The 69035-nt window shown below is 36.5% G+C and overlaps 1 protein-coding gene across 3 annotated transcripts; it reads left to right on the plus strand.

Moving 5' to 3' along the window:
- Positions 1–28799: 28799 nt before the first annotated feature.
- On the plus strand, positions 28800–47358 carry LOC121372002. 3 transcript variants are annotated; one of them, XM_041498238.1, is made up of 2 exons: positions 28800–28909; positions 45627–47358. In XM_041498238.1, exons 1-2 carry the CDS (start codon positions 28839–28841, stop codon positions 46750–46752), a joined length of 1197 nt encoding a protein of 398 aa, XP_041354172.1. In that variant the 5' UTR covers positions 28800–28838; the 3' UTR covers positions 46753–47358. The 3 variants fall into 3 exon arrangements, with proteins under 3 accessions (XP_041354172.1, XP_041354175.1, XP_041354174.1); XM_041498241.1 differs by lacking the exon at positions 28800–28909 and adding an exon at positions 31437–31573; XM_041498240.1 differs by lacking the exon at positions 28800–28909 and adding an exon at positions 40963–41022.
- The last annotated feature ends 21677 nt before the right edge of the window (positions 47359–69035 follow it).

Consider the following 69035-nt stretch of genomic DNA (forward strand, 5'->3'; position numbering starts at 1 on the left):
GTCCGGAACAGTGATATTGGCGTCTGACTAAACGCTTTTTAGCCCTTTCTGTGACACCAACTGGATCTATTATTTTTTGTAGTAAACGTACAGTTTTTTGAGAAACAAATATTCCTTCCCGAACACATTTAAGATGCATCCATCTATAGCCATGGCCTTGTCCAGAACCATCACATTCTCTAGTAATGAACATCTCAGCATTTAACATATCTTTCTCGGATTTACGTCGATATAAGCCATATTTTCTAGTGATTCTTTTTACCGTACGAATACTAATGTCAATTCTATGGTCTGTCCACAAACACTGAACTATTTCTTTGTTGTTCAAACCTAAATGGAAATAAGCGAAACACAGTTCGTCTCTGTCTCCGTCCATTATTGAAGCAGAAATGACGTCAGCGAATGTGGAGATGCAGCTAGTATCTCGAAATATCTGCGATCCTATGCGCAGTCGCAGAAATAACTTGAAATTTCGAGTTAGTATTTCGAGTTAATTTTTTTGTTGCTTGGCCCTAATGCTCTTCCGTATGTGTCAGTATTGTAATTAGAAGTAATTTAAATTTACCAACGTGCAATTCACATTTATTCGATTATTGATCGATCATCGATCGATTGGTTCCAGCCGATGATCGATCACAAACATGAACATATTAACGTAGAGGTTCTATTTTAAAAAAGCACCTGCGTAGTTGAACGAAACTGTTTCCGTGTCTAACCCAACTTCCGATGTGCAGTGTCAAGTATTTTGAGGAAAGTGGGGCTTCTTTTCTTCTTCTTCATCTGCAAACAGAAGAGCCGTTTGTACTCTGGGAAGGAAATAGCTGCAGTTCGTTCCCCTTAAAACCTGTCAACACAGGCGTTTGATGTTTGCGAGTGCGAGTGCGAATACTTTTTACATGCTCATATACCACTAGAGTTTCGAGCATGTCCGTCCCGGAGCCTGTCTCTGTATAGCCAGGGGCTGTCCGGGGACAGAAAAAATATTAAGCGGACACTTTTGAAATTTACATCCAAAAATTAAATAGTGGGCCTTTAAAATTTTGATGCGCATCTCTAATATAATTAATAAAAAAAATTCTACTCATTAAATTTAGTCGCTAGATTACACCGGGTGGTCAAAAAGAAATTAGATAAGATGGAGGGGGGGGGGGGGGGGGGGGGGGTAGAGTTGAAAATGGGCAGAATTTTGAAAATAGCAATTAGTAAAAAAGTTAATAGAATTTTAAAAAAAAAGAAAAAAAAGAAAAAAGTTACAAGCCAAAAATACAAAGAATTGACTGCTCAGTCGAATATTTATATAATTTGGAGCATTTTAGAAGGACAGTCCAAAAATAAATAAGAGAAAGAAGAGAGGATAGGACTATTTAATAATATTAAAAAAAGAAAGTAATTTCGACATAAACTTTTGAACGAAGGTATAAAAGTTTAAAGTCCGATCTATATGTCCACGTGAGTGGCCTCGTTAAGGCCGTTAGGGTGCACAGCTTGTAGGGACGAGATGGGTTGCATCCCGTCAAGAAAACCCCTAGATTGACAGTCAGTAGACGTTGAAGGTGTAGTGCTGTGCTGAAATACAGATCTTGAGAAGCCAGCTCCGTCTGAACGAGAGAGAGAATCAGACTAGGGTATAGTCCAGTCGTCATGGGTTGGTATAGTGGTGCAGACGGGCCCGACTCCGGAGGATACGAGATGGTATCACAATAAAACAAAGTAAAGTCTAGAAAAGAGTAGTAGGGGCCGACCCCGCTTCCTATTTCTTCTTAGGGTGGGGCGGTCAATCTTCCAGTGCTGCTAGGACAGGCTCGGACATGTAGAGACTAAACGCAAACAACCGTGGCGTTCTGCAGAATGGCCGTCATACGAGTCACGAAAAAAGAAAGTCAACATAGTCAGACGGAGAAATGACGTGGAGGCAAGGAATCTCGCTAAAAAAGAATCCAACCTGGTGGTGAAGACTGTCGAAACGAGAAGCGTTCCAATGGCCGCATACATCCCAATAGAAAACTTCACTTCGCTGATAAAAACAACAAAAGTGAAGGATCCCAAAGTTGAGCCGCGAAAGCACGTGCAGTGTGCACGAACAGGGAAATACTTAATCGTAGCCACCAGGATGTAACATCTCGCGAAATGCGATTTTAAGCTACGCCCTTTTTCGTAAGCCACGCCCCATGTCATAAACTAGTCTGATATGTTTCCGCGGGAAATAAACATAAATATGAACGAATAGGCCTAATTCCCTAGTAAATTATGTCAAATATAGAGCTGTGTTATTGTAACGAGCATTTAATAAAATATTAAGTAATACAAATGCGTTTTTCAATGTGTTTTTTTCTTCTAATCTGTACTTCCGATGTTTTGACGTGCTTACGTAGTCCGATACACCTGCCGTCAACTCGGCAACTGAGTAACAGTGAGTTTATGACAGATGTATCGGACTACAAACAACACTGTAAAGTTAATCGTTTGTAAACGTGACACAATATTAATAATACGTGAATAATATAATATATCGCATAGTTTGGGTGGGTGTATTATTATTATTATTATTATTATTTTTTTTTATTTTCGGGGGGGGGGGGGGGTAACATCTGTATCAGATATGTAAACATGAATATAGTATATGTAAAAATGAATATATAATCGTGCGTTAATTCATAATCTACCACCTACAGGTACGGTCAGGTTAAATTGACCGAACAACTGACCTAACAATGTGGTACATGATATTTGGCTACTGTCAGGGCTTTAGATTGCACCAGAACCGGCCTCGATGGCGTCGTGGCAGGCCATCAGTCTACAGGCTGGTAGGTACTGGGTTCGGATCCCAGTCGAGGCATGGGATTTTTAATCCAGATACCGACTCCAAACCCTGAGTGAGTGCTCCATAAGGCTCAATGGGTAGGTGTAAACCACTTGCACCGACCAGTGATCCATAACTGGTTCAATAAAGGCCATGGTTTGTGCTATCCTGCCTGTGGGAAGCGCAAATAAAAGATCCCTTGCTGCCAATCGGAAGAGTAGCCCATGTAGTGGCGACAGCGGGTTTCCTCTCAAAATCTGTGTGGTCTGACGCCATATAACCGTAAATAAAATGTGTTGAGTGCGTCATTAAATAAAACATTTCTTTCTTTCTTTAGATTGCACCAAAGCTGCACATGTACTATATATACTGGGGTAGATTTTGCAATTTTATCAGGGTAGATTTTCCATTTTATATGTAATGTTAATTTCAGCTAAATAAATGCCTTCTTATGCAGACACTGAACATTAAATATGAATATGATGGATTAATCCATTATCTAATTGATCAGGGTATATTTACAATTTGTTATTTGTAATTTTCATTTTCTATTTTTGTAAAAGCGGGGCGGGATATAGCCCAGTAGATTAAGCATTCGCTTGATGTGAGGTAAGTCTGGGATCAATCCCTGTCAGACCCATTGGGCTATTTCTCGTTCTAGCCAGTGCTCCACAACTGGTGTAACAAAGGCCGTGGTATGTACTATCCTGTCTGTGGGATGGTGCATATAAAAGATCCCTTCCTGTCTGACGCCATATAGCCAGAAATAAAAATGTGTTGAGTGCATCGTTAAATAAAACATTTCCTTCCTTCATTTATTTTTGTTAAAATATACTGGGTATGTGAATAACCTTACTGTATGTTTCCTATCCATGCTAGGAATAGTTGTAGGAAAATGAGACACTTAAGAATTTAATAGGCTGTATTTTAGAGTACCTTAACCACCAACAGTACAAGATCATCCACTGAGGGTACTTTTTCCTTAGACCGGCCTCGGTGGCGTCGTGGTAGGCCATCGGTCTACAGGCTGGTAGGTACTGGGTTCGGATCCCAGTCGAGGCATGGGATTTTTAATCCAGATACCGACTCCAAACCCTGAGTGAGTGCTCCGCAAGGCTCAATGGGTAGGTGTAAACCACTTGCACCGACCAGTGATCCATAACTGGTTCAACAAAGGCCATGGTTTGTCCTATCCTGCCTGTGGGAAGTGCAAATAAAAGATCCTCTCAAAATCTGTGTGGTCCTTAACCATATGTCTGATGCCATATAACCGTAAATAAAATGTGTTGAGTGCGTCGTTAAATAAAAAAATTCTTTCTTTCTTTCTTTTTCCTTAATATGGTATATTAATTTATGTATTTGTTAGTTATTGTATATTTCAGATAAGTAAACACTTTATGTAGACACTAATAATTAAATATGTATATCCATTATCTAAACCGGCCTCGGTGGCGTCGTGGTAGGCCATCGGTCTACAGGCTGGTAGGTACTGGGTTCGGATCCCAGTCGAGGCATGGGATTTTTAATCCAGATACCGACTCCAAACCCTGAGTGAGTGCTCCGCAAGGCTCAATGGGTAGGTGTAAACCATTTGCACCGACCAGTGATCCATAACTGGTTCAACAAAGGCCATGGTTTGTGCTATCCTGCCTGTGGGAAGCGCAAATAAAAGATCCCTTGCTGCTAATCGGAAGAGTAGCCCATGTAGTGGCGACAGTGGGTTTCCTCTCAAAATCTGTGTGGTCCTTAACCATTGTGGTCCTTAATGGATTAATCCATATGTCTAACGCCATATAACCGTAAATACTGTAACTATCAGTGCTAGGTTAGTTTTAGGAAATTGAGACACTTAAGATTTCGTCGGTACATAAATCATCAAAGGTTGTGGTAGGCCTACTTTTTCCTTAATATGGTATATTAATTTATGTATTTGTTAGCTATTGATTTCTCGTTCCAGTACGACTGGCATAGCCCTTATGGTATGTACTACCCTGTCTGTGGGATGGTGCATATAATTAAAAGATCCCTAGCTGCTAATTAGCCTTGAGTAGCCCATGAAGTGGCGACAGTGGGTTTCCTCTCTCTCTATATCTGTGTGGTCCTTAACCATATGTCTGATGCCATATAACCATAAATAAAGGTGTTGAGTGCATCGTTAAATAAAATATTTCCTTTCTTCGTTAGTTATTGTATATTTTATCTAAGTAAACACCTTCTTATGTAGACACTAATAATTAAATATGTATATGGTGGATTAATCCAATATCCAAATGATACAGCTAGATTTCCAAATTATAAGAATTAAATTACTTCTTTTTTTTTCTTTTTTTCTTTAATTTAAAATATATATATATATGTGTGAATAATCTCACTGTATGTTTACTATCAGTGCTAGGGATAGGTCTAGGAAAATGAGACACTTAAGATTTCAATAGGGTGGATTTTATAGTACCTAACTACCGGGGTTACAAGATCATCCACCGAGGATACTTTTCCCAAAATATGGTATATATTAATTTACTTGTTTGTTAGCTAATATATATTTCAGCTAAGTAAACACCTTCTTATATAGACACTAACAACTAAATAAGTATATGATGGATTAATCCATTATCTAAATGATCAGGGTAGATTTCCATATTATAACAAAAAAAATAAAAATAAAAATGTGAATAGCCAAATGCCAATTTGGGTTCAAAGTCTGCACAATTTGGTGCACATCAATAATCTACTGGGTGCCACCTGGGCACCCTTGAAGAAAAATCCAAGATGGTGGACAAAATGGTGGACAAATCAGGGAAATGGCTATAGCTTGCTTATAAATTGACAGATAAACAAAAATTATTGCATTTACCCTATGGTTGTAGGAGCCAAGGAGGGCAATGGTGCTATCAAAATTCAGATTTAACTAAATGGGCCATGTAATATGGTGGTCCAAATTGAGAAAATTACAATAACTTCCTTATTATTCGGTACTAAAATGTAATTCTTGCATCTAACCCATGGTTTTAGGGGTCATGGAATACGATGAAAGTAGTTCAATTCTTCTATACAAGTTAATTTTAATTATTTCAAGATGCCAACCAATAGCCTATTGCATAAATAGTCTCACCCAATATTTTTAGAATTTGTATGTTCCCGAATAACGCTATAAAAGGCGAAGTGTAATTGGTCGATATTTAAATTGTTATTTATAGATGAAATGTCACCTGGACATAAGAGTCCACGCAATGCTGTTAGATCTACTGTCAGACCCAGTAGAGCTGTTAATCAGATTGGCAAAATAGCATGTGGACGGCGACCATCTTTGATTTCAAGATGGCAGCCATAATTTGCAAACACTTCTGTCACCACTGGATTCCTAGTCCCCTAACATGTGGGTATAGGCATTTTAACTCTCTCGATATGTATATTAGTTAAGGAAATATTAAACAAAACAGGTCCACAATGGTGGCCATCTTGGATTTCAAGATGGCAGCCATACAGGGTGCAATTTCCAGTGGGCCCTGGACTAAATATCCTTGTATTGGGTTAATCTAACCATTTGCCAATGTTCATGCTTTCACAGAAAAGTGCACAATTGATCAGCTAAGTTGCTCCACTACTAGCATAGATAGTAAACATACTGTAAGGTTGGTTATTCACATATATTTGATTACAAAATAAAAACATTACATACAATTTAGACCATCTACACTGATCATTTTGATAATGGATTAATCTATCACATATAGTGTCTACATAAGGTGTTTACTTAGCTGAAATATACATTAGTTAACAAATATGTAAATTAATATAACATCTTTTGGGAAAAGTACCCTTGGTGGACGATAATGTACCCTCAGTAGTTGGGTACTGTAAAATCCACCCTACTCAAATCTTAAGTGTCTCATTTTCCTAGAACTATCCCTAGCACTGACAGTAAACATACATGTACCATAAGGTTATTCACATATATTTTTAAATAATAATAATAATAATAATAATTTCTTTTAATTTGGAAATGTACTCTGATCATTTAGATAATGGATTAATCCATGATATACATATTTAATTGTCATTTCTACATTAGAAGGTGTTTACTTGGCTGAAATATACATTAGCCAACATATATGTAATGTAATATACCATGTTAAAGGAAAAGTATCCTCAGTGGATGATATCCATGTACCTTCGGTAGTTAGGTACAGTAAAATCTACCCTTTTGAAATGTTAAGAATCTCCTTTTCTGAAAACTACTCCTGACATAGTAAATATGCAGTAAGGTTATTGACATCTTGTTACAAAAAAAAAAAAAATAAATAATAATAATAATAAAAATAATAAAAATCAAAACTTTCACACATGAAAAGAAAATCTACCCTGATCAGTTAAATAATAGATTAAGCCATCACATTCATATTGAATTGTCATGTCTACATTAAACGGTGTTTACGTAGCTGAAATATACATTAGCCAACATATGTGTAATGTAATATAACATATTAAAGGAAAACTACCCTCGGTGGATGATGTCCATATACCTTCGGTAGTTAAGTATGGTAAAATCCACGCTTTTGAAATTTTAAGAGTCATCTTTTCTGAAAACCACTCCTGACATGGATAGTAAATATGCAGTAAGATTATTGACATCTTGTTACAAAAAAAAAAAAAATAATAATAATAATAATAATAATAAAAAAAATAAAAATAAAAACTTTCACACATGAAAAGAAAATCTACCCTGATCAGTTAAATAATAGATTAAGCCATCACATTCATATTGAATTGTCATGAAATATACATTAGCCAACATATGTGTAATGTAATATAACATATTAAAGGAAAACTACCCTCGGTGGATGATTATCCATGTACCCTCAGTAGATACATGTAATTATCATAAAATCCACCCTTCTGAAATCTGTTTTTCTGAAAACTACCACCGACATCGGTAGTAAACATACAGTAAGATTATTCACATCCACTTAAAAAATAATAATATAATTTTAATGGAAATGTAAATGCACATATGTAATAAAATGGAAATCTACCCTGATCAGTTAGATAGTTGATGAATAATTCATATTCATATTTAATTTTCAGTGTCTACATAAATTGGAGGGGCCGGACGTAGCCCACTGGTAAAGCATGGTCGGTCTAGGATCGATCCATTTTTATTGGACCATTGTGCTATTTCTTATTACAGCCAGTGCACCACCACTGGTACATGTATATCAAAAGCCGTGGTATGGTGCATATAAAAGATTACCTGCTACTAATGAACAAATATAGTGGGTTTCCTCTCTAAGACTATGTCAGAATTACCAAATGTTTGACATCCAATGAATCAATGTGCTCTAGTGGTGTCATTAAAAAAAGAAGAAGAAGTGTTTACTTATACATATGTATTTCACACACGCACACATTTATTTCAGCTTATTTCCGTGCTTATATCCAATTAAGGTTCAAGCACTGTCTTGGGCACACACCTCAGTTATCTGGGCTGTCTGTCCAGGACAGTGGGGTAGTTGTTAGTTGGTTAGTGGTTAGGGAGAGAGAAGAGGGTGTAGTAGCCTTACACCTATGCATTGAGTCCTTAAGAACTTGCTATGGGCTAGAGCCGGTACGGGGTTGCGAACCCTGTACCTACCAGCCTGTAGTCCGATGGCTTAACCACTGCGCCACCGAGGCCGGTTACACACACACTCACACGTACGTATGTGTGTGTGTATGTATGTATGTATGTATGTATGTATGTATGTATGTATACATGTATGTATATGTATATTAAAGGTTAATGTGGTACTTTATTCAAATCTATTTAATAAAAATCATATTTAAAAAAATAAAGAAACAGAAATCTACTCTGATCACTTAGATAATTGATTAATTTTGTGTCTACAAAAGTAGACTTTTACTTTGAGGAAATAGACATTAGCCAAGAAGTGTGTAATTTGTTAACTACATCAGTGGATGACTTCATGTGTACTTGGTAGTGAGATAATGTATTTATAATCCAACCTACTGAAATCTTAAATTTATAATTTTCCAAAAACCTACCGTAACTACTGTTGTGTTGTTGTTATTATTTTTATTTAGGACAATTGTTATTACAAATAATTAAATAATTATAATTAACAGTAGTGGACAACATTTTTTGTAATCGGTTTGACCTGTACTCATTTATACAGTAATTATTTTAAATTATACATTCTGTAGTTGTTGAATGATTTTTGTTGTTGTTGTTGTTTGTTTATTTGTTTATGAAATTAAGTTGTACAGACGTGCATTACAATTTTGACGTTTAGATAACCGTAACCACTGGTGTAAAATTCATCAAAATATCGGCGGGATTATCCCACAGAAGAAGAGCAGGAAAACAACAAACAACGACATTGATATACGCTACGTAACATTCAATTACACAATTTATTAAGCACACTGTATATTATTAAATACTTGTTACATTAATATCTACAGTTGGAATAATTTATATATGTATACACCAGAACATTACTCGATGTCGTAAAATCTCGATGTCGATCAACCGTTTGATCATGAATATTCAGTAGACGCTCACTGGCTGACGACTCTCAGTGTCTACGATTTAGTCTCTCCCGCACGAACACGTCTTACCGCGACGAGCTCCAGACTGGGAATCTTGATGTTTGCGTGAGTTTTCTGAGAACACGACGCTAAGTCCGGCCACGCCCTGCTGAGAGAGGTCGCCGGCGAAATGACCAGGGGCCATGTTCCCGAAGCTGTCGGTCGTTATGCCCTAGCGACGTCGCAAAAGTACAATAACGACACCACAACGATACGTTGAGCGACAGTTAGTCGAACGTGCAGTTACAGTATCGTTATACTGTCGTTGGAAGCATGTCGTAACATGGGAAATCCCTGTGTCGTTTGGTACAGAGGTGCGAAAAAGATCTCAGAAATTAAATTTTATAAGACCTATTATATTATATTAAGTTTTTATCGTACTTCTAGGCCGCTTTTAGTGGCTAGGTTAAACATGATAAGAGTCATATTGCGTGCTTATATATATCAAGAAAGAAAGAAAGAAATGTTTTACTTAACGACGCACTCAACACATTTTATTTACGGTTATATGGCGTCAGACATAGGGTTAAGGACAACACATGTATTGAGAGAGGAAACCCGCTGTCGCCACTTTATGGGCTACTCTTTTCGATTAGCATCAGTGGATCTTTTATATGCACCATCCCACAGACAGTGTAGTGCATACCATATATACCAGTCGTGGTGCACCGACTGGAACGAGAAATAGCCCAATGGGCCCACCGACGGAGATCGATCCCAGACCGACTACGCATCGAGCGAGCGCTTTACCACTTGGCCACGTCCCGCCCCTATTTCATATGATTTATCAGAAATGCATTTTTATATTACAGTGAACCGATTGATCATAAATCTCTTGCGTCATCACCTAGGAAAACAGCCCCTTTGCCCGATGACGCTGCTGTCGAAGTCGTCACCATCAAAAAAGAAATGCTGAAGACTGACCAACAAAGACTTGCGGTGGAAAAGGAACGTCTAGAAGTTGAAAAATGTCACTTAGCTGTAGAAAAACAAAAACTGGCCGCAATAGAAAGATTTATCTCTGTAAACAAGGATGAGATGGGAGTGATTCTGAAACAGCTTTATCATGCCTATTGTAATCTTGATTCGTTATCACAATGTCCATGCTACTTGTATTTATGATAACTAATGAAATGTTCAGACAAAGCCACATTTGTTGCTGAAGTGCGCCAATAACAGTTGACTCCGGGTAGCTATTCCATCTCTTCGCAATTGATCGTCTCTAGCATCGTTGACTTCGTGATCTACCACCTCACCTTGTACGTCACTTGTGTCATCAATGAAGTCATTTGGGGGATCTGGGATCAACATATCTTTGCAAATGATCTCAAGAACAGCAGTTGCAACGATGACAAGGACACATCGCTCTGGAATAAACATCATGCATCTTCACGACTTATTTAGGCAGCGCCATCTTGATTTCCACACACCAAATGCCCTCTCGCATGAGCTTCTAGTGGTTTTATGGGCTCTGTAGTATGCTCTTTCTTGTTGTGATGCCGACTGCAAGAACGGAGTCATTAACCATAGTCTAATAGGGTATCCTGAATCCCCTAATAACATACCGCCATCAACTTGAACAATTCCGCAATTCCACTATTTCTCCATATCAATGCATCATGTGTTGCACCAGGCCATTTTGTCACGACGTCCAAGAAAACACCATTAGCTGACACTGTGCACTGAACATTGATAGCATGGTATCCTTTGTGGCTGACATACAAGTGTTCGTCACGTGAAGGACCTTGCACTGGGATGAGAGTTCCATCTAAGGCCCCGAAAACGTTGGGAAAATTTGCCAATTTAAAGAAATTTTCTTTTGTGTTTCTCATTTCAGCATCTTTGTAAGGGAATTTTACATGCACGTTCTGCAATTTGGTGACAATAGACTTTGAAACTGCGTGTATGCACCTAGAAACTGAGTACCGGCTAATACCATGTACCTCACACGTTACTGCCTGAAAATGTCCTGTAGCATAATAACGTAGGGCTGCTACAATTTGTATCGACACCGGTAACGCACCACTTCTGCGCGACTGTCTCTCGAGATCCATTTGCAATGTATTGCATAGATATAATATTCCTCTCCTATCCATTCTGTATCTGTCTTGTAATTCAATTTCATCCATGTAATCAAGACGATTATTTCTATCCCTGAAGACTCTTGGCACCGTCTGTCTTCTTCTATAAGGGCCATTCCAAAGCATTACAACCATCGCAGTTGTCATTGTGCAGGATGTCGAATGTTGACACCGAATCGTACGATTAAAACAATATTCTGTGTTTTTCATGCTCAACTACAACAAACATTTTACTTTATGACACTCTAACAACAGGGTAGGAGCTGTTGTTAAAATAACGATATCGCTAGTAACTGACACCCGGAACGACACTTTCTGGCACATCAACTGTTCCTCCACGACGCCTTAACGATGTCGTTATGTACAACGATAGCTTCGGGAACATGGCCCCAGATTTGTCGTCTGCGATTTTTCTCCGTAGCTTATGGAGGAAGATCAGGTCTACTACGTTCAGTCAGCCGTTTTTTGCTAAGCGTTTGCAAACTTTTCGACTGGTTCCCGAAGTGGTCATTCGGTTTAATTTTTAGCATAAAAACCAGTCTCGCAGGGGTTAGCGACAAACAGCTGGCCAAACTTGCCTCCAGGGGACATTATATTAAAATATTAAGAAATCGGTAGTGTGTTGCGTGATTTTTACCTGAGCGACCGATATTTCGATTACGTGTGTTAGAAGTCTATTCACGTGATATTTACCTAGGTAATCTATTGTTCGGTTACATGAACTATATTTGTGTATAGCCCTGTGTCCAGCATAAAGGGGCGGGGGGGGGGGGGGGGGGGGGGGGGGGGGGGGGGGGGGGGGGGGGGGGGGGAGACTGGCTTTTACCCAAATAAAACAAACATGCCCAAAACCTGGATAACAACATTTGTTCATATTAGCATTACTGCCAAACATCTATATAGGGTTGCAAACGAATCACATGGATTACAACTAATTTTGAAGGTAGAATGATGGAAATACATGGTAAAAAGGTCTCATGTTAGCACATTTTTCCCGAATATCTGTATCATTTTTGTTCGAATTTGAGGTTTTCCTCCAGCACTAGGGGGTAGTTGCCCCCACCCACTGCCCCCTGTCTCGCACGATTATGATAATAAGACTAATATTTCGCCTCCTGCAGGACGCGTTTGTTTGTTTGTTTTATGTGTGTGTGTGTGTGTGTGTGTGTGTGTGGGTGTGGGTGTGGGTGTGTGTGTGGGTATATGTTTGTGGATTGTATTTGTGCGTATGAGCACTTGTCTGTGTGTACGTGTATTGTAACAGTCATGGAAAAAAAGAAATGTTTTATTTAACGACGCACAACACATTTTATTTATAGTTATATGGAATGAATGAATGAATGAATGAATGAATGTTTAACGACACCCCAGCACGAAAAATACATCGGCTATTGGGTGTCAAACTATGGTAATGCAAATAAATAAGGTGATGATCAACATCAATACAAAAATTCAAGATCCAAATAAAAATAGTGTAAAGAACTGTGCGAAAATACAAAAATCACAGATAGATACTGACTTTTACTAAAAATTTCAATTTGTGCTGTATTGGCTATTCTCAAAGAGAATGTTACACCCCTGCGGTGTGCACTTTGCGGTCGCCCGATCGCCCATGGCGAGTCAAAATAGCGTCGGCCAAGTCAAAACCGTATCTCCTGTCGCATATTGTATTATGTATCAAAATGCAAATAGCTAATGTTTGTAAGAGATCGGAAAGATTTTTTTTTAATTTTTTGTTTTCAACTGGTCTCACTACACAGATGTCATCTGCCATTGAAACCTACGTTAAATTGCCCAACTTAAAATAGAACGGGTTGTCGTTGGCACTAACAACATACACCATTGCGAACATACATTATATAAGCATTTATTTTCACTCCAAAATTGAGAACATTTCCGTCTCAGTTTTTTGTTATGATGACCGCATCTGGCTGTAGTATCGGTCCGAACAGGTGGTTCATTAACCGATTCACTCCGGCTGTTTCTTGCGCTATACACCCATGTCCCAAAAGGTCAATGCACAATATTACAAAATAACATGGACAAAATACAGCTAGAAGGCTTACCATTAAATATGTAATTCTTCACCATTTCCTGGAAGTGAATATGTGAACCTTAACATGTGTCACAATTAGGAACTATAGTGGACCGTGATCAATCAACTCTCAACCGGAAGTCAACTGTGTAGTGAGACCGAAGGGTCCACCAGAATAACCTGTGTCCGTGACGTCACAGTTGAATTTTACAATATATACATGTGTATGTGTATATGAGGGGTCCACCAGAATAACTTGTGTCAGTGATGCCACCTTTTAAATAAGGTGATATGTTTGAATGAACTCTGCAATCTACAAATAACACTGAAGCGAAAACACACACACACACACACACACACACACACACACACACACACACACACACACACATAAATTCACACACGTACACCCCACACCCCACAAATTCACACACACGCACGCGCGCACGCGCGCACGCGCGCACACACACCCACCATACACATGCACACACTATATATCATACATACACATCATACACACGCAAACACACTATATTTCACAGACATACAAATATCTGTTTCTCCTAAGTCGGCTGTACGTTCATTTTTGACAATACACTCAACTGACTGTCCCTCATTTCGTTAATAGATACACCATTAAAAATTTATGAGAGAACACACTCAACAGACAGAGAGAGAGCGGGATATATATATATATATATATATATATATATATATATATATATATATATATATATCTAGAGAGAGAGAGAGAGAGAGAGAGAGAGAGAGAGAGAGAGAGAGAGAGAGAGAGAGAGAGAGAGAGAGAGGGTATCACAGACTGAAGTGTTGTCTGTTTGGGTGTTTTGCTTAGTCACCTGTAGACAAGTATTTCATATTTATACTGGTCACACGTAGAGTACCTTATTTTAATCAGATTGATATTTACTTCACGTACAATCATAAATCTCATCTTTAAAACGTCTCCCCCCCCCCCCCCCCATTCCACTCAACCCACCCCACAATCCCATGACCGAATAATAAAGCGTATCCTCCCAACCGTGTTATCACACTATTACTACATTGCCAACTCTGAACAAACATCGCGCCAGGCCAGGCCGCATTCAAATCAATATATCTATTCTCGAGGAACTGGGAACGTCCAACATTGAAAACGAAACGTGTTTGTAAGATTGACTTGACTAAAACCAAATCCTCCCCCCCCCCCCATCTCTCTCTCTCTCTCTCTCTCTCTCTCTCTCTCTCTCTCTCTCTCTCTCTCTCTCTCTCTCTCTCTCTCTCTCTCTCTCTCACACACACACACACATATATATATTCCTCTCGCTCCCTATTAATGAAATTAGTTAGAAAGTATTGTGTGTGTTCTGGGGAAAAGATATTTAGTTCACAATGTTATTGTCGTCTATTTGTTGTAATGCAATATAAAATAATCTTAAATATAAGAGCTGTCATGGTGATTTTAGTTTATTTCTATGTTGGTATATAATTCCGGTCAAAGAACGCTTTTCTGGTTACGAAGGGTTCTATTCAATATACACGCTTGCAGTTTTGTTTTAGAGAACAACCCGTTGTAGGGTCATTTTAATATGAATTTTCCCACTAACAGGTTAGAACACAACAGACAGACAATTTATGTTTAACACGTCAGGCCTGATCGACTGTCTATTACGTAATTTCTGTATTTATAATCACACGTCAGGCCGCTGTTGTGCATGTGTTCTCAGTTCAGCCCATGCTACGTGACTTCAAATACCCAGTGAAAATGCTCGACAGCTTAACCACTTGACAACAGATACCGTTTCTTGTTTGTTTTTCTGCTTAGTCACCTGTATACAAGTATATATATTCAGCATCACTATTGAAGGGTCACTCATATTGTTAGTATTACACATGTTAACGATGCCCGTCCAACACACTAATTATGAAAGAAGGAATGTATGGCCTTCATGGATTAGGCCCAGAGTGAGGTTTCATAAGTAGCATTTGGAGTTCGATATGAGTAATGGTACTTCCGGTTAGAGGCCACAACAAAATGGTAAAAGTTACACATGTACCTACTATCAACCCAACACATATCTGAAATTCTGTATGTTATGCCCGTGCAATGCGTTCTCACCATGGGTATAAAAGTGTGCATGATTGCCATTCACATATTCACGCACACTTCAGTTGAAAATGCGTCGTGTTTTGCCTAATGTTGAGAAGGGCAATGGAGTAGGTCGGATACAGGTTGAACACAGTCAACGAGAAGTCACGAGGCACTGGTTCACCTAAAAAAACAAATAGGTCATTATATCTGAGTGAGTCCGCGTTTTGCTGGTGTTAAACCAATGTCTGTGATACACACATTCTTAAGCCGCGCCTGGACGATTCTTCGTGTGTATACCGACACGTACGATGTACGCGGTAAAAGTTCTGATTAGAAATCAGGTTTCCAGTCCGGTCTACTCTTTAGCCATGAGGAATTCTAGCCGAATTCGATGTCGGTAAGTAATGGAATATGTCTTTTTATTCATTATTTAAATGTTTTTATTACTTTTAGAATGATTAAAGGTGCGAATAATTCATAGTATAACAATTCTCCATGCATAATATATAAAGATGTAGTTTGGAAACGTGTTGCATGTTCTACCACGTGTTTCTTTTGGCAACAAACGTTTATATAACAACAATAATATTTCGATATTTATTTTTTTTTAACTTATTTTGATAACTATTTATTTTCGTTTTCATAACGTAAATGAAATATTATTACGTATGTATTAGTCCCACGCATAACCCCACCAAAACCGCCCAAAATAATAAACATAGGCCCACCAAAAATATTATAAAATTAATAATAATAATAAATGAATAAATAAATAATGAATATTATAAATAAATAACAAAAGCAACAACATCAAAAATAAAGGAACAAATTAAAAAGAAAGAAAGAAAAACCCTGTATTCTGTTTGTATCGCGCAAGCATCTTATTTTACTGGAACTATCTTATACATTATTTATGTCCACAACTAGAAGTCAACTTATTAAATAAAATTAATATTAAAAATTTATATTATACAGATAGGTTTATTTAAGGTTGAATAGTACGTTTTTAAAAGTGCTTTATCACAGTTGCATGAACCATATTTTACTATTTTAACATTTATTTGCGATAGATAATTAAAAATTAATTAGACAAATACAATTGCATAATTAGTTGAACATATTAAAATTCCAATATACCGTAACCCGATATAAACAATGGCTTCTCAAAGAATAGAACGTATACAGAAAAACTGCAAACGCGACACTGGAAAAACATAAAAGATTTCATCCGTAATAAAATTACGGCACAAAAATCGAAATTAGTATAACTAAAATACAATAAGGCAAAACAAAAGAATATTTGTAGTTCCGATTATCTGACCATCCCTGAAAAAACTACCACTCTAATGTTTTTTAATAAAAATCACACAAAAATAATAAATAAATAGAAATTGCTGAACTATCAAGAAAAACTTTACTCAATGTTTTACTGAAATATTGATCAATCACCTAAGTATTTGGCAGAAACCTATTATACTGAAGGACTGTCTGGATTCCGCACAGGCGTGGGCACTACAGATAATATATATATAGCCTATATACATTCTCTGATTATGCATTTTGTAGATATCCGTAAATTATGTTGCGCCTTTGTTGATTTTTCAAAAGATTTTCATTATGTAGTGTGACAATTTTGGTATAAACTTAAAAATTGAAATTAAATGAAGAATGTTAAATAGTATATGTAGAATGTATAATTGTACAAAATCGTTTGTTAAAATGCATGGCACATGATCTGAACATTGTGTGTATGTGTACAGATGTAGTAAGATAAGGAGAACGTATTTCCCCTTTCTAGTCTACAGTGTATATTAACAATTTAAAGGTTAAAGGTTTTAAGGGGATCGATATTGAATGATCAAATTAAATTTACTATTGTATGGAAATGAGACATAGACTTATTGGCAGATAATAAGGATGACTTACAATTATGTTTAGATACTATTCGTGATTATAGTATACGTTGTAAATTATATGTGAATACTGAAAAGAGAAAGATCATGATATTCGAAAGGGGTATAGTTGTCAAACAATATGGAGTTTAAGTATAGCGATAGCAATGTAGAAACTGTAAGTAGATTTTCATGTTTAGGTAAAGTCTTTACATCAAATGATTCGTATATGGAAATGCAAAACAAACAATGACTTTAAATCTGCATTGTTTGACTATCTTCATATGACATAACATAGATTATCGGATGAAACAGGGCAATAGACCAAGCTTAAACCTATTTTATTAGATGTTAGAATGTGTTATATATGTAAAGACGTAGAAGATGAATATAATTTTCAACTTATTTGCCGACTGTGTGATAACATACGAAAAAACCATATTCTACAATATTTTAGAAAATACGCTAGTATGTTCAAATCCATTGTTTTATGTAATGATAATAATGCTCGGATATTACTAAATTTAACTTTATACTGTTTCAAAACATTTCAACTACAGCATATTATACATCTAAAGATTGTCCGTAAAACGACAAATATTTACCCAAGTGTTTAATTAATTACTTGACAAAGATCTTTTTGGTGCTTATATCTAGTCACCAAAGTGTATATATTTTATGACTGGTAATTTTTGTATGGCTGTATGTTCATATACCCCCATAGTTTATTTTACTTTAATGTGTTTGTCAATGTTCGGAGGTACATAAACATCGAGGAATTAAACCGATATTGCTTTGATATGTTACATGCACATTGGGGACTTTCATATTGCTTTGCAGTGCAATATTTGTAGCTTTCTTTCGCCCATATCTTTTGCTTTTAATTTTTTTTTTTTTTTAAAGATCTGATTGTTATGGAATTTTTAATATTCATTGATAAATTGTTTCATAAATTAATGCTAGATGCTCAGAAAGATTCAGAATATAATTTTGAACGACATCGATATGATTGAAAGTGTTCGATATTCCGCAGGGGATATCTATTTATTAGACCGACAGTTCGAGGTAGTTGGATAGACAAATATCTAGGAGAGAGAGAGAGTTACATAGTCTATACATCATACATATTTGTGTCTCCTCCTCTCAGCTAGTGGTATAAGACCCGTTTCTTTGTACAGCAATTGGTGAGATGTCCCACGAACAGCCCCACAGATGGTGCATAAAGCATCAAGCTGGATGTTTTCTAACTGCTCTGATAGATAAAGGGTACAGCTGTCCCAACTTATGTCAGCATAATCAAAGACTGGAAGAATAAATTAATAATATATATTTTTTTCTAGCGACTTTCTAGAGAGCCGGTATTTTAGCGAGTGGAGAAAATTTGTCATTTTGCATGTTTTTTTTCTATACTGTTCTGGATATGAAGATACCATTTGCCACTGTTCTGAAATGTTAATCCTAAATCTTTGTGATGGTCAGTTTCTTTCACAGTAACATTATCTAGGTACAATTTAGGTTTTATAAATGGCATATTTTGTTCTAGTAAATGTTATAGTTTCGGTTTTTAGAGGACTGAATTTGACGAGCCAGCGTTTTGCCCAGTCACTTATATGTTCTAAGTCTGAGTTCATAATCTTACTACATTCTTCAGGATTTTCTACAGTAATGTACAGTGAAATATCATCGGCAAATAATCGTATATTAGCATTTATCCCTTTGACAATATCATTCATATATATTAAAAATAAAATAGGTCCTAAGACAGAGCTTTGGGGTACGTCCGCGGGGGACATGTTTATACAGTGAGGAGTAACCTTGTAAAACTACACGTTGCCTGCGGTCTGTTAAGTAGTGTTTAAACCAGTCCGATAAATTATGTTTGATACCTACGGACCTTAATTTGTAAACTAGACCTTTAATCCAAACCCTGTCGAATGCCTTACTTATATCACAGAATATTGCTCTTATTTCTTTACCTCGATAAATGTTTGTATTTTTAATAATCATGATGACAATAACGATGATAATACTGTGCAATAGAACAATTTTCCATTTTAATAAAAGAGAAAATGTTACATAACTGTCTTCTATTTTGTTCTTTCTATTTTTAATAAAATTATAGGGCAACTGATTTTTTTTTAGGGTTAACAGATTTTATAAACTGGTAGCTTGGTGGGCTACCAGTAGTTTGACACCCAATAGTCTATGTATTTTTCGTGCAGGGGTGTCGTTAAACATTCATTCGGTGGGCTACCCCTGAAAAATCGAAGGTCTAGGCCTGTCACAGTTGTGCATACAAATCGGGGACTTGCACACATATTGCTTTGATATGGTACATATAAACCGGGGACTTACACACATATTACTTTGATATGGTACATACAAACTGGGGACTTACACACATAATGCTTTGATATGGTACATACAAATCGGGGACTTACACACATCTTACTTTGATATGGTACATACAAACCGGGGACTTACATAATGCTTTGATATGGTACATACAAACTGGGGACTTACACACATAATGTGGAAGTGTGTAGTGCTTAGACATCTGGAATGTGGTAAAATGTGTATGTTGTTAGCTAGTTGCTGAATAAATGCCGGTTATGTGAATAGTTTAATCAGAAGTGATTGCAGAGTTCATTTAGTTCTGCAGAAGAAACACGCAGTTGAGAAAATATTAACTGAACAGAGACATAGAGAAACTAGTTAAACAGGAAAGTTGTTTTCCCTTATTTTAGTCTGAATAGTTACTATGTGTATTAGAGAAAAAATAATATAATTAAATTAATTTGCCGGGGGCAGGACGTAGCCCAGTAGTAAAGTGCTGGCCTGGTGTACGGTCAGTCTAGGATCGATCCCTGTTAGTGGAATCATTAGACTATTTCTCGTTCCAGCGAGTGCTTCACAACTGGTGTTACAGACCATGATATGTACTATCCTGTCTGTGGGATGATGCACATATTAAAGATCCCTTGGTGCTAATAAAAAAATAGTTGCCCATAGTTTCCTCTCTAAAATATATTTGTGGTCATTAACCACATGTCTGACACCACATACCTGTAGTTGTGTTGAGTGTGTCATTAAATATAAAATTTCTTTCTTTCTTTCTTTTTTTCTTTCTTTCTTTCTTTTGTTTTAAACATGGCTCCCATATGCAACAACCTTAGTTAAAAATTATGGTCTAGCTATGTCTGTATTTTTTAGACAATTTGAATATTATATAAAAAATAAATTTAAGTTGCAATTTAAAATGAAAATACCTGGGAATTGTTTATTGTAAAAGGATGCCAGCCCAAAGATGATAAATGTTTTATGACCATACGCAATAAAATATTTTAAGTTACTTAGCATAGAGGGAAATAAGTTTATATTATTTCAAAGGCATCACCACAGGATTGTAACTTTTCTAGTCATTGTATATTTTATAGACATTATATAATATTTGACATATAGTTGAACATGAATTTGTAGATAAAGGTCAAGTATTTTTCTTTAAATCGGAGTCCGTTCATGGTAGTTCATATTATAACTAATTGGTTAGAAAAAGCGACCCCTTTATATAAATGGCATAAAATAAATATGCATACTAATAATAAATATTGTTCATTGTAGTAGTTGAAATGTATGCACATTCATATTTTCTGGACTAAACTATCTAGATATTGCTACATTCACTGGAATAATTGTAACATTTCAGATATTCCAATGATGGGGGATCTCTGGTCATTATAACAAAGTGGTTACTGCTATAGTGTGTTTAAATAAAATATGTGTGTGTACATGTATATCATTCTACGAACGCATTAGACAAACATTATACTTAATGACGCATCAGATTAATGCTGATGACGAATGCATTAAACTGTATTTAGATATTTTTACACCTGGTCTTATTGTACTTAATGGCATTCACTGTTATTATTATTATAACATCAGTTTATTAAATATTTTAATCAACAATCTTTATTCAATTTTTTCAGAACATTGACAATCAAAACATGAAACTATACCTGAAAATGTCTTATTTTTAATCTACAGTTACCGCAATGTATTTGTAATTTATATATGATAAGACTAGTGGAGTAGTTCATTCCTGTACACGCATGCAGCATTTTACAGACCAAGTGTCTAAATACCTTACAGAGACGACATATGATAACTATGGTTTAAACAACTTCCAGATCAAGATGCCGGGGTCTGGATTGAAAATTAACGTTGCGGAGACACTGGCTTAAGATGTGATAATAATCCAGCTCAGATTTCAAGATATCATTTGCCGGATTCGTTTCGAGTTGTGCTGTGTCATAGCCAGCTTTGTTTTGTAGATCCACATAGTCACGATCACGATTCAATAAAAATATCATGTGCTGGCGTGCCATTAAATATTTCTTTCCCATCCATGCCAATATCCAACTAGTCAATAAACCATATATATATATATATATATTAGGGTAGCCAGGATTGTTTATTTGGGGTGGAGTGGAGATAGAGGGCACTGCTTTTACACATGTTATGGGGTGACATGCATTATAAAAAGTTGGTATTGTGAAATGAAAAAGAGGTATATTCGAGAAGGCAAGGTCCTCATGTGCCAAATTCCTGGCTACCCGGATACGCCAGTGCATGTATGTGCAATTTAAAGTATATTAATCAATAGATTTCGGTTTCAACACAGGTACCTTTAGTATTACTGGCATATTTAAAATGTACTCAACAAAATGAATTAAGGGACAGTAAAATTGTGGTAATTATTTGCTAATGTCATATTATTTTAGTAAGTTTTTATCACATATAACTTCTAAACATTGTTTCAGTAATATCTGACCCATGTTACATGCAAACATCTTACACTCGATGAGATTTTTGTGCATTTTTGTAAAACCTACGAAAATGCGCATTCTGCTAGGAATCATTACACGTTGATTGTAAATATATTTGTTATTTTATTCTCTCTAAATTGCTGTTTAAATCATGAAGTTGAAGAACATTTGTTTTAGAACATGTCAAAACGTAGACAAAACGTAAACGTAGGAAAAATGCCGAATATAGTTACTGGCCCTGTATTCATTTTGTTTTGTTAAATCACTGTGTATTAAAAATCATTAAACGTATTAACTTATCTTAACGGTTGATTATTAATTCAGTCAGTAGCTCAACACTACAAATGGAGCAGTTTACTCTGATAGCTTACATTTCGTGTTTAATTAGTGTAATAAATATATCTGTTATAACTGGTATGATAGCTTACATTTCATGTAATATTTAGTATAACAAATATATCTGTTATAACTGGTTTTAAGGCTTTGCTTTGTTTGACAAATTGTTTTTCTAAAGTTGTTAAGAGCTTCTAGCAACTTGTTACAATACCAGGGAGCCCAGTTCACCATCTCAGTGTAGGATAAGGTTACTGTGCACACAGCTGGAAACAACAATGACCCTTTCCAGTGTCTGCCATCCAAAGATGATTTGTTATTGTTTACAATTACTTCCTGCCGCCAGTACATTTTCGAAGTATTAACAACACAGACCCAAGTAGGTGTCTCGGAGCTGCTGCGAAATTAAACGTTTACTTTATGCCACATGGACTCACTGCAAGATAACATTATTCTTGACTTGAGATTTCACACAATTTGTCACATGCTGGGCTGTAAGAAAAACTGTTTATAAAATAGCTTGCTCTGGCATGCTGGTTGGAGCTGTTTGTGTTCAAGTTCCAGGAGCCAGAATAAATTAAATAGTTCTTCATCTAATTACATCATGATTTATTATTATTAGCAGACAAAACTTATAAGGTTTATACTAAAACAAATAACTGCTAGCATCTAAAAGCAAAATATTTAGCAAAAGTTAAGTTTCCGATTTTTAAGTGCATTCCAAAGTTTTCAGTGCAGTTTTCTCAGATTGAAGTGGAAAGGAGATAAGTGGAAATAATACATACATATGACCAGTAGGAGTTCAACTGTCCATTATCCTCAGCTCTGTGCTGCATCTAAAATTATCACGTATACAAGAAGTCTAAATGTATCGGACTTTTTTTCATCTAAAGAAGAGGGGCCCAACTTGTAAACAGCCACAACTCATGGAGCCCCCGTACAAAATACCTGGATCAGCACATGACATGTACTAACAAATGAATTACTGAAGACGTATCAACTATATTAGTTCTAAAATGTCCCCGGTCTGATGGTATTTTTCACAAGGTGTGTATGCATATGTGTGTCCCCAGTTTGTTAGTAAAAATCCTCAAACACTATTTTATTACAAATTTCATAAAATGAGGCTTCCAAATAATTCCCAACACCAGTCACTTCCCAAAAATGCAAATGGATTAAGAAAAAACATTCAATTAAAAATGTCCCCAATTTCTATTAAAAAATACCATGTCCCCGGTACGCCCCATTTACATGTATGTGTGTTTGTGTGTGTGTGTCTTTGTGTATGTCTTTGTGTGTGTGTGTGTGTGTGTGTGTGTGTGTGTGTGTGTGTGTGTTTGTTTGTTTATGTGTATGTATGTCAGTGTGTTTGTGTGTTTCTGTCAGTGTTTGTGTGTGTCTGTCAGTGTGTTTGTGCGTATCTGTCAGTGTGTTGTGTGTATATGACAGTGTGTTTGTGTGTGTCTGTCAGTGTGTTTGTGCGTATCTGTCAGTGTGTTTGTTTGTGTCTGTCAGTGTGTTTGTGTGTTTCTGTCAAAGTGTTTGTGTGTGTCTGGCTGTGTGTTTGTGTGTCTGTCAGAGTGTTTGTGTGTGTGTGTGTGTGTCAGAGTGTTTGTGTGTGTCTGTCAGAGTGTTTGTGTGTATCTGACAGTGTGTTTGTGTGTGTCTGCCAGTGTGTTTGTGCGTGTCTGCCAGTGTGTTTGTGTCTCAGTGTGTTTGTGTGTATCTGTCAGTGTTTGTGTGTGTCTGTCAGTGTGTTTGTGTCGTATGTGTGGGTGTTTGCGTTTGTAAGCGAGTGTGTTTGTGTCGTATGTATGAGTGTTGCTTGTGTATCTGCGTGTTTGCGTGTCTGTGAGTGTTTTTGTCGTATGTGTCAGTGTTTGCATGTGTATCTTAGTGTGTTTGTGTGTCTGTGAATGTGTTTGTGTCGTATGTGTGTGTTTGCATGTGTATCGGAGTGTGTTTGTGAATGTGTTTGTGTCGTATGTGTGTGTTTGCACGTATATCCGAGTGTTTGCGTGTCTGTGAGTGTGTTTATGTCGTATGTGTTAGTGTTTGCATGTGTATGTTCATGTGTTTGTGTTTTTGTGAGTATGTATGTGTACGTATGTGTATGTGTGTATCAAGTATGTATATGTATGAATGTGTGACTGTTTGCGTCTGTGAGTGTGTTTGCGTGTGTGTAGGCCTATGTATGTCCATGTGTTTGTGTTTTTATGAGCATGCATTTGTAAGTTTGTGTATGTGTATGTGCGTGTTTGTGTGTTTTTGTGTATCTGACAACAGACGCGCGTGCGTGCGTGTTTATAGAGTCCAAACATCCGCCCCGAATCCTCACCTGTATCACAAACACATGTAACATTATGATTGTTTTAAGCATTATTGGTTTAGAGTCACTTCATACAAATGTTTAGTAGTTTAATAATCATTGTCACTATTAAGCAAACGATATAATTTTAATGCATAAAGCAAAATAAAATGGTATACCTATCTATCCTCACTCCACCTTTCCCGTACGAAATCCTATTTACAGAAACACGTCAGCGAACAGTTGTGTAGAAGTCAATTTTGTTGAGCAGTTTGCACTAAAAATAGAGGCATGAGTTCGACCCGTTCCCCCTTTTCAATGGTTAAGGTAGTTTTAGGAATAGGGTTAAGGTTAGTCTTTAGAGCCTTTGATATAGAGGGGTACGGGTCGAACTCTTTCCTTTTTACAGGTACCCCATACATGTTCCAAGCACAAAGCTACTTCACACAGTGGTACTAGATGAAATAAAATTGCATACATTTTTTGCCCAGATGAAACTCACATTTATCATCAATCACGGACTTGTGGTGTTCAATTCTCTATCAAAAGTTTGGTGCACCTCGAACTTTGACCCAGCCGGAAGTTATTTGGTTTAGTACTACCTAAAGCACCATGTTCACAGTGCAGGGGGCAATGTCAGTATGTTTGTGATGGGATGTTCCACAATGAAGTTGGAAAGTATAAAGGTATGTAATATAAATTATGATAAGTAGTCTGTATTTACCATCCACAATTATAGGCTTTACATAACTTAAAAGCACTGTAGTAGACAGCAATCTGGATTGATGGGTATGTGGGACGGGCACCCATTTCCCCCCAGTGTTTTATATGTGCAGAGGGTGGCACTGGTGTGGGATCCGATGGGAGTGTGGGTGGGCAACCAACATTTTAGAAAACAAACTAATAAAGGCAAACAAATTCCTGATTGGGGATTGAGCACCCCCACCCCCCTACCCACACACACACACACTTACTAACCCCCTGCGGCAAATGATAATCTTCTCAAGATAATTTTTAAGGCCTAAAAGTTGAGTTCACAGTATCACTGATATTGTTTAAAATTATATATTATAACATTAAATAATTACTCATTATCTAAAAGCAATATCAGTATATTGCATGAATAAAATAAAAAGCCTGCTGAATGTTGTCAATTGTGATTCAATTTGTTAACATCTTTCAGTTACATGAAGAGAGTGAGGCACATAAGACTCTGCTGTCCTAAAGAAAATTGGAGAAGAAGCTACCACAGGGACAACATAATAATTATAATTTAATAAAATTAAATCAAGTTCTGTTTCGTTCTTTTGTGTTGTTATTATTGTTTGTATGATATGGTAACATGTTTTTAAAGTGCAATATAAGTAAGTTCTTTGTTTTAACGAAATTCGGTCGCGGGCCATTCAAAAGTTGTACGGGCGAGTCAAAGTGTTGCTGTGAGTGACCCGATTGGCCAGTCAAAACATATCCCAAGTACATAGTGAGGTTACAGCACGCGCTGGGGTGGTTATATGTCGTCAGACATATGGTAAAGGACCACACAGATATTGAGAGAGGAAACCCCCTGTCGCCACTTCATGGGCTACTCTTTTCGATTAGCAGCAAGGGATCTTTTATATGCACCATCCCACAGACATGGTAGTACATACCACGGCCTTTGATATACCAGTTGTGGTGCACTGGCTGGAACGAGAAATATCCCAATGGGCCCACCGACGGGAAACGATCCCAGACCGACCGCGCACCGAGCAAAACGCTTTACCACTGGGCTACGTCCCGCCCCTGTAACAGTCATGGATTTTTATTTCCAGTTAAACACATCATTTTGAAAACCCGTTTTTAGTCTTAAGTCAGTGTATATACACGCAATTCGCTTATTCATGATTTCTGTGAAACAGAAAGTAGGTATAAAACCGAAACTAGAAAATAAGGTAGGCCTCAGATTACAGTTATCTTCCCATTTGGTTGTCCAAAATCCGGAAGTTTGACCGCGCAAGTAGTCTGCTGTTTGACTGTGATTATTTCATGGCAGACAGCTATGAAGTGGCAACTGTTTGACTGAAGTGACAGGGGATAGCATGTAGTTTGTAAACATGTGTAACTTGTTGACATTGAAGACTTGTTTGTGGTAATTCCGGCCCATGCAAAAGTAGTGCTTTTTGTGTAAAATGGGTGTACTCCGGCCTGGTTTAGAGGGTGTGTCTGTTTAAACCAATATGCTGGGAGAAAGAGCTGGACAACAGGGGTTGTCCTTTTCAGGGTATGTGTCCCCCATGCAGGCAAATGTACATACAAAACTTCATGGGCCTGCTGATATTAATAAAAATGTTATAGCCACTAAGGCTATATAGAAACATATAGCGAAATTAATTGTGGTCTGAGGCCAGGTGCGTTTTCTCCTTAATGTAATCTAGTTCATCTTGCATTGTATCGTAAACGTTACTTGATCTATATTTCCTTTCTTCACAAAGTATGTATAAGTGCATACAGTTTATGTATTCGACGATATATATTGAAGTATTCACTGGCCTGTCAACTAATACGGACCTAATATATATACATATACATACATATATATAAATATATATAATAGTATGTGTTTGTGTGTGTGTGTGTGTGTTGTGTCTGTGTGTATGGTATAGTGTATGTTGTGTGTGTGTGTTGTGTATGCGTATGTGTGCGTGTTCTGTGTGTTTTGTGTGTGTGTGTGTGTGTGTTATGTGTGTGCGTGTGTGGTTGTGTGTGTGTGTGTGTCTCTGTGTGTGTGTGTCTTTGTGTGTGTGTGTGTAGGTCTGTGTGTGTGTGTGTGTGTGTGTGTGTGTGTGTGTGTGTGTGTGTGTGTGACAAACATTAAGTCCTAGTGCAGGTTACAGATAATTAAAAACAACAACGTAATGATGTTGCACATTACCGCTCTCAATTCTTTAAGAGGATTTTGAGTCGAACCTGAATATAACGGTCACTAACGGGACCTATTAAAGGTGGCCGTTAAGGACAGGTGGCTGTTACATACAGATAAATAAAAACATATATGAGATAATTTGCCGGCACTATGATAACTACTACTTAATTGGAATGGATAAATGTGCGAACTATCGTTACAAAAATGTAACATAAGAGGGGGAAAAAGTTATTCAAAGCATTGAACACGATTTGTTGAAAGTCAATCTGTTATTCACTTTTTGAAAAAGTAATTATTTTACTGCTTTCCATTGCATTCTGTTACCCATGACGCAAATGTTTGCAGATAAGAAATCATTATATATTTGAAAAACCCTCAGTTCTTGGGCAAGTTTGCCAATGTGTAATGTCTGAACGAATAATCTGGCATATATACAGTTGTATATATATATATATATATATATATATATACGTTTATCCAGCAATCACTTTATACATTGGAAAGTTATGACGACTAGATCAATCTCTATAGTTTCGGTCAATGTCCAAAAATATAGGTCACGTGACATAAGCCCGACTCGACTCCAGTATTTCAGAGTAGATCAGAGGCGGATCTAGAGGGAGGGGCAGGGGAATTTTTTTTTAATGTTCATCAGCAGAACCCCTGTTTACATTGGGTATCTGTCAAACCACAGGGATGAAGTGACATGTATGGAAAACTTTCTATCACTATTTCAGTCACAAGAAAACCTCTAAGCACCTATCATATCGCTCATTGGTCAAATCTTAAATATTGTCGTCGGTATTCAGAGTTTGAACCAATGAAGTTATCTACAGGGCTCCTAAGGAAATAAAAGAGAAGAAAACAATAGTTCCTGTTATATACACCATTACGAAAACATTGCTAAAAGAAGGAGGTAAACGCGAACAGTTAGCTGGGTGGCAACGGTGAGATTTGAATACCAGTAGTTAACAGTAACATATGACAACTGGCAGACATACACACCATCTTCGTTTGAAGAATCAAAAGTCTACTGAAAAAAACCTATGTAGGTAGGTAACTAGTTTCACGTGATCATATACCAGTAGAATTTCTAACACGAAAAAAAGCCATGTGGTCACACGTCATGGTTTGTTAATTCGAAGTAAGTGGTAATTTGACAAGACGTAAAATCAAAATGTATACTTGTACATACACGATGTAGACAAACTCAGTTTATGTTAGAAGACGTCCTAGCAACAGTGGATATCAGTGAGTGTGTGTGCGCGCGCGCTTGGGCATGTGACATGTGTTATATATTGATTATAATGTATAGATGTGATTCTTGCCGCCAAACACTGACCCCTGCTATGTTTGTGATCCGAGACAATAATAATCATTAACAAATAATAAATGATCAATAAGCCCAATTACTGTAATTACTGGCTTCGCCCGATAGGAACCAACCCGGTATTGAATGTGTTTGTTATAAAGTGATACGGTCCACCGTAACGTCAAGACCGATCGATACCTTTATCTGATGTTATGAACAATGTGTGAGTTATTGGAAAAACCGCTAATGTTAGCCGCGAATATTTTTAAGTTCTTTCTTTGAACTTCGTTATACTCTCAGGATGAAATTGAAAGTAAAAAATACCAAGAACTCTATCAAATATGCACTGCGAATTATTACAAAGTCGCCATCGGTCTACAGGCTGGTAGGTACTGGGTTCGGATCCCAGTCGAGGCATGGGATTTTTTTTATTTTTTTTTTATTTATTTATTTATTTATTATTACTAATTTTTTGTTAGTACTATAAGGGCAATATTATGCTATTCAGATATCTATGGAAAACGTACACAAAAGGGACCGCTATATTCATATATAAAGCCACTACACCGACTTTTCTCTCACTAATCGGTAACAACTAACCACTAACCCTCTGTCCTGGACAGGCAGCCCAGATAACCGAGCTGTGTGCCCAGGATTGCGTCCTTGAACTTACTTGGATATAAACACGAAAATAAGTATACATGAATGAATATATTCCTGGTTAAACATGCACGTGTATCTAGAAGACTTTCTTATAAAACATAAAATCAAATAAAACTGTAGAAATTGTCTACCAACACTGTGACATCTGCTAAGAGTAATATAAAAAGGCTACAGGTTAAAGCGATGGCTAAGCATGTGGTCTAATCCGTCTGACTCCAAACCCTTAGTGAGTGCTCCGCAAGGCTCAATGGGTAGGTGTAAACCACTTGCACCGACCAGTGATCCATAACTGGTTCAACAAAGGCCATGGTTTGTGCTATCCTGCCTGTGGGAAGCGCAAATAAAAGATCCCTTGCTGCCTGTCGTAAAAAAGAGTAGCCTATGTGGCGACAGCGGGTTTCCTCTGAAAAAACAGTGTCAGAATGATCATATGTTTGACGTCCAATATCCGATGATAAGATAAAAAATCAATGTGCTCTAGTGGCGTCGTTAAATAAAACAAACTTTACTTTATTACAAAGTCGGATCAAAACGTATAAAAATAAATGTTTCTCTTAGTGTTTAGAAACATTTCAAAGAAGTTTTTAATTGAGTATTTGATAAAAAGTGACGAGACCAACCATGCCGCACACGTATGTATTTATATATTGACTGATTTAAAAAAAACTAAATTTGTGTTTCAATTTGTATGCATAACAGTTAACAATTTAATTAATCATGTACTATATACACTGTTTATATACAGTAGAATCTCGTTTTTTTTTGTTAACCACTACCACACTTGGTCAAAATTTCTCCCAGTTTCTGTTAACCTATGGCCATGATTTTTGCACCAAACGATGCATCATGGAACACTCTTTAAACGCACATTCCCCCGGTTTGTTTTCATTAAGTTATGTTCAAGCAAAGTTAGCGGAAGTTTCTTATTTTGTTCAGTATATATATATATATATATATATATATATATATATATATATATATATATATATGAAAGATGTATTTTTGTGTGTGTTCGCGCCCCCGCCCCCCACACCACCCACCCACACTTTTTGGCACCTTCCTACGTCTTTGAAGTCTGTGTTCGATCTGAGAAAAAAACCCACCTCTCCGTTGGTTTGTTGTTTTGTTTAAGGACTTCACCAGAGCACATAGATTTATTGATCATTGGCTATTGGATGTCAAATATTTGGTAACTGATATACATGTATAGTTTTAGAGGAAACCCGCTACATTTTTCCCTTAGAAGCAAAAGATCTATTAAATGCACTTTTCAACAGACAGGACAGCACATATCACGGTCTTTGATCATTATGGCTACGGCATTAGTATTATCTGGCTTCGCCCGATAACAGCCAACCCTTCCTTCTAAAAATCCTAGACCCGCCATTGAACGTTTTGTTATAAAGTGACACGGTCACCGTAATGTCACGATCGATATCTATATAATGCCATCAACAACGTGGGACAACCGCTAATGTTAGCCGCGAATATTTTTGTTCAGTTCTTTCTTTGAATTTCGCTTCACTCTCAGGATGAAACTGAAAGTAAAAAATACCAAGAACTCTGTCAAATATGCACTGCGCATTATTACAAAGTCGGATTAAAACGTATAAAAATAAATGTTTCTCTCAATGTTTAGAAACATTTCAAAGAAGTCGTCTTAAAATTTGGAAAGAAATTAGATAGTGTGATTTTAACTGAGTATTTAATAAAAAGTGACGAGACCAACCATGCCACACACGTATGTATTTATATATTGATTGATTTTTACTATATTTGTTTTCAATTTGTATTCATAACAGTTAACAATTTAATTAATCATGTACTAATTGAAATTAGCTCATATAATATATACTGTAGTATATTTAGTATATCTATTTAGTACATGATTTATTTCGTACATGATTTATATATATATATATACACGAACAAAACATATCATGTATATAAAAACAAAATGTATTTAATCGAATAATTTTTTTATATTATTTAAGCCGCTGAAAATTATTATGCTATAGAAATAAATTAATCAATCTATTGTACCGCTGGGTACGTTCTGAACAAAGTCAGTCATCTTAAAATTTCTATAAATTGTGAAATTAAAATAATCGTGGATGTTAGAACAATCTAAATTTTATTTTTAACAAATACAATGTATATATATATATATATATATATATGTTACAGTCAATGTGTAAAACCAGGCAATCTGTAGAATGCCTGAAAATTTCAGGCAATCTGTAAAGTAACCGATTCAGTCAGGCAATCTGTATATTGCCTAAATATTTCAGGCAACATACACATTGCCTGACTTTTCAAGGTAATTTCTAGACACATTGCCTGAAATGATAGATCCACCATTCATTGACAGCAATTGTTATAAAGGTAAACACAGCTAAAAACAAAATGAAATATTAGTTAAAATTATGTAATTTATTTCAAATAAAAATCTCCACAAAGACATTCTCCAAAAACAAAACACTGACGAAAAGCTTGACATCAAAGTAATTAAGATTCAAAATATTACTTTTAATCTCACACTGTCTTAATCTGTTAATTCTATACTTCGAAAGAATAATCTTTTGATATTAGCATGTCTTAATATGGTATATGAATGCTTTTTGCATTTATGCAGTTAATGCATTTATCTGAAATCCGTAGCAAAAATATTCAAATTGTTTTGATGATGTGCATCTATGTATGTTTTAATGTATTTATCTCAAACCCGTAGCAAAAATATTCAAATTGTTTTAATGATGTATGTGATGTATGTTTTAATGTATTTATCTCAAATCTGTAGCAAAAATATTCAAACTGTTTTAATGATGTGCATCTTGTGATTAATTATCAATTATGTGTTTGGTTTAGATTTTTACTTGTTTTAATGTCTTTATCTCAAATCCGAAGCGTATTAAATAAGATTGCATTTTGTCACTAGTTGTGTTTACCTTTATAACAATTGCTGTCAATGAATGGTGGATCTTTCATTTCAGGCAATGAGTCTAGAAATTACCTTGAAAAGTCAGGCAATGTGTATATTGCCTGAAATTTCCAGGCATTCTACAGATTGCCTGGTTTTACACATTAACTGTAACATATATATATGTTAATGAAATATAATATATATATATAATATATATAATGAAAAAACTAAACAGCTCCATTTGTCTTAAAGATATACATATTTTTACAGTTGAATAGGCCTTTCGTCCATAAAAATGGGTGAAAGGACTATTTAATTGTAAAAATATGTATATCTTTAAGACAAGTAGATTTCTTTAATTTTGTCATATTTTAATTCGATAAAGTTAGTCTGAATAATTTTTAAGTCTGTGTTTGATCTGAGAAACAACCCGCCTCTTTGTTGTGTGTTTTGTTGTTTTGTTTAAGGATTTCACTAGAGCACATAGATGTATTGATCATCAGCTATTGGATGTCAAACATTTGATAACTGACATATAGTTTCAAAGGAAACCCGCTAAAAGTTTTCTTTAGCAGCAAGGAGTCTTTTATAGGGAAATACTTAATCATAGCCACCAGGATGTAACATCTCGCGAAAAGCGATTTTAAGCTACGCCCTTTTTCGTAAGCCACGCCCCATGTCACAAACGAGTCTGATATGTTTCCGCGGGAAATAAACATAAATATGAACGAGTAGGCCTAATTCCCTAGTAAATTATGTCAAATATAGATCTGTGTTATTGTAACGAGCATTTAATAAAATATTAAGTAATACAAATCAGTTTTATAACTGAGCGTTTTCAATGTTTTTTTTCTTCTAATCTGTACTTCCGATGTTTTGACGTACCTACGTAGTCCGATACACCTGCCGTCAACTCGGCAACTGAGTTTATGACAGATGTATCGGACTACAAAAAACGCTGTATAGTTAATCGATTGTAAACATGACACAATATTAATAATAGGTGAATAATATAATATATCGCTTTTTTTTTTGGGGGGGGGGGGGGTTAACGTCTGTATCAGATATGTAAATATGTAAACATGAATATATATACAGTATATGTAAAAATAAATATATAATCGTGGGTTAATTCATAATTTACCACCTACAGGTACGGCGAGGGTTAAATGACCTAACAACTGACCTAACAATGTGGTACATGATATTTTGGCTAATGTCAGGGCTTTAGATTGCACCAAAGCTGTACATGTACTATAATAATATGCTGGGGTAGATTTTGCAAAAATGATAAACTTCAGATTTCAATTTTATCAGGGTAGATTTTCCATTTTATATGTAATGTTAATTTCAGCTAAATAAATGCCTTCTTATGTAGACACTGAAAATTAAATATGAATATGATGGATTAATCCATTATCTAAATGATCAGGGTATATTTACAATTTGTTATTTTCATTTTCTATTTTTGTAAAAGTGGGGTGGGATATAGCCCAGTGGATTAAGCATTCGCTTGATGTGAGGTAAGTCTGGGATCAGTCCCTGTCGGTGGACCCATTGGGCTATTTCTCGTTCCAGCTAGTGCTCCACAACTGGTGTAACAAAGGCCGTGGTATGTACTATCCTGTTTGTGGGATGATGCATATAAAAGATCCCTTCCTGTCTGACGCCATATAGCCAGAAATAAAAATGTGTTGAGTGCATCGTTAAATAAAACATTTCCTTCCTTCCTTTATTTTTGTAAAAATATACCGGGTATGTGAATAACCTTACTGTATGTTTCCTATCCATGCTAGGAATAGTTGTAGGTAAATGAGACACTTAAGAATTTAATAGGCTGTATTTTAAAGTACCTTAACCACCAAAGGTATAAGATCATCCACTGAGGGTACTTTTTCCTTAGACCGGCCTCGGTGGCGTCGTGGTAGGCCATCGGTCTACAGGCTGGTAGGTACTGGTTTCGGATCCCAGTCAAGGCATGGGAGTTTTAATCCAGATATCGACTCCAAACCCTGAGTGAGTGCTCCGCAAGGCCCAATGGGTAGGTGTAAACCACTTGCACCGACCAGTGATTCATAACTGGTTCAACAAAGGCCATGGTTTGTGCTATCCTGCCTGTGGGATCCCTTGCTGCTAATCGGAAAGAGTAGCCCATGTAGTGGCGACAGCGGGTTTCCTCTCAAAATCTGTGTGGTCCTTAATCATATGTCTGACGCCATATAACCGTAAATAAAATGTGTTGAGTGCATCGTTAAATAAAACATTTCTTTCTTTTTTTTCTTTTTCCTTAATATGGTATATTAATTTATGTATTTGTTAGCTATTGTATATTTCAGATAAGTAAACACTTTATGTAGACACTAATAATTAAATATGTATATCCATTATCTAACTAATAAGGGTAGATTTTCAAATTATAACAAGTTATTATTTTTTTTCTACTTTTATTATTACTATTTTTTAATATTTGTGAATAAACGTACTTTATGTTTACTATCAGTACTAGGGATAGTTCTAGGAAAATGAGACACTTAAGATTTCAATAGGGTGGATTTTATGGTACCGAACAACCGAGGGTACAAGATCATCTACCGAAGGTACTTTTCCCAAAATATAAACACCTTCTTATATAAACACTAATAATTAAATATGTATATGATGGATTAATCCATTATCTAATTGATCAGGGTAGGTTTCCAAATTATAAGAAATTATTATTATTATTTTTTTAATTATTATTATTATTATTTTTAAAAATATATGTGAATAACCTTACTGTATGTTTACTGTCAGTGCTAGGGATAGTTTTAGGAAATTGAGACACTTAAGATTTCAATAGGGTAGATTTTACAGTACCTAACTACCGATGGTACAATATCATCCACCGAGTGTAGGCCTACTTTTTCCTTAATATGGTATATTAATTTAAGTATTTGTTAGCTATTGATTTCTCATTCCAGCACGACTGGCATATCAAAGGCTGTGGTATGTACTACCCTGTCTGTCGGATGGTACATATAAAAGATCCCTTGCTGCTAATCGAAAATAGTAGCCCATGAAGTGGCGACAGTGGGTTTCCTCTCTATATCTGTGTGGTCCTTAACCATATGTCTGATGCCATATAACCGTAAATAAAATGTGTTGAGTGCATCGTTAAATAAAATATTTCCTTTCTTTGTTAGCTATTGTATATTTTATCTAAGTAAACACCTTCTTATGTAGACACTAATAATTAAATATGTATATGGTGGATTAATCCAATATCCAAATGATACGGCTAGATTTCCAAATTATAAGAAATTACTATTATTTTTTTATTTTTTTATTTAATTAAAAAAATATATATATGTAAATAACCTTACTAGGGATAGTTCTAGGAAAATGAGACACTTAAGATTTCAATAGGGTGGATTTTATAATACCTAACTACCGGGATTACAAGATCATCCACCAAGGATACTTTTCCCAAAATATGGTATATATTAATTTACTTGTTTGCTAGCTAATATATATTTCAGCTAAGTAAACACCTTCTTATATAGACACTAACAACTAAATAAGTATATGATGGATTAATCCATTATCTAAATGATCAGGGTAAATTTCCATATTATAAGAAATTATTATTATTTTTTTTATTATTATTATAATGAAAAAAAACAAAAATGTGAATAGCCAAATGCCAATTTGGGTTCAAAGTCTGCACAATTTGGTGCACATCAATAATCTACTGGGTGCCACCTGGGCACCCTTAAAGAAAAATCCAAGATGGCGGACAAAATGGTGGCCAAATCAGGGAAATGGCTATAGCTTGCTTATAAATTGACAGATAAACCAAAATTATTGCATTTACCCTATGGTTGTAGGAGCCAAGGAGGGCAATGGTGCTATCAAAATTCAGATTTAACTAAATGGGCCATGTAATATGGTGGTCCAAATTGAGAAAATTACAATAACTTCCTTATTATTCGGTACTAAAATGTAATTCTTGCATCTAACCCATGGTTTTAGGGGTCATGGAATACGATGAAAGTAGTTCAGTTCTTCTATACAAGTTAATTTTAATTATTTCAAGATGCCAACCAATACAGGCAATGTACCTAAGGAGATGGAACTGTTAAAAATAAAGTGCCACTGTATATTTGTAAAATGATTAACACAGTCATTAAAAAAACTTGTGGGTTTAAGATAATCAATTTATAATAATAAAATAATTTGACAGATATAAAGAAGAAGTTTGTTTTGTTTAACGACACCACTAGAGCACATTGATTAATTAATCATAGGCTACTGGATGTCAAACATCTGGTAATTCTGACTCATATAGTCATCAAAGGAAACCCGCTACATTTTTCTTAATGAAGCAAGGGATATTTTATATGCACTTTCCCACAGACAGGAAAGCACATACCATGGACTTTGACCAGTTGTGGTGCACTGGTTGAAACGAGAAAGAACCCAATCAGTTGAATGGATTGACAGATGTAAAATGCATTGTAACATTATTTTACAGTGGCCTTTTCTTGGCCAACAGAATGTAAGATATTTGGTAGTGTTGTGCGTGGTGTAGTATGCATGATGTAATTTTGTTAATTTGCAATGTAATATTATTTTAGGTGGCCTAGTATTTGCTATTTATTCCCAGTGTTAAATACCATTATTGTAAAAATAAAAATAAAAAACCAGACCAGCTAAAACTGAATTCCATTGGAAAATTGCAAAACTGTATCATGCTCACTAAACAACACACACAGTACCCGAGAGAAAACAAAAAACCCAATAAAGGGTCACTTTAATATAGTGTTTCATTATTCATTTCATTTTAACTTATTTCCGTGCTTATATCCAATTAAGGTTCAAGCACTCTGTCCTGGGCAAACACCTCAGTTATCTGGGCCGTCTGTCTAGGACAGTGGGTTAGTTGTTAGTTGGTTAGTGGTTAGTGAGAGAGAAGAGGGTGTAGTGGCCTTACACCTATCCATTGAGCTCTGGGTTGGAGCTGGTACCGGGCTGCGAACCCTGTACCTACCAGCCTGTAGTCTGATGGCTTAAAACCTACGCCACCGAGGCCGGTTTTTCATTATTACATGTAGGTCATCCTCTTTAAACCAGCAAGTCTTTTGTGTGACTGTTACTTTTAACAGTTCCACCTTCCTCGGTTCATTACTTATATTGGTGGCCATCTTGAATAAATTAAAATTAACAGGTATAGATGAACTACTTTCATTGTGTTCATTGATACCTAAAACCATGGGTTAAATGCAAGAATTGCTTTTCTGTATCAAACAATAAGCAATTTATTGCCATTTTCTCCATTTGAACCAACATATTGGCAACCATCTTGTATTCAGGTGATCCATTTATGAAATCTGAATTATGAAGGAAGGAAATGTTTTATTTAACGACACACTCAACACATTTTATTTACGCTTATATGGCATCAGCCATATGGTTAAGGACCACACAGATACTGAGAGAAGAAACCCGCTGTTGCCACTTCATGGCCTACTCTTTTCGATTAGCAGCAAGGGATCTTTTATGTGCACCATCCCACAGACAGAATAGTATATACCACAGCCTTTGTTACACCAGTGTGGAGCACTGGCTGGAACGAGAAATAGCCCAATGGGTCCACCGACAGGGATCGATCCTAGACCGACAACGCATCAAGTGAACGCATTACCTGCCCTCATGAATTATGATGGCACCAGTGTCTTTCTTGGTTCCTAAAACCATGGGGTAGATATAAAAATTGTTCTTTGTTTTCTGATTTGGCCATCATCTTGGCTGCCATCTTGGAGTGTTCAAATTTCTCAAGGACGGCACCCAGTGGATTATCGATGTGAACCCCCAACAGTGTCAGAATCCATAGATAACAACTATGTGTCAAATTTTGCACACCCAAGTGATAATTCTTCGAGACAATGATAATGACCTTTATTCTCATAAACTGTAGGCTTACAGTGTAGAGAAGAATGAAATACACACACACACACTCACATACACACATACATACATACATATATATATATATATATATATATATATATATATATATATATATATACATCCATACATGTATCCCACAGGTAGGATAGCACAAACCATGGCCTTTGTTGAACCAGTTATGGATCACTGGTCGGTGCAAGTGGTTTACACCTACTCACTCACTCAGGGTTTGGAGTCGGTATCTGGATTAAAAATCCCATGCCTCGACTGGGATCTGAACCCAGTACCTACCAGCCTGTAGACCGATAGCCTACCACGATGCCACCGAGGCCGGTTTGAAATTTTAAGAGTCATCTTTTCTGAAAACCACTCCTGACATGGATAGTAAAAATGCAGTAAGATTATTGACATCTTGTTACAAAAAAAAAAAAAATAATAATAATAATAAAAATAAATAATAATAATAAAAAAAAAATAATAAAAAATCAAATCAAATAAAAAAATAATAATTTTTTTTACAAAAAAAACATTTACAAAAAAATTTTAATTTTTTTTTTTTTTTTTTTAAATAAAAAAAATAATCAAACTTTCACACATAAAAAGAAAATCTACCCTGATCAGTTAAATAATAGATTAAGCCATCACATTCATATTGAATTGTCATGTCTACATTAGACGGTGTTACGTAGCTGAAATATACATTAGCCAACATATGTGTAATGTAATATAACATATTAAAGGAAAACTACCCTCGGTGGATGATATCCATGTACCTTCGGTAGTTAAGTATGGTAAAATCCATGTTTTTGAAATTTTAAGAGTCTCCTTTTCTGAAAACCACTCCTGACATGGATAGTAAATATGCAGTAAGATTATTGACATCTTGTTACAAAAAAAGAAAGAAAGAAAAGAATTAAAAGAAATGAAACTTTCACACATGGAAAGAAAATTTACCCTGATCAGTTAAATAATAGTCATATTGAATTGTCATGTCTACATGAGAAGGTGTTTACGTAGCTGAAATATACATTAGCCAACATATGTGTAATGTAATATAACATATTAAAGGAAAACTACCCTCGGTGGATGATATCCATGTACCCTCGGTAGTTAAGTACCATAAAATCCACCCTTTTGAAATGTTACGTGTCTGTTTTTCTGAAAACTACCACTGACATCGGTAGTAAACATACAGTAAGATTATTCACATCTACTTAAAAAATAATAATATAATTTTAATGGAAATGTAAATGCACATATGTAATAAAATGGAAATCTACCCTGATCAGTTAGATAGTTGATGAATAATTCATATTCATATTTAATTTTCAGTGTTTACATAAATTGGAGGGGCCGGACGTAGCCCACTGGTAAAGCGTGGTCTGTCTAGGATCGATCCATTTTTATTGGACCATTATGCTATTTCTTATTACAGCCAGTGCACCACAACTGGTACATGTATACCAAAAGCCGTGGTATGGTGCATATAAAAGAATACCTGCTACTAATGAAAAAATATAGTGGGTTTCCTCTCTAAGACTATATGGCAGAATTACCAAATGTTTGACATCCAATGAATCAATGTGCTCTAGTGGTGTCGTTAAACAAAAACAAAACTGTTTACTTATACATATGTATTTCACACATGCACACATTTATTTCAACTTATTTCCGTGCTTATATCCAATTAAGGTTCAAGCACGCTGTCTTGGGCACACACCTCAGCTATCTGGGCTGTCTGTCCAGGACAGTGGGTTAGTTGGTTAGTGGTTAGGGAGAGAGAAGAGGGTGTAGTAGCCTTACACCTATGCATTGAGTCCTTAAGAACTTGCTCTGGGCTGGAGCCGGTACGGGGTTGCGAACCCTGTACCTACCAGCCTGTAGTCCGATAGCTTAACCACTGCGACACCGAGGACCGGTTACACACACACACTCACACAGACACAGACGCACGTATGTATGTGTGTGTGTGTATGACATGCATACGTGTATTTATTATATAGGCCTACATAGCAATGAAATTACTTTTTTGTAAAAGTGCATGATTAAATTATCTCCCTTTGTCTCTGTTCTTCTTATTTAAATTTGATGATTACCAATGAATCTGATCGTATTTGAAAAATAAAAAATGTAATTTAAACAACTGTACCTATAAAAACGGGATACGAAGTGCAATTACGATAAAATATATAAAACAAATTGAATACGAAACTAAATAATGATGACACAATGTAGTGTCATCGAGTGTAAGTGTAAGACTTTAACGGCGTTCGACTCGTTATGTTTTTGTGGGAGTTTTTAGAGGATCGCTTTGTCAGGTATCTTTGCACCGCAGTATTGTTAAATAAATGTTAATAAAGATAAATTTTAATTAAATTTCATTTTAAAAGTCTATTATAAAGTAAATTTTCTGGCAAAGTTCCATAGGAAGAAATATATCATGACGTTACGTGTTTTCGATAGGACAAGTGAAAGATATTACCAAAGCGAAAGATATTGTGAAAAATTAGGAAATATGTATATAATAAATAGACCATTTCATGGTGTTTTTTCGAATACGATTTTTATGTCAACGAGTGATGTGTGAAAACCATATTTTCACGAATTGCGAAAACCCCCACGAAATAGCCTCTGTATTATATTAAAGGTAAATGAACCTTCAGTGGTACTTTATTCAAATCTATTTAATAAAAATCATATTTTAAAAAATAAAGAAACAGAAATCTACTCTGATCACTTAGATAATTGATTAATTTTGTGTCTACAAAAGTAGATTTTTACTTTGAGGAAATAGACATTAGCCAAAAAGTGTGTAATTTGTTAACTACATCAGTGGATCATGGATGACTTCGTGTGTAGGCTACTTGGTAGTGAGATAATGTATTTATAATCCAGCCTACTGAAATCTTAAATTTATAATTTTCCAAAAACCTACCGTAAGGCCAAGTAAAAAAAATTGTTTGGTTCCTGTTACATGCCAAAAACAAATAGGGTAGGTAGGTAGGGAAAACTTTCCCCCCCCCCCCCCCATTTTTGAGCTAATATTTCCTGAATAGTATAGCAGATTAATATATTAAAAGCTCTTTCTTTGTGTTACAGTGCAACTGACAATACATACTCTAATGAGAATCATTAATTATTTTCTATAAAAAAAACACCATGTCGTAACCTAGTCAAACCACAATCGGTATTAATGTAAACACCACCCAAGTCTAATACTACACGGTAAGGTTATAAACTACGATAACACTAAAATAACACTATAATTTGTTCATTGGAAAAAAGTTTTAATATCAAAGGTCTGATCCACAACATGGTTACACCCCCTCACAACTACAGCAACAACACTGATCTTCCCGGCCTATTTCATTGCCAGTATTGCAGTAACAAAATGTACATCATGAACACAACGAAGATGTCAATAAAAATTAACAAAATAAGTTAACAAAAAGATCTCCATACTAACTATCCTCATAGCAGAGATATCAAAAGAAAACAACTATTTTCAGGAAAACAGTTTCCCTTTTGGTCGTCCATAAGGACACTGCACAGTATCTTTGCACTGTTGACAAAGAGGTAAAACAGGTTTGTATTTTTGCTTTTAAAGGTCTGATCCACAACATGGTTACACCCCCTCACAACTACAGCACTGCAGACGCTATTAAATGTGAAAAGAGTTGTCATTTCTTAAGGTTTTGGGTACTACCAGTTCATTTCAAATGCCATGGATATCATCATATTTAATAATAAATACAGGGGTTATTTGTCAAACAAATGCAAAATATTGATAGAGTTGATGTCTAAATATTTAATTTAAGTAATCTTTTCAGCATAATCGGCTATTTTCATGTTTACTCTTTATGTTTAACATTGAATCGTAACTCGGTATTTCTAGAAGTTCGATTACGTTTTAGGGAATTCCCCTACCAAAATAGACTGGAAATTTGTATCATTCTGCGTAACATTTTGAAGATTGGATTCACAAGTTCCGAGTAGTTCCGAATGAGTACGAGAACACGTCCGAGAGCATGTGGTGTCAATGGCGTCTTCCATTTACAGAGTAGAATGTCAAAAATGTGCTCATTCAAATCAAATAATATTACACATGTATTTAAATCAATTTCAAATGAAACGACATTCAAGAAATCGGAACACCTCGTCACATTCCGCTACGCTTATATTTCGTGGAAATGTACGAGGAGTTCCGAATGGCTCTCGGAAGCTATTCATTTGGAACTCTTCGGAAGTAAAATTGCGCGAAGTGTTCCGGGTCTTCTGGTAACGAGATCTTGGACTGACAGATCTCGTGGCATCTCTCTGCAGTTGTTGTTTTTAGAGTCGACGAAACTTAGGATTGATATTAATGGATTATTAAATAAAACAGGTGGGAAAAAAAAGGGTGGGGAAAAGGTTAAAAACAGTTTAGGGTCGGCACCAAAAATTTAGGGACGGTCGGGTAACCGGAACCAAACAATTTTTTTTTACTACTACAACATTTTTCTAATCAGTTTGATCTGTACTCATTTATACAGTAATTATTTTAAATTATATATTCTGTAGTTGTTGAATGATTTTTGTTGTTGTTGTTTATTTAATTAAGTTGTACAGACGTGCATTACAATTTTGACGTTTAGATAACCGTAACCACTGGTATAAAATTCATCAAAATATCGGCGGGATTATCCCACAGAAGAAGAGTAGGAAAACAACAAACAACGACATTGATATATGCTACGTAACATTCAATTACACAATTTATTAACCACACTGTATATTATTAAATACTTGTTACATTAATATCTACAGTTGGACTAATTTATATATATACACCAGAACATTACTCGATGTCGATCAACCGTTTGCTCATGAATATTCAGTAGACTCTCACTGGCTGACGACTCTCAGTGTCTACGATTTAGTCTCTCCCCTTTTATATGCACTTTTCAACAGACAGGACATATCATGGCCTTTGATATAGCAGTCATGTGGAGACTGCCCAGAGAATAATAGAACAGAGTTTGAGAACTATACAACCAAAACTAGGACAAGATTCTTTCAAATTTTCAATATACATTTTTGTTTTAATTTAATAAAAATTCAGAATTTCCGAAATATCAAGTTATCTCTATTAGAGAGTGCGCCAGAGGATAATTGTACTAAGTTTCAGACCAATCCATTGAACATGAATTATGGTTCTTTAAAATAATGTTAGGTTTTACTATTCTGAAAATATAATAATGGTTGTTACTGTATTATAAGCTGTGTGATCGTGAGTCATTTTAAGTCGGACACGGGACGTAGTCTAGTGGTACCACGACTGGTATATCAAAGGCCGTGGTATGTGCTATTCTATCTGGTGCATATAAAAGATCCCTAGCTACTAATAGAAAAATATAGTGGATTTCCTCTTTAAGACTATATGTTAGAATTACCAAAATGTTTGACATGCAGTATCCGATGATTAATACATCAATGTGCTCTAGTGGTGTCGTTAAACAAAATAAACTTTAACTTTTAAACATTTTAAGTCGAATCACACATTCTTGTGTGGTGCATCCACTGCAATGTGGTATGCATAAATGGACGTAGATTGAACAAATAGTACACTGTAAGTGTGATGTTTTCATTCCCATACTTACGTGCAAGATTAACATACAGTAGAGCCGGGATTTCATATAATATGTAGCAGGCGCAGACAAACACGGACCAAAGAAAATATTTAGGAAGCAGAGTAGCGGACAATGTAATTTTCTTGCACTCGTTTATGAAAATAAGGTGTAAGTGATTACTCCAGATCTAAATGGTCTAAAAGAATCTCGCGCACTTTGTGCTCGGGCAAGGCACTTTTGGCCTTTCTATTTTATGACACAACCATATTTAGCCACTGTTCTTTAAGATGGAGGTTGCATAGTACGAAAGAAGAGCGTTCCATGTCAAAGTTCAAGGTGCACCGTGAAATATTTACGGAGTAAAAGCAGCTGTGGCTGTGGTTGGTAGTAATATGTGACATTGATTATTTGTGCAAATACTATTATATCCATTGACAATAAATAAATACACTTTTATTTGTTATACAGTTGTTATGCAGTATATACCAGAGGTTGAAACTAATGCGGGGTACCCCCAAAAATGGAACTGCAATTTTCAGCAAAAATGACGGTTGCTAAACAAAAAAACATTAATTAAATCTCTTAAAGGTATGTGACGACCCCCCCCACCCCCCCTCCATTTTCTTGTAGGTAGATTAGATGTGAGGTGCCACACTTTTTATTGCTGTACTTCCTGGGTGTGTTGATGCGCTGCTTATATCAGTTTTATTAGTAAACGTTAACATTATCGGTAATAGGAATTGATTTGGTCTATTAGAAACTGGAGAGTATTTTATTTAACGACATCACTAAAGCAGATTGATTTATTAATCATCGGCTATTGGATGTCAAACATTTGGTAATTCTGACCCATAGTCTTAGAGAGGAAAGCTGCTACATTTTTGTTCCATAAGTAGTAAAAGATCTTTTATATGGACCATCCCACAGACAGGATGGCACATACCTCGGCCTTGAATATATCATTCGTGGGGCAGTGGCTGGAACGAAAAATATCCCAAAGGGCCAACTGACGGGGATCGGTCCTAAACCGACCGCGAATCAATCGAGCGCTTTACCACTAGGCTACGTCTTGCCTCTGTTCTATAAAAGTTCTATATCCGCCACTGCAGCTACGTTTTATAAGGTCGTATATGAAGACGAAAGGTCATATAGACATTAAATGTCATGATATTGGCATTTGTCAGATCTCAGTAGAGCAGAGTACACGTTGAGGACATTAAGATCATAAACATCGGCATTGTTATGTAAATGCATTCGATATTACTAACAATTTAACAAATACGTTTCATTGGTGTTTGTTTTTTATATTGCAGACTGATAACTGATAGACATCTTGAAGAACTCAGAGAATTGGGAGTGACTGTAGTGGAAGGTGTCATTACTGAGGAGGAATGTGACAAACAGAGAGGAAAATACGAAGAATGGCTGAAGGAGTTTCCGAAGGGCACTTGGCCCTTTTCTCCCCACGGAATCGTCAAGTGGTACCGGTCTGGCCACATGGAACCAACGTGGAACATTCGAATGCAAGCCAAGCCTGTCTTTACACAGCTCTGGGGCACAGAGGAACTGCTCTCCAGCATAGACAACGTCGCTATAGGCAGACCTCCTGAAGATGGAGAAGAGGACTTTTACAGGGAAGGACAGCACTGGCTGCACTGCGACCAGGGTCCAAAGCGAAAGGGACTGCATTGCTACCAAGGAGCCGTGTATCTGGAGCACTGCGATGAAGACGACTGGGCATTTGAGGTGCTTGAGAAATCCCACGATCTGTTTGAGAGGTTTTACCAAGAAAGCGAACACGCGTTGACCGAGGGAAAAGAGGATCCACTGTGGAGACTCAGACACCTGAACGACGAGGATCTCAAGTGGTATCTGGATGAAGGATGCAACCCCAGGAGAATTGCAGTTCCCAAGGGTGGGATGATCCTCTGGGATTCAAGACTCATTCACGCGAATGCCCGGCCTCTGAGAAACAGGAATAACCCTGGTCGCTGGAGGTATGTGGTCTTTGTCAGCATGGGTCCTGCAGCCTGGGCCACGGAACATGACTTGGAAATAAAACGCGATGCTTACAAAAATCTCAAAATGACAACACACTGGCCGTGTTTTGGTATTGGAGTCCACCCAACAGATCCACCAAGATGTGCCTACATCGAGGTCAGTATGGTGTCCGAGTTACCGGAAGTTGCCAAGACTCTGGAAGCCAAGCGTCTGATGGGTGTGGAACCATATGCCCGTGTATGGAAACCTGAATGGAACGCTGAGCGAATCGAGATAGAGAAAAAGGAAGAAGAGAGACTCCGTAACAACAAAGACAAATGGGTAAACCTTGGAAGCTGGAACATCATAAGCCAATGGTCATTGTACAGACGCCTTGCTGTATGCCTATCCATGGGCATTACACTTACAGCGCTCATTAAACGGTCATGGGCAGTGTAGGGTTACTGCAGGACATGTTATCTGGGAATGTGTAGCCTCACCCCCTCCTTCTCTCTCTCTCTCTCTCTCTCTCTCTCTCTCTCCAAATATATGTACATGTACATATACACAGACATTTCAAACTATACAAGTTATATATTGTACAGCTATACATATTCCAAATGCATACAAAACAAAACCACACACACACAGCAGCACCCCCCCCCCCCCCCCCCCCCCTCCCCCCAATTGAAAACTGGAACAAAATACCCGGACATTTACAACTCCCCGGTGAACGATTATGACAAATTCGGTACTGAGATGCTACCAGCATTAATATACTTCAAAAAAGTTAGTTTGTGTTGATTAAGTATTTGTTCACAAAATAATGTTTTAAAAATATGTATATTATTAACTCATTTTTTATACATTGTATTCCTTTTTAAATATATTTTTCACAATTTTATTCTGTAGTGTAGTAATATTTTTGATAAACGCTTTTATTCTATAGGTAGTACAATACCAAATAACTTCCGGCTGGGTCAAAGTTCGAGGTGCACCGAACTTTTGATAGAGAAGTAAACACCACAAGTCCTGTGATTGGTTATAAATGTGAGTGTGTTGGTTGTAAAAAATAATAGTTTCATCTGGGTAAAATAAATGTGCAATTTTATTTCATCTAGTACCAATGTGTCAAGTAGCCTTGTGCTTGAAACATGTATGGGGTACCTGTAAAAAAAAGTACTCGAATTTTGTGCGAAACTAGGGTAGTCATAGACGCTACCCGTTATCTCAGAAACGAGCAGCTTGACCCCCATTTTTTTCTGATTCACTTTAAGTGTAAGGGGTGGTAGTATTTATATCCGTGGCGTTTATGTCGGTTGATACGTTGCAGGTAGGAGTTTTAGCCACATATGTTACTATTGTCGTCTATGGGATTTGATTTGGTAGTGTACACCCTATAGCACATATTCAGTGCATAATAAAAAATATTATGATTTTGTCATTTTATTTAATTAAACTATACTGGTTGATTAATTAGCCATCACTCGATCATGCAAGTTCACAATGACCTTGACCGTGACAATAATCTCTGTACATGGCTCTGAATGGAGTTTGAATCAAAGTTAGCACTGAAGAAAAGTTGGTTTTGGCCTATAATTCATACTGTAAAGATTTCAATAATTTCTTTTTACATGGTATTTGACTTGCCATATACAACTGCTCTTAAATATGGTATTATATATAGGCAACCTGAACTAAGATTTTAATAGCAATTTATTTTTATATTAAAAATAGCATGTGCCAATAGTGGGTTAATGTCTTTAGTTTCCATTAACGTTGTTAATTTTTTAGGTATGAAATTCTGAAAACTCAAATTTGTAAAGAAGTTGATTTTTATTGTCATTTTGACATATTTATAGGGTGCTAAGTCATATTTTAGACAAATTTGTAGTTTTATGCAAAATTTTAAGTAAATTTGAAGAAAAACTTTACCAAAAACATAATTAAATTTGTTGTCACTATTGTGCCTTCTGTTCTTATTTGTACATAACAGTAAGGTTGTTAAACATATACTTAGATCTCCAGATCATTTTTGTTTCTTAATAATCACTTAGTTAGCTCTCATGGAAAGCATTTTGAGTTTATACTAGATTCAGAACCAATTTTTTCAGATTTGATTATCTGCCTTGGATTAAGTTGATAATTTATTTTATTGTTAAAGCTGTATTACCTAATGTTACTAGCTAAATAAATTGCTGGATTACAGATTGTAGGAATACGTCTAATGTACATATTGTATTCATCCGGATTAGAAAATAATGCAAGAAAATAGATGTTCGGGTAATTTTGTTATTTAAAAATAGTTTTTTTCAGTAATTAATCAAAAATAAATGTGTTAAAGCTGCATGATTATTCCAGATATCACAACTATTAAAACCTCCAACTACAGTAGGCTATAAATAAAATATAGTCAGGAATATTGGTGGCTGCCAATGGTTTTGATGGTTCATTATGAAAATCAGCATGGCCGATGGATCTGAAATTCCCACACCTGGTAACTTGAAGACACCCACACCCAGCATACAGGATTTCCCCCCAACACTAATGTTCAGGACATTAAGTCATTACTTCATACAGGTACAGTCATGTTTGTGTTTCCTTCCTCAGACAGTATTTTTTTAATACTGATATTTCTTTGATGTGCCTGTTAAGGTCTTCATAATCTAGGGGTCAATCAAGTGCATGTGTTTTAATGGAATTCTTTAAAGGGATAGAAGTACTCTGACTATCTTTGTTGTCTCTACATATATACCTGAGTACACACACCCAACTGAAAGTAAATATCTTCAGGAGTTTTATTTTAAAACATTTTGTTGTTTAATATGACATATTGCATTTGTACAAAACTATATGCAATATATATGCTTTTTGAGGGGTACATTATATTAGGTTGCACTGTAGAAACAACAGTTTCAGTGAGGTTGTCAGTTTATGTTAGAATATACCAGATCCTGGTTGTCATAAAGACACATAGCTGGACACTTTTTGAAAAATGTATGTTATCAATATAGGTAGTACAATACCAAATAACTTCCGGCTAGGTCAAAGTTCGAGGTGCACCGAACTTTTGATAGAGAAGTGAACACCACAAGTCCTGTGATTGGTTATAAATGTGAGTGTGTTGGTTGTAAAAAATAATAGTTTCATCTGGGTAAAATAAATGTGCAATTTTATTTCATCTAGTACCAATGTGTCAAGTAGCCTTGTGCTTGAAACATGTATGGGGTACCTGTAAAAAAAAGTACTAGAATTTTGTGCGAAACTAGGGTAGTCATAGACGCTACCCGTTATCTCAGAAACGAGCAGCTTGACCCCCATTTTTTTCTGATTCACTTTAAGTGTAAGGGGTGGTAGTATTTATATCCGTGGCATTTATGTCGGTTGATACGTTGCAGGTAGGAGTTTTAGCCGCATATGTTACTATTGTCGTCTATGGGATTTGATTTGGTAGTGTACACCCTGTAGTGTTTTAAGGGGTTATTTTTAAACATAAGTAAAAGGTTTTTCTGTTTTCACTTTGTTATACTTCTACTTTTAGTTTCGTTTTCTAAGAATTGTTATGAGCTGTGCTGACTGGAATCCGTTCTATTCATTGCCATAGACAACACGCATGTCATTGTAAGACTGTTTACAAGGTGTATAGCAACAGTGTTCCATAGTTCATACGCAGAGACTAATATAATAATGTATTTTACTCTTACAGAAGGACTTAGTCCGCATGGGTGGTATCCTGGTTGAACAGTTCTATACTAATATATTTCTAATCTAGGGGGCGCAACGTAGCCCAGTGGTAAAGCGCTCGCTTGTTGCGTGGTCGGTTTGGGATTGATCCCCGTCGTTGGGCCCATTGGGCTGTTTCTCGTTCCAGCTAGTGCACCACGACTGGTATATTAAAGGGTGTATACTACCAAATCAAATCCCATAGACGACAATAGTAACATATGTGGCTAAAACTCCTACCTGCAACGTATCAATCGACATAAACGCCACGGATATAAATACTACCACCCCTCACCCTTAAAGTGAATCACAAAAAAGTGGGTGTCAAGCTGCTCATTTCTGAGATAACGGGTAGCGTCTATGACTACCCTAGTTCCGCACAAAATTTTAGTACTTTATTTTACAGGTACCCCATACATGTTCCAAGCACAAGGCTACTTGACACAGTGGTACTAGATGAAATAAAATTGCATACATTTTTAGCCCAGATGAAACTAGTTTTTTTTTACAACCAACACACTCACATTTATAACCAATCACAGGACTTGTGGTGTTCACTTCTCTATCAAAAGTTGGGTGCACCTCGAACTTTGACACAGCCTGAAGTTATTTGGTTTAGTACTACCTATAGGCCGCGGTACGTGCTATTGTGTCTGTGCGATGGTGCATATAAAAGATTCCTTGCTACTAATGATTTTTTTTTTTTTTTACCATAGTTAATATAAGTATCTCTGGAGTCATAACGCGACCTTGATCACAGTCGCAAATATCTATGAAATAGAACTGTTATGTCACATAGTCGTGAATACAGATACATATAGGAATTCACTGCTTGATATTTTTACTTCTGTTTTGTCAAATATGTTGATACTCAATGACTTTTACAAGAATATATGCGAGTTCATTAATTTATTAATTTATGTATTTGTTATGCTGTGCTGTTCTTATTCTGTTAATTTTTTAATTTTTTTAAAGTACTAAGTGTTTTAATAAATATGTTATGAACATGTTTTTCTGTTCGCTTGTGTTTTAATTCAACTTATTTTAGTGTTTATATCTAATTCATATAAAAGTTAAATAGCTTGTTTATCTAGACCTGTACTAGATACATATCAAAGATAAATGGCGCGTTTATCTAGAACTGTCCTAGATACATATACAAGTTAACCAGCTTGTTTATCTAGGCCTGTACTAGATACATATCCAAGATAAATGGCTTGTTTATCCTATATACATATATGACAGTTTTGCGCCAGAAATTGAGGGGTAATGTATTCAATTTAGGGGAAAAGGGGAATGGGTGGAGGCATGAATATTAATGTGAAAGAAGTCGGTGGTTGTCCTATAGCATCCTATTAATCCTTTAAAAGTCACTTTGTGTGGGAGCCGGTATCGAAATGCGAACATACTAGTAGGTACCTACCTAACCTTTAGTCGAAAATGATGTTAAAATTTGCCTGGGTGTTTTTTTTCTTCAGAATATTTAAGAAACAGAATAATACATTTCGTGTCTGTTAGATACCATTTATCTTACAACTCGTGTTAAAAACGTATCAAATTCGCTTTCGCTAGTTAGATACATTTTAAAACAACTCGTAAGATAAATGATAACGGCCACTCATGTATTATTATATATGTGTGATATCTGTAAACACGGAAATGGCAATAGCTCAGTCAGAGTAGCGTTTTTGTCTTCACAGACGAGCACCACGTCTGAACAAAACCAGTCATCTAATTAAAATTAGCTCCACTGGTTAATTACTATTACCTGTGGATCTAACAGCAGCCCGTTGGAAAGAAAGAAGTGTTTTATTTAACGACGCACTCGACACATTTTGTTTACGGTTATATGGCGTCAGACATATGGTTAAGGACCACACAGATTTTGAGAGGAAACCCGCTGTCGCCACTACATGGGCTACTCTTCCGATTAGCAGCAAGGGATCTTTTATTTGCGCTTCCCACAGGCAGGATAGCACAAACCATTGCCTTTATTGAACCAGTTATGGATCACTGGTCAGTGCAAGTGGTTTACACCTACCCATTGAGCCTTGCGGAGCACTCACTCAGGTTTTGGAGTCGGTATCTGGATTAAAAATCCCATGCCTCGACTGGGATCCGAACCCAGTACTTACCAGCCTGTAGACCGATGGCCTAACCACGACGCCGGTCAGCCCGTTGGAGCTCATGTCCAGTTGACCTTTCATTCGACCAATCAAAACCTTACTTGCAAAATCATGCCAGTGATTTGAAAAGAATTTGATGATGATGATAACTAGTTTAACGTGCCCATATACCACTAGGGTTTCGAACACGCCCATCCCGAGTCCGACCTCCGATAAGATCGGTGGCCTGACTCGGGATGGGTGGGGGGGGGGGGGGGGGGGGGGGTGAAAATGGGCAGAATTTTGAAAATAGCAATTAGTAAAAAAAGTTAATAGATTAAATATAAAAAAAAAGAAAAAAGGTTACACGCCAAAAAAAAAAAACCATTGACTGCTCGGCCGAATATTTATATAATTTGGAGCATTTTAGAAGGACAGTCCAAAATTAAGTAAGAGAAAGAAGAGGATCGGACTATTTAATAATATTAAAAAAAAGAAAGTAATTTCGACATAAATTTTTTAACGCAGATCTAAAAGTTTAAAGTCCGATCAATATGTCCACGCGAGTGGCCTCGTTAAGGCCGTTTGGGTGCACAGCTTAAAGGGACGAGATGGGTTGCATCCCGTCAAGAAAACCCCTAGATCGACAGTCGATAGACGTTGAAGGTGTAGTGCTGTGCTGAAATACAGATCTTGAGAAGCCGGATCCGTCTGAACGAGAGAATCAGACTATGGTATAGTCCAGTCGTCATGGGTTGGTATAGTGGTGCGGACGGGTCCGACTCCGGAGGATACGAGATGGTATCACTAGAAGGTAAAGTCTAGAAAAAGAGTAGATGGGGCCGACCCCGCTTCCTATTTCTTCTTAGAGTGGGGCAGTCAATCTTCCAGTGCTGCTAGGACAGGCTCGAACATGTAAAGACTAAACGCGAACAACCGTGGCGTTCTGCAGAATGGCCGTCATACAAGTCGCGGAAAAAACAAGTCGACAGTCAGACGGAGAAATGACGTGGAGGCAAGGAATCTCGCTAAAAAAGAATCCAACCTGGTGGTGCAGGCTATCGAAACGAGAAGCGTTCCAGCGTTCAATCAGTTCCAATGGCCGCATACATCCCAGTATAAAACATTTCGCTGACAAAAACAACGAAATGAGGGACCCCCAAGTCGAGCACACGAAAGCACGTGCAGTGTGCACAAGCGAAACAAACACGTCTTACCGCGTGGAGCTCCAGACTGGGAATGAAAGAATTTGAAAACATTCGGGATTATGCCGAAGGTATACGAAATAATTTGGGTGAATTACGAAGTATGCCGGAAACTAATTTAAATATAAATTTTTATATAAAATTCGTTTGAAGACGAAAAAAACAACGTGATGGTATAGCTCCACTATTACATGTGGTAGACCCAGTAGAGCTAATTTTAATCAGATTGCACTGAAACCAGCTGAATTGCGATATAAAGGAAATAGATGGAACTATTCTCGTATTCTTTTTTTGTCTAAACTCTGTCAGCCTTGCAGTGGCGTAGCGAGGAAGGGACTCGGGGAGTGCTAACGGTTCACTGGTTAGGGGGCGCAATACTTGCCTTGCCCCGGGCACTGCCAACCTATGCATGCTACGCCACTGCAGTGTCAGGACTAAGGGTGGGTTTGTTTGAATTTTAATTGGATTTCAGCACGTTAATTAGTTTTGTGATCACGATCGTTTTTGTTATGGATTTTTGTTTGTGCAGAATTGTAATTTCTCAACAGCCAATGACATAGACTTCGTGGTGTGTGTGTGTGAGTAGTACCCGGGCCTTCCTGGGGTCATGACCTACTTTCCGTGACCTTGACCTTGATGACGTCACGTGACCTCGTCCTGTATGGTGCCATGACCTACTTTCCGTGACCTTGATGACGTCACGTGACCTCGTCCTGTATAGCCCCATGACGCCTGTATAGCCCCATGACCTACTTTCCGTGACCTTGACCTTGATGACGTCACGGACTACTGTGCCGTGTGCAACGTCCTACTGGCCCCGACCTACTTAGACTGACCGTGACCTACTTAGACTGGCCTACTGTGTCGTGTGCAACGTCCTACTGACCCGGCCCTGACCTACTTAGACCGGCCCCTGACCTACTTAGACTAACACGAAAGAGTATAAAAAGGCTAGATACGGTTTCATTATCATTCGCTCGCCGAAAACGATTGCTATTCGACCACATCTACTACGTCATTGTTATTCGTTTGAGATATTTCGTCATTGTTAAAAGAAGATTCATTTGGATCATTGTGAGAGATTTTGTCACTGTTAGAAATCGACTGGATCAAGACTTGAAAATAGTAAGTTAATTTTCTTATACTGATTTAGTTTGAAGATCTATGTGTTTGCAGTGGTGGACAAATTTAACAAATGATACTTTTTGAAAATCGTTCTTTCTTCAAACACGGTGAAATAAATAACAATTTTACATTGAAAGTGTTCTAAAAACGGAAGCAGTTGTTCTTGTATGCAACGTCATTCAAAGACTGACGTCATTCAAACATTATAAACGTGTTATACTCTCACCCCTGTTGAGTCGTTGTCTCTATTAAGTCGTGTCATTTCACCTCTTTTTAAAGTACCTACCGTTTGTTTACGTTCTAAGTCTGTAAGATGTGTAGACAGTCAAATAGCTACGAAATTTTTATGTATATCCAATTATTTGTTACCTTAAAAATTAGTTTTTCTACACAGGAACCAAAATAGGTCAAAAACACATGACCCGTATGACAATTAAAACATTTGTAGTTTTCGTAATTTATGGCGATCATGCCCAAAATATCTATCGAAGTGTCGTCTGCATGTTTATTTTTTACGCATTAGCGAGTGACGTCAGTAAAAATGTGAGGTCACACGTCAATCGTTTTTTTATGCAAGCAAATAAGGGCGCTAAAATTTGAAAACGTAAACTAAGATGTAGATCAATACAATTAGAAATAATCAAACCTATTTAAAAAAACAAAAAAGAAGTTTGTCCCACCTTATCTTGCAAGCAATATTTTTTAAACACTATGTAGCAATCTGCTGACCGCTAAATCAATCATGTTTTTTCATAAAAACAGTTTTTTTTTAATTGATTTCTTTAAGATATAAATTCAACCAAGCAAATTGCAGCTATATACTTTGTTTTTATAACGTTTTACGCTTCTATTCTTGAACATAGTAAATAACACGAATCGTGTTTTTTTCGTTTAGTGGGCGGGGGTAGACCGATTGTAAGCACGTGTGTACTTTTGATTACATCAAATATGTATATTTTTCTGCATTGTTGGTTCAAGTAACAATTAAATTTGATTAATAATTATAATAAATTTACAAAGCAGTTTAAAAATATATTAATACAATTATTAAGTACCTTGACTTACCAGGGTCCCATGCTAAAATGGTATTCGATACTGATAAGACAACACCGTTTACGTGTCAGTTTAATACTTCAACAAAATAATTTAAAGTTAACATATAAACATGGGATAATGATCGAACACAAAATGATAGTGAGCGCAATGACTGTCAACGTCATTCAGTACTTCGACAGCACCCCTCTGGTTGCACACCCCAGGGATCCGTCTCTGACTGCTATCAGTGCTAAGCGTGTCACATGTTATACTTTGTAACAGTTCATTGAAACAATCCCTTTCATAGTGTTCATATAAAAAAAAATGTTTTACATTCAGTAGATTGTGATATTGAAATAAAAGAATGACAAGCAATATTAATAATTTAAAATATCAATTTAAAATATATACTCAAGACTAGTGTTTTTAAGGTGTAATATATGAAATATTTAAAATTATTATTACTGATGTCGATGACGTTCACACACACGTATAGTTCAGGTGACAATGTAAATAAGCACGTATATAAATATTAACCTTGTGATCGGAAATTTCTAAGCAATTGCTCGTCACACAAATAAACATGTATATCTGACAGATATCTGTATTTACACTATCGCATGAACATAATGTACTATTTTATGCGAAACACTAGGTCTGATGTATGACAAAACCTTTGACCTAATCTAAAAACGTATCTCTGCACACTACGAGCCAGTAGGGGTGCCAATGGGTTATTTTTAAATGTTACAAAAATAATTCTTGGGGGCCTTTGCTCAATAATGCCCCTCACTACTGACCTAAAAGTACCCCCCTCTCCCATAGGCCTGTATTTTGTATTTTTTTAGATGGATCGCTTTGTCATCAACGCCACGGTGGATTCTTTCACGAGCAGCGACGACTTGCTTGCCTGGGCTAAGCAATATGGGCTGGAAAACGACGAATACGTGAATTTAAAACTCATAGAGCTACTATGTCAGGAAATTAAACAATCTGAAGAAGCCGCTGCGATGGAGATGGAACAATCAGAAGAAGCGTTGGAGACTCCTCCGGGTCCCGAGGTCGAAGACTTATGGTCTCCCTTAACACCTGAGGAATACGAGGAATTGATCAAACTGTGTGACGAACACTGGAATCCATCCTATGACGAACTGGCAAGGATTTGTATTGACGACGGGGAATGGCAACCAGAAGAAGAACCTATGGTTACCCCTGAAGAAGCCGACGACGTTAAACAGGGAAAAGGTCTGCCATGTTCGTTTTGTAATGCCACGTTCAGAAGAATGGCCAAAGGAATCAAGAAGAGTGTTATTAAAAATCATACTAAACACCAACACTATAAACAGTGTTTCTTCAATAAAGGCGACTATGACCCAGATCCGAAGCTATCAACACGAGTTGTATAACATCAAACTCAACAAACTGGGACTGTCGCCATTTGATGACAAGAGGTATCTCCTTGACGATGGTATTACCAGTCTCAGTTATGGCCACTGGAGAATTTCTCAGAATGCCTGAAAACTATAAATAGGGGTAAACACGTTAATACCAAGTCATTTGTGACTTGTCTATCAAGCTGTCAACATCATGGGGAAGAGCTCCTGTCCCGAGTGTGGAAGGTTGTTTACCAGAGAAGATAATATGAGGAGACATAGATCTTCTTTTCACTTATCTCCTCCTCCTCCTCCACCTCCTCCTCCTCCTCCTCCCCCACCTCCTCCTCCTCCTCCTCCACCACCTCCTCCTCCTCCCCCACCTCCTCCTCCTCCACCACCTCCTCCTCCTCCTCCTGCACCACCTCCTCCTCCTCCTCCTCCTCCTCCACCTCCTCCTCCACCACCTCCACCACCACCACAGCAGCAGCCCCTAAGATTGCTACATCCCTTCACCATGATCGTGTCGGGACCCACGTCGTGTGGAAAGACATTTTTGGTGTACAAATTGTTGAGAGATGGTAAAATCCAGCCGCCTCCCCAGCGCGTCATCTGGCTCTACAAACGATGGCAACCCCTCTATGATACGATCAAAATGGTAGCTCGAGTGAAATTTGTTCAAGGCATACCCGATAATTTGGAAAAGGATCGTTATTTGGATCCCAGAGTCAGAAATCTCATCGTGTTGGACGACTTGATGTCTACAGCTGGAAAAGACCCTCGCATCACCGACCTGTTCACGGAAGGAAGTCACCACAGAAACCTCTCTGTGATTGCCATCAACCAGAACTTGTATCACAGCAAGGACCCGCCTTAGAAATTTCAGATCACAAGGTTAATATTTATATACGTGCTTATTTACATTGTCACCTGAACTATACGTGTGTGTGAACGTCATCGACATCAGTAATAATAATTTTAAATATTTCATATATTATACCTTAAAAAAACACTAGTCTTGAGTATATATTTTAAATTGATATTTTAAATTATTAATATTGCTTGTCATTCTTTTATTTCAATATCACAATCTACTGAATGTAAAACATTTTTTTTTTATATGAACACTATGAAAGGGGATTGTTTCAATGAACTGTTACAAAGTATAACATGTGACACGCTTAGCACTGATAACAGTCAGAGACGGATCCCTGGGGTGTGCAACCAGAGGGGTGCTGTCGAAGTACTGAATGACGTTGACAGTCATTGCGCTCACTATCATTTTGTGTTCGATCATTATCCCATGTTTATATGTTAACTTTAAATTATTTTGTTGAAGTATTAAACTGACACGTAAACGGTGTTGTCTGATCAGTATCGAATACCATTTTAGCATGGGACCCTGGTAAGTCGAGGTACTTAATAATTGTATTAATATATTTTAAAACTGCTTTGTAAATTTATTATAATTATTAATCAAATTTAATTGTTACTTGAACCAACAATGCAGAAAAATATACATATTTGATGTAATCAAAAGTACACACGTGCTTACAATCGGTCTACCCCCGCCCACTAAACGAAAAAAACACAAGTCGTGTTATTTACTATGTTCAAGAATAGAAGCGTAAAACGTTATAAAAACAAAGTATATAGCTGCAATTTGCTTGGTTGAATTTATATCTTAAAGAAATCAATAAAAAAAAAAAAACTGTTTTTATGAAAAAACATGATTGATTTAGCGGTCAGCAGATTGCTACATGGTGTTTAAAAAATATTGCTTGCAAGATAAGGTGGGACAAAATTCTTTTTTGTTTTTTTTAAATAGGTTTGATTATTTCTAATTGTATTGATCTACATCTTAGTTTACGTTTTCAAATTTTAGCGCCCTTATTTGCTTGCATGAAAAAAAAATGTGTGACCTCACATTTTTACTGACGTCACTCACTAATGCATAAAAATAAACATACAGACAACACTTCGATAGATATTTTGGGCATGATCGCCATAAATTACGAAAACTACAATTGTCATACGGGTCATGTGTTTTTGACCTATTTTGGTTCATGTGTAGAAAAAGCTATTTTTTAAGGTAACAAATAATTGGATATACATAAAAATTTCTTAGCTATTTGACTGTCTACACATCTTACAGACTTAGAACGTAAACAAACGGTAGGTACTTTAAAAAGAGGTGAAATGACACGACTTAATAGAGACAACGACTCAACAGGGGTGAGAGTATAACACGTTTATAATGTTTGAATGACGTCAGTCTTTGAATGACGTTGCATACAAGAACAACTGCTTCCGTTTTTAGAAGGCAGAAAACTTTCAATGTAAAATTGTTATTTATTTCACCGTGTTTGAAGAAAGAACGATTTTGAAAAAGTACCATTTGTTAAACGTTGTCCACCACTGCAAACACAGATCTTCAAACTAAATCAGTATAAGAAAATTAACTTACTATTTTCAAGTCTTGATCCAGTCGATTTCTAACAGTGACAAAATCTCTCAAAATGATCCAAACCAATCTTCTTCTAACAATGACGAAATATCTCAAACGAATAACAATGACGTAGTAGATGTGGTCGAATAGCAATCGTTTTCGGCGAGCGAATGACAATTAAACCGTATCTAGCCTTTTTATACTCTTTCGTGTTAGTCTAAGTAGGTCAGGGGCCGGTCTAAGTAGGTCAGGGCCGGGTCAGTAGGACGTTGCACGCGGCACAGTAGTCCGTGACGTCATCAAGGTCAAGGCCAGTCTAAGTAGGTCAGGGCCAGTAGGACGAGGTCACGTGACAAGGCCGTGACGTCATCAAGGTCAAGGTCACGGAAAGTAGGTCATGGCGCCCGGCAGGCCTGGGTACTACTTGTGTGTGTGTTTTGCATGTATTAATAAATTGTTTTTCAACAGGGGGCAATGCTGTATCTTCAAACTTCCAACTGGTAATCCCTGCTCGACAGTCGACGCCGTTTTCATTGACTATGATATATATATATATATATATATATATATATGTGTGTGTGTGTGTGTGTGTGTGTGTGTGTGTGTGATTCTCTCTCTCTGTCTTGCCCTCCCCCCCCTCTCTCTCTCTCTCTCTCTCTCTCTCTCTCTCTCTCTCTCTCTCTCTCTCTCTCTCTCTCTCTCTCTCTCATTACTAGAACAAAGTTCCCATGTATTTTTACATAACAGAGCACGTAAGCAACTCTGGCTTATTATAATTATTCAGTGGACATGTTTAGCTAGGTTTTTTTTGGGGTGGGTGGGGGGGAAATTTCATTACCGCTATTGGGTACCCTGTTTCTCGCCGTAGACGCATTCTCGTGAAGGTTAATGGTTATTATTGTATTACTGTTGCTGTTTTTTGTTATTATTTTATTATTATTTTTTTTATTTTTTTTGTCTTTGATACCCAGTGGTTGTGTGTTTTCTTTCAAATTATTCATATCCACTAACTTAACTTCACCCCCAATAGCTGATATATTTTTCGTGCTGGGTGTAATTTAAAATTCATAATTCAAAGCTATTTCATATCTGTGATATTTTATTTTGTTACCACGTGCCAAAAAAACCCACAAATAATAATAATAATAATAATAATAATAATGATAATAATAATAATAAAATAGTAATAATAACAATAACAATAATAATAATAATAATAATAATACATGTGTATATGTCGATACGTTGAAGGTAGGAGTTTTAGCCACATATGTTACTATTGTCGTCTATGGGATTTGATTTGGATGTAAAACCGCATTTGGAGCCAAAATGTCATCATGCATGAACTAGGATGTGCATTCTGTCAATTGAAATATGCCCTTTAATTCGGTATCAAATATACCCACCTCTTCTGTGCAATTCATGATTTAAAAAATAAAATTAAAATATAAATTTTGGTCTGACCAGAAACCGACTGTTTCTTCTTTTTTTCCGATGTAGGGGGGGGGGGGGGGGAGGCACGCCACTGAATCGCATAGCCTTTACCCGATTTTTAAAAATTATTAATTCATTTCTTTATACTGGACACATTAAATACATGTATTACCGTAGTAGTTAATTAAATAAAAAGCCTCTGTCAAAAATGTGTACAGGAATCAACCACTATTCGACATTGTTTACACATGTAATTTTGCCTATTTGGTTCACATACTAGGTAATAGTACTACATAGCAATCAATATTTATGTACAACAACCCAAACGTTTATCTATCTACTAAATAAAGACTAGATATCTTTGCTGTATTTGGTTCATAAGGAGGACATTGATGATCGTAGAGAATGCATATTATGTGTAATAGTGGATGTAGCTATGTTAATAACGTCGTGCTTTTCTTCTATGCCTTTCACAGCATGTTTAAGACTCATATTCTCTCAGGACATAAATGATGAGAGATGCTTTGCATGGCGCACAAAGGCATTTGCAGTTTGAAGTTCTGTTTTGGCAAGTGAGTTGATGTGTTTTGCTAGAATGTTAACAATATCTGTGGTAGCAGTGCCAAATAAGGTCTGCAGTACTACCAACAGAGCTAAGCAGAGCGCGTTTCGAACGAGTTGAATCTGGGTATGGTAATTTAGTTATCAGCTATAACGATGACGCATGGATGCAACACGATTTTGAATGGTGTTTTGAGGAATGATCTGGGGAATGTTCTGCCATTCATCCCGTAACAACAAGTACAGTTCCTGTAGTGTTTGTGGCATAGGGATCCTTTGGTGAACTCTGCAATCCAAGACTTCCTCGGGATGTTCAATTGGGTATAAATCTGGCGATGTTGCTGAGTATGACAAGACACGAACGTTGTTTTACTGTTGAAAGTCTTGGCAGACACGTGCAATGTGTGACCCGATATTATGGTGCTGAAAGATACCACCATCAGCGGAACAACGTGTCTCGTCCTGGTAGAAGTTGATAACGGTTTGGAGGGAAATTCGTCTTAGTCCAGTATTTTGGATAGCTGTGGAGGTTGCTTCCCTAAATCAATCCCAAAGGTAGAACAACACACACGGCCTAACACACACAAACACAGTCAGATACACACACACACACACACACACACACACACACACACACACACACACACACACACACACAGAGAGAGAGAGAGAGAGAGCATACACATACACACAAAACACACACAGAGACATACACACATACACACACACACTACATATACACACACAACACACATACAACATACACACAGTGATGCACACACAACACAACACACGCAAACAACACATACATACACACAAACAACATACACACACCACAACACAACACACACACACACAACACAACACACGCGCGCGTACACACACACACACAAGCACACACAAAAACACACACACACACACATACAGATATTATATGTATAGAGTTTAATTGCATTTGACTTAATAATTATTAAAAAAACCTATCCATTTCTGCTGAATTATCCATTTGATTAATCTCAAGAACATTGTTATCTTTCTTGATTTCATTCATTCCATTTCAACTTATTTTCGTGCTTATATCCAATTAAGGTTCAAGCACGCTGTCCTGGGCACACACCTCAGCTATCTGGGCTGTCTTTCCAGGACTGTGGGTTAGTTGTTGGTTGGTTAGTGGTTAGTGAGAGAGAAGAGGGTGTAGTGGCCTTACACCTACCCATTGAGCCCTTAAGAACTCGCTCTGGGTTGGAGCCGGTACCGGGCTGCGAACCCTATACCTACCAGCCTGTAGTCCGATAGCTTAACCACTGCGCCACCGAGGTCGGTTCTTTCCTGAGCTCTCTATGCCAATTCGGTCGAGCCTGCCGAATTAAATTGAGTCAATGCTTATTAGATCCCCTTTTTCCCACGCCATGTACGTTTATATAACTAAATCTGAACAAACACTTTAAACTCGAATTAAAATAATATTCGTGCATATCAGTTCTACTTCTATAATTGATTTGCATTCGTCAATCTTTTGATATAGGTTTACATGTACACATATCAAGATCTTTAATGTTCAATTCGGTATGTCTCGGGTTTAATAATCAGTAATACAAAATACAAAGTTCTATTCAGAGACTTCCAACTTGTGTTAACATATCTATCCATTCTATTTCTATAACTGATTTACATACGACAATCTCTTGATAAAGGCATTCACTTAGATCTTTAATGTCTGATAAAAACATATTTACAATTGAAAAGAGATTTCAAACTTGGTTTAACATATTAACTGTTTGTTCTGTTTGTATTACTAATTCACAGACGCCGTAATCTCTATAAAGTTAGTAATGAAAACACCGATATGCGGCGTTGTGGAAAGGACGTTGTTAGTAGGTCAAATATTTTCTTGACGATTTATGTCTCATTACACACGTACATACTACAGCTTATCGTGACCATTAATGAGTTCTCCCCCCCCCCCCCCTCTCTCTCTCTTAATAATTATTTAAGGTTTTATTTTTGCGTTATAATATTTTATCATGCTTCTGTGATAAATATTAATATACTGATTAAAGAGGTTAGAAAATTCATCAAATTAATGTTGTTATACAGCAACTACGTATTTAACTGGGACATTATTGAAAAGCGGTGTTATCGGGTTTCTTCCGTTAGCGTGTGTATTAGTGATTAATATGTAAATGTTTTTTTATCAAGGAACTCAAAAATGATCGATGTAAAGGTATTTAACGTCAAACATAGGATTGCTGTTGTATTAGAGTGGGGATATTTGACTACCGTTTGCTAGGCAGAGATGGTGCAGAATTTATATAGATTGGTCTTTGACGGTAAAAGAGCGTTGCTAACTGTCCAAATGTCCCTCTAGCTCTCTTACCGCTCAATATACTCAATCCCTAAAACACCGTCACAAAAATCAGCAGTCATTGTTGATAAAGTATTGGAGATATCTTCAGTTCTGTTTTGACAGCCATCTTGGACGCCATCATGAATATTTCAACGATCACGATGACAAGTTTACACCTCTCAGATCGTTAATCAGCACTTCCGAAAGATGTAAAACCACAAATAACATTGTGGTTACCGATCTACAAGGTTTATAAGTGCTTTAGTAAACACTAAAACACGGACTTCTCATATTTTTCCCCACCTGAATGATAAATGTTAAAAGTGTGATAACTAGGTAAAGCTACTCTCTTGGAAAGGCCATCATGCATTTTTGTTTTGTCAAACAATTATAACAGTTATGTTTGGTGCCCTCAGATGGTACCAATTTTTGGTCTGGCTCCATGGACTACAAGTGTAAACATACATACAAGCTGAAAGTTGAAGGCCGCAGTTTGCGCATGCTATAATTATTCAATAGCTAAATACACAAAAGTCACAACATTAATTCTTCATTAAAATGAAGTCAATTCGATTGAATATATTCATAGTTAATAACAGGTTAAAATTTAGCATACCCTTTATTTTATTTTAATAATTAATCTGTTGCCGTTATGATATTATTAAAATATATGTCACCATAGGCGTCGGAGGCTAGAGAGGGGACTGCCCCATCTCAGAAGGTAACGTCTTCCCAGTTGAAAATTAAATATATTATAACATAGCTTCACCCCCCCCCCCCCCCCCCCCCCCCCGACCAATCGCTGTTATCTTGTGACGCCTATGGTCAGTATATGTGTAAATACATTTATTCATTATTTGTTACTCAATACTATCAACAGTTATTTTATATATTTTATTCAGTTGACTCTAGGTTATTTTTTAAAACAATTTTACTCTGTAATAAGTATTTTAAAAGTAATACACCCTGTAAAACATCCTGTATAAATTGTTTCTGCATGTAAAAAGGTTTTTGTGTTTTCATTTTATTATATTTCTTTTTCTTTCTTTTTTTTAATTTCTAGCGATAGAAAGGTTTTTCTGTTTTCATTTTATTAAATTTCTACTTTTTCTTTCTTTTTCAATTCCTACCGATAGAAAGGTTTTTCTGCTTTCATTTTGTTATATTTCTACTTTTCCTTTCGTTTATAATTTCTGCCGGTAGACAGGTTTTTCTATTTTCGTTTTATAATATTTCTATTTTTCCTTTTGTTTTTTAAGAATTCTTACACAGTATGTCGACAGACTCGCATAGGCGTACGGGCTCCCATTTTTGTAGGGGTGGTGGTGGTGGAGGGAAGGCTGATTTTTGCTCGAATTAAACAAAAGTGTCCGAATCTGGATTACAACGTTTATTCATATCAGCATTACTTCCAAACAGCTATATAGGGTTGCAAATGAATCGCGACGCATTTTTACATGGATTACAGCTAATACTGTCGGTAGAATAATAAAAATACATGGTGAAAAGTGTTCAGGCCAGCTAATTTCCCCCGAATTTATCGATTGTTTTTTGCCCGAATGTTTGGCTTTTTTCCAGACAGTTGCACATGTACTTCTTTACTTTTCTGTCATATATATATATATATATATATATATATATATATATATATATAACATCTAATGATACCAAAATAAACACACACAGACCAAGATACTTGTAATTTTCACCGATACAATTGGATCCTTATTATATGGCACAAAGCAAGCATGACTGCAAATCGATTCATTAATAATAGTCATTTTAGAATGTCAACAATTAAATGCAATGAGCAACTTGTGCACATGTATATGTATGCAGATATCGATTTAATTATTTATTTACTTGTTTGTTCTTTTCTATCGTTCTTTATTTCTTCATTTATAGATTTAAAAAAAAAAAAAAAAAAATTGTGGAGGGTATTAAATGGTATACGTTCTACAAACAATAAAAAAACCCCCCAAGTAATAGTGATCAGACAGTTTGCAATTACTAATTATGGCTTATTTCAATAATATAACAAAATATATATGTTATGCATTGATACAATAATTATACCTATGGTTATGGGTACCTTTTCGTCAATATTCCAAATTTAAGAATAATAAATCTGGTTTTTGAAACTGATTCCCTCCCTGCAGTATACATACGTTTATAAATGTTTGAAATAATTTAATATATAATCCAAAATTATCTATTATGTCTTTCAATGAATGAAATCGGTATGGTTGTAAAATAAAGTGCATAACTTCATGGTGGTAACATCATTTCATTATTTGTGTAGATTTGTGGAAATGTAAACATGATTGTAATCATGATTGCTAGACAATGTATTCGCAATCGTAATCGATTACTTTCAATTATCTTGTAATCGTAATCGTAATCGTGACATTCTAAAGTAATCGTAATCGATTACTTTTGTCAAGTAATCGCCCTATCTCTGATATATATATATAATATATATATAATATCCTATTTTCCTCAATTTGATTGTTATTATGTACATATATATATATGTATACATTACTGTTATATTATATTTATGTAATTGTCGCCATTGTATTGTGTATATAAAGGAAAGGGCCTAGTAAGATGGCAAACTTGTTCCCAATCCTTTTGTTGTTTATGCAATAAAAATGTTTTAATCAATCACAGGTCAACGCTTAACAGCAGTTTTACAGTTATAGCCTCTGTTCTACGGCTAACCACAGCTCAATGTTTAACTGTTAACCATGAATCAACGGTTAATCACAGTTCTATGATTAACCACACTTCAACCTCACCTTTGATTTGTGGGGGATGGGGCGGTTTTAATGAGACGTAAGGTTAATTATTCATAAAAAGAGATAACGATAAAAGGTTTCCTGTCTGTCCGAGTTAAAGTACTTGTAATCGGGAAATTTAAATTCCTAATATATGTTGTAAACCTGTCCGTCTCTCGGTCGGTCGCTTTATCTATCTGGAAATCATTTCTAGCTATATGCATTGTCGAAAGTTACATATTGGAATCATGTGTAAATGTAAATGTAAATATTAAAGGAACATATCCTAGTTTCAACCCGTGAAAAGTGACACTAAGTTTAGTTAATCTACAAACCTGTAACACATTTGGATAAAGTTACAATTGAGTGAAACATGAGTCTGTGACTTCGGGATCTGTACCGAGTAGTTTTCTTCCTAGTAGCGTGATACCGGTCTTCACGTTCCCCAATCTTAATTAAAATTAGCTCCACTATTACATGTGGATCTAACAGCAGCCCGTTGGAGCTCATGTCCAGTTGACCTTTCATTCGACCAATCAAAACCTTACTTGCAAAATCATGCCAGTGATTTGAAAAGAATTTGAAAACATTCGGGATTATGCCTAGGGTATACGAAATGATTCGGGTGAATTACGAAGTATGCCGGAAACGAATTTCAATATAAAATTTTATATAAAATTCGTTTCAAGACGGAAAAAACCCCGTGATGGTATAGCCATAAAATCTGTTTATACTAGTATACAATCCAGAGTTTATTTCCCCTTGTTTTTTCAATGTTGAAATAGACCAACAAGTTCGCCTATTGCATAAATAGTCTCGCCCGATATTTTTAGAATTTGTATGCTCCCGAATAACGCTATAAAAGGCGAAGTGTAATTGGTCGATATTTAAATTGTTATTTATAGATGAAATGTCACCTGGACATGGGAGTCCAAGCAATGCTGTTAGATCTACTGGTGAGACCAGCAGAGCTAATTTTAATCAGATTGCACGTTCCCGAGCTTTCAGTTCTGCGAGGGCGTGTATTCTTCCAGTCAGTGGGGCTCCCTCTAGTTGACATCTTGCAACAGTAGACTTTAGAATTCCTTTGTTGAGCATGTGGGCTGCACTATGTATTCTTGCTTCAAAGTTGCGATAGAATGTCACTTGTTTCGGATTTGTTCTAGAATAAGCCCGGTTGACACTTTCTACTTTTTGAGTGTTTGTATTGAGTTTTGTTTTAAGAACTGCAGTTTTGCCGAGTCGAAGTTCTAGGCATTTTCTTAACATTTCTTTATCGCCTTCTTTCATTTTTAGAACTAAATCTGCAGGTAAATAGGCTGGTTTCCATGCCTTGATCTGCCTGCCCGAACACACGAATGAATGCCTTTGACACAGTGTTGAACAGTTGCCACTCACACAGGCCACGATGGAATCGATGGTGTAAGTCATTTGGCTGCAAGTTGACGGTGGGCGATATTAAGTTCGATGTGACAACGTTGCTTGATGTCGATGGCAAAACGTCGCTGTACTTTCTGTCGGTCTGATTTATTTTCCCCCGGAAACATGTTTCTGCTGAATGAAACTTTTTTCAATAGCCTTTTGATGACGTTTAGAAAAATGTCTAGTGTTACGTAAATTCTCAATGGAACCTGTCTGTGCTCGCGTAGCACCGTCAGTAGCATGTGAATCTCCATCAGTCGTGAAATAGCCAATGTTCAGTTTGTCTTCATCCACTTGGTTTGTTTCAGGAAATCTTCCAAGGCATCGGGAACAGCTGGATGAGGCCGAAGTAACCGCATATTACCAGTCGTCCCCTGTGAATCGGTGACCACATATGAAGATGCACTTCGACTCGTTGACGGCTTAGCCACTGCATCAAAGTCTTCCCTGGACAGTCTGGTACAGGTAGATGATTTGGTGGCATTTGGGAGCAGTATACTTTCTTTTTGGTGATGGAATTTGTGACCAATTATATATACATTTTTTTCTTTTAAGGGGTCTACCCAAAACTGTTTTTTTCTTGGCGGGGGGTTTCACCATAATAATTTATCAATGTCAGTATATAAATTTAATTTTCTGTAGTCTGCCCCAGTGTGACAAAAACATGTTCTCACTTTTCAAAATTATCTGACTGACAAATAACCCTGCCTCTGGGAACACATTAGCCAGGTCCGCAGAATACCCCCCACTGAATACTTTGTCCTGGTATGCAGTAACACACTGAAACAACATGCTGTTGTGTCATGGTGGACGTATGGCTGCTAGTGGTTACCCAATATGCCAAAGATACTCCAAATAGAGCAAACGTTTTGTGATAATTACTGAAGTAATTAGAAAATGTTTCCCACATTCCACAATTTTCAACTTTAAAATCAAATGTAAAAATTGAGGGACAGGTGAGGTGGCCTGAAAATACCCTGTATGGCCTGTATACAGTATGATATTACCAGGTTTAGCAATCAGTCAGACTTGGCCTAAAATAGAAATCTTTATTTAAACAAAACAATTCCAGTGTATCATACTAATAATTCACCCCCCCCCCCCCCCCCCAATTTTTTACAGGCCAAATCAGACCAATACAGTGACACTCCTCAAAGAGTTATCTCCCCTTGGTCAGTCGTCA

The sequence above is a fragment of the Gigantopelta aegis genome, chromosome 4 (assembly GCF_016097555.1).
Source record: "Gigantopelta aegis isolate Gae_Host chromosome 4, Gae_host_genome, whole genome shotgun sequence".
NCBI classification, from domain to species: domain Eukaryota; kingdom Metazoa; phylum Mollusca; class Gastropoda; order Neomphalida; family Peltospiridae; genus Gigantopelta; species Gigantopelta aegis.

Excerpts from the sequence above, each read along its gene's own strand:
- LOC121372002 (XM_041498238.1), top strand. The coding sequence starts at position 28,839 with ATGACAACTGGCAGACATACACACCATCTTCGTTTGAAGAATCAAAAG. Across the intron at positions 28,910-45,626 it reads ACTGAAAAAAACCTATGTAG|ACTGATAACTGATAGACATC; the intron begins GTAGGTAACTAG and ends TTTATATTGCAG.